Source organism: Coptis chinensis, chromosome 7, assembly GCF_015680905.1.
Source record: "Coptis chinensis isolate HL-2020 chromosome 7, ASM1568090v1, whole genome shotgun sequence".
Lineage (NCBI taxonomy): Eukaryota > Viridiplantae > Streptophyta > Magnoliopsida > Ranunculales > Ranunculaceae > Coptis > Coptis chinensis.
In genome coordinates this window covers 86,281,191-86,353,279 of record NC_141462.1, presented here as the reverse complement: position 1 = coordinate 86,353,279, position 72,089 = coordinate 86,281,191, and the positions used below count along the sequence as shown (strand labels likewise).

General features: G+C 37.5%; 4 protein-coding genes across 8 annotated transcripts; 1 reads left to right on the top strand and 3 right to left on the bottom strand.

The window, feature by feature from the left end:
* Nucleotides 1–41,565: 41,565 nt before the first annotated feature.
* Nucleotides 41,566–42,900, bottom strand: LOC147489601 (uncharacterized). The gene is made up of 3 exons (XM_086574689.1): nt 42,367–42,900; nt 42,067–42,295; nt 41,566–41,987 (listed from the first exon to the last, which is right to left on the bottom strand). The coding sequence occupies exons 1-3, from the start codon at nt 42,898–42,900 to the stop codon at nt 41,566–41,568; spliced, it is 1,185 nt and encodes a 394-aa protein (XP_086430815.1).
* Nucleotides 42,901–45,412: 2,512 nt separating this feature from the next.
* Nucleotides 45,413–45,916, bottom strand: LOC147489600 (pentatricopeptide repeat-containing protein At5g16860-like). The gene has a single exon (XM_086574688.1). The coding sequence runs from the start codon at nt 45,914–45,916 to the stop codon at nt 45,413–45,415; it is 504 nt and encodes a 167-aa protein (XP_086430814.1).
* Nucleotides 45,917–48,132: 2,216 nt separating this feature from the next.
* Nucleotides 48,133–60,544, top strand: CPL2 (carboxyl-terminal domain (ctd) phosphatase-like 2). Of its 5 annotated transcripts, XM_086572040.1 has the most exons (18): nt 48,199–48,533; nt 48,635–49,105; nt 49,898–49,992; nt 50,079–50,138; nt 50,847–51,057; nt 51,370–51,527; nt 51,621–51,691; nt 51,822–51,927; nt 52,014–52,103; nt 52,304–52,448; nt 52,809–53,149; nt 53,275–53,338; nt 56,668–56,801; nt 56,880–56,933; nt 57,550–57,646; nt 59,056–59,201; nt 59,538–59,587; nt 60,014–60,544. In XM_086572040.1, the coding sequence occupies exons 4-18, from the start codon at nt 50,094–50,096 to the stop codon at nt 60,090–60,092; spliced, it is 1,791 nt and encodes a 596-aa protein (XP_086428166.1). In that variant the 5' UTR covers nt 48,199–48,533; nt 48,635–49,105; nt 49,898–49,992; nt 50,079–50,093; the 3' UTR covers nt 60,093–60,544. The 5 variants fall into 5 exon arrangements, with proteins under 5 accessions (XP_086428163.1, XP_086428161.1, XP_086428166.1 ...); XM_086572039.1 differs by lacking the exon at nt 48,199–48,533 and having other exon boundaries at nt 48,965–49,105; nt 49,895–49,992; XM_086572037.1 differs by lacking the exons at nt 49,898–49,992; nt 50,079–50,138 and having other exon boundaries at nt 48,133–48,533; nt 56,671–56,801.
* Nucleotides 60,545–63,335: 2,791 nt separating this feature from the next.
* On the bottom strand, nt 63,336–66,507 carry LOC147489598 (Carbohydrate-binding-like fold). Its single transcript, XM_086572041.1, has 5 exons — nt 65,940–66,507; nt 65,470–65,509; nt 65,223–65,383; nt 64,545–65,135; nt 63,336–63,988 (listed from the first exon to the last, which is right to left on the bottom strand). Exons 1-5 carry the CDS (start codon nt 66,153–66,155, stop codon nt 63,746–63,748), a joined length of 1,251 nt encoding a protein of 416 aa, XP_086428167.1. The 5' UTR covers nt 66,156–66,507; the 3' UTR covers nt 63,336–63,745.
* Between the last annotated feature and the right edge of the window lie 5,582 nt (nt 66,508–72,089).

Here is a 72,089-nt window from a genome sequence, read left to right as displayed (position 1 = left end):
AAATTTCTAGACGAGAGTTGTAGACCGTAACCTTCCGTCTGTGTTCAAATTCTCTCTTCGAATTTTTCGTCATGTAATGCTTTAGTCTTATCCTTGTAAATCCTCGACTTATCATAAGCATCACTTCTCAATTCCTCTAATTCATCGATCCGAAGCTTCCTTCTTTCTCTGCTTGATCTAGGTTGAAATTCATCTCTTTCACGCCTATAGGCTTTATATTCTAACTCAACGGGTAGATGACACGCTTTTCCATATACCAAGTGATAGGTATTTACATCCCTATGGGTGTTTTGAATGCTGTCGCTCGTATGCCCATAGTGTATCTTGGAGTCTAAGAGACTAGTCTTTCCTAGATGGATTTACTATCTTCTCCAGAATACTATTGATTTCCCTATTCGAAACTTCTGCTTGACCATTAGTCTGAGGATGATATGGTAAAGCTAGCTTGTGAATTACTCCATACTTTGCCATAAGATTCCCAAATACACGGGTTCTGAAGTGAGAACCGTTATCATCGATGATGGCTCTCGATGTTCCAAATCTTGGTAGAATGTTCTTCTTCGAAGAAAGTTCACGACGACTTTATGATGATGATCGGTCTTCGTAGGAACTGCTTCAATCCATTTTGAAACATAGTCCACAGCAAGTAGAATGTAGGTGTAACCAAAAGAAGGAGGAAATGGTCCCATGAAATCTATACCCCATACATCAAAGATTTCTGAGATAAGGATCGGTTATTGAGGCCACTCGAACCTTTTCGAGGTCTTACCCAAAAATTGGCATCTCGGACATGCTTTGCAATAAATATTTGCATCTTTAAAAAGAGTAGGCCAATAGAATCCAGCTTGTAATACCTTGTCTGCAGATGCGTATGGGCCAAAGTGTCCTCCGCAAGGCGGATAATGACAGAATGATAGAATGGATTCTGTTCCATTCGGGATGCATCTTGAATAATTTGATCCGAACACTTCTTGAATAAGTATGGATCATCCAAAAAATAATATCGGCCTTTGAGTAGAATAAATCTTTTTCTTGCTCGCCTCAATGTGATGGTACCTTGTCGGTCACAAGATAATTTGTAATGTGGTCGTACCATGGCACTTCGATATCTTCAAGAACTGTTTCATCGGGGGAAAGTCTCACAGATTTGTAAATTGTCTTCCGTATTCTCCACTAGCAATCTAGAAAGGTGATCAACAATGACATTCTCTGTTCCTTTCTTATCATGTATCTCCAAATCAAATTCTTGCAAAAGTAGTATCCATCGGATCAACCTAGGCTTGGCATCCTGCTTAGCGAGTAAATGACGCAAGGCAGCATGACCAGTATAGACAATCACCTTTGAACCTATCGATATTGTCGAATTTGTCAAGAGAATAGACGACGGCCAAGAGTTCCTTCTCGTGGTGGTAGAATAATTAATCTGAGCTCCATTTAGAGTCTTGCTAGCATAGTAGATTGCATACGGCACTTTCTTGTCTCTTTGTCCTAGAACGGCTCCTATAGCATAATCAGATGCATCACACATGATTTCAAATGGCTGGCTCCAATCAGGCGCACGAATGATTGGTGCTGAAGTGAGTGCTTCCTTTAACTTCATAAAAGCTTCAACACATGATGTATCAAAATCAAAGGCAATATCTTTCCCTAACAGATGTGACAGCGGTCTTGCAATTCTGCTGAAATCATTGATAAATCGACGGTAGAATCCCGCGTGACCTAGGAAGGCACGGATATCTTTGACAGTTCTCAGTTTGGGTAGATCCTTTATAATATCAATCTTCGCTCGATCTACTAGAATTTCTTCCTTTGAAACTTGGTGACCTAGCACTATCCCTTCCTTTACCATGAAGTGACACTTTTCCCAGTTCAGAACTAAGTTGGTATCGCAACAACGTTTAAGGACTAAGGAGAGATGGTGTAGGCAATCCTCAAAAGATGATCTAAAAACTGAAAAATCGTCCATAAAAACTTCCATGTATTTCTCCACCATGTCGTCAAAAATACTCATCATGCATCGCTGAAAAGTGGCCGGTGCATTGCATAGACCAAAAGGCATACGACGGTAGGCGAATGTTCCGAACGGACATGTGAATGTGGTCTTCTCTTGGTCCTCAGGGTGAATATGGATTTGAAAATATCCCGAAAGTAACCATCAAGAAAGCAGTAGTAAGCTTGTCCAAAGCTAATCTTTCTAACATCCGATCGATGAATGGCAATGGAAAATGGTCTTTCCTTGATGCTTATTCAACTTTCATGAATCGATGCAAACTCTCCATTCGGTCGAATCCTGGTTGGAATCAACTCATTGTTCTCGTTCTCGATCATCGTGGTTCCGGACTTCGGGCACAACTTGAACTGGACTAACCCATTGACTATCTGAAATAAGGTAGATAATGCCGGCATCAAGGAGTTTGACGACCTCTTCTCTAACTACTTCCTTCATTTTCGGATTAAGCCTCCTCTGTGGTTGCTTAGAAGTCTTGGAATCTTCTTCCAGATGAATCCTATGTTGAACTATCATAGGGCTGATCCCCTTGATATCATCAATTGTCCAACCTATAGCTGACTTGTGTTCCTTTAAAAGTGCTACTAACCGGATTCTCGCCCCTGATCAAATCGATGCAATGACTAACCGGGTAGGTTCCCAAATCTCCCAAGAAAACATACTTGAGTGTAGACGGTAAAGGCTTCAATTCTAGCTTAGGTGGCTCCTTCTTAAGCTCTTTAGGTGGTCCATCAAGCATAGGCGATTCAAGCTTTTCTTTGAACTTGATGTCATCCATGACAGGTGATGAATCCAAAATCGCATTGATTGACTCAACACTAAGTTCCTCACAATCTAAGTCTGTCAGAGCTTTCAATAACTAGTCAGCAGGATATGAATGAGTCAGATAATCCTGTGCTAACGCTTCAATCATGCATACCTCGCTCACAAAGACATACCTCCCGCGGGTTGCTTTGTAACATATGGAAAACATTGGTCTCGACTTTCATATTACCAAAGGATAACGCCATATTACCGTTTCGGACGGTTGATGAGTGCATTTGCGGTGGCCAAGAATGGTCTGCCTAGAATGATTGGTATCTGCCTACCAGATGTAGGTTTTGTGTCGAGTACTATGAAATCAACCGGATAATAGAAATCTTCGATCTTAACTATGACGTCTTCAATGATTCCTCTAGGTATCTTCACTGATCTATCTGCCAACTGTAAAGTAACATCAGTCGGTTTTAGATCCTTCAAGCCCAACTTCTCGTAGACAAAATATGGTAAAAGATTCACACTGGCACCCAAATCTAATAAAGCTTGCTCTTCCAAAGAATCTTCAATTCTGCATGTAACAGTTGGACTTCCAGGATCTTTCAGTTTCACAACCGATAGATTTTGTAGGTACGATGAACATCGTTGAGCGATAAAAGCTTCTTTTGGAATGTTGGTCTTCTTCTTCACTAGATCTTTCAGGAACTTGGCATACGAGGGAACTTGCTTGATGACGGTTAGAAATGGGATATTAATCTATAAATTCTGAAATACATGTCAAATCTCCTTGTACTGGTCATCTTTTCTGGTATTCACTAGTTTCGAAGGAAACGGTGCTGGCGGATTCTTCAATATCGGTTCTCTTCGTTCGGCTTTGGTTGGTTTGGTAACAGATAGTGGAGTGATAGGTGGAGTCACTCGTGATGGCTTCTTCTTACTTACTTCCACAGTAGTTCCTTCAACTTCTTTTGCAACAGTTTCTTCAGTAGGTGGCACAACACTAGATATATTTGGAATGTTAGAACTGGGTGGGATGGTGGGGACATAAGTTACCTTAGGCTCCGCAGAATCTTTTCCTGGTCCATAGACAATCCTGTTATCAACTTTCTTGCCTGACCTCAGAGTGGTGACAGAATTAACTTGGGCATTCGACTGAGTAATTTCCAGCTTATCCACCTGCATGACACCTCTTCCTTTCGGATTTGGCTCCGGCTGGCTTGGTAATGCTCCTTTTGATCTCTCTGTCAAGGCGGCAACGATTTGCCCTATCTGGCCTTGAATGACACTAAAGTTATTCTCCAACTTCTGGGTTCTTTGATTTGTCCTTTTTTTTTCATTGACAATAGTGGTGATAGCATCTTCCGATGATGTGGGTAACCGCTTTGCTTGATCGAAGGCGTAGGGCAATATATCCACTCATAAGATCTGGTACTAACTCTCTGTTTGTGTTGGCTTGGTATTGCCGGGTTCTCGTATGATTGTTGATTTCAGATAGTTCGGGCGGTTTTGGAACCGATCATCGGTTATTCGAACCGATTTGATCGATTTGAAATCCTCGAGGAAAATTCCTCCGATTTGTATTTTGTGGCTTCCAATAATTTCGTCCTCGATTGAACCGGTTATTTCTTCCTAAAGAGTCGATACTACATGCCTCTGATTAGTATCCGATATAATCTGAACACTCTTCAGTGGTGTGGCCTTCATCGTAACATAGCTCACAAATGGTATAACAAGGCTTGGATGACCGAGGTTTAGCTTGGAAATTGTTTGGTTTTGGAGGATTCATGGAGAACCGATCAAACTTCTTGTTCAGATTTTCAAGTCCCTGTTGATAGGCTTGCCATAATTGATAACATTGCTTGATTTGGGTCTTCTTAAATTTGGTTGCCAAATTTCTTCTAAGACCTCTCCACTCTAGCTACGCCCTCGTTGCTAGTACTCCATTATTGAATGTCTTGACTAAATTTCGAGAAAGTTGTAGGCTTCCTCTCCATCTAATGATGTAAACTTACCTTGATGCATTGATCAGTATCATCCGCTTGTTCATAGTAGAAAGTCCTCGAAGAAAAAATGAGCGATTATGTGCTTTTATCATAACCATGATGTGGACATGGAGACTAGCAGATTATTGAATTTCTCCCAGCTTTGATGATATTCTTCATCACCTTCCCTTTGAAATTGTCGATGGCTTGTTGCGTGATGGCATCTGCTTTCAGGGTGGGTAGAACTTGTTCATAAACTTTGTTCTCAACTTCTCCCAGTTGTTGATTGAATTGATTGGCTGTGCAGTTAACCATTCGGATGCTTTACCTTCGAGGGAGAGTGGAAAAAAAATTAACTTGATACTCTCATCCCTGATATTCTGGTTCTTGAAAGTTCTGAGGACTGATAGAAATTTGTTCATGTGAACATAAGGTTGAACATTATCTAAACCATTGAACTTTGGAAGCATAGAGATTACTGATGCTCTAAGTTCAAACTGATTAGCTTCTGTCTTTGGAAAAACAATACTGCTGGGTGGGTCTCCAATAATTGGCGAATAGAAATCGCTCAGCTTCTTCCTCTGTTGTGCTTGGATGGGTGGGATAGCTTCAGGATTATTGGTGTCCAAAACACCTCCATCATTGCGTCGCGGCCATCAGATCAATCTCGCCTAGTATTCTTGTGAGTCGGTTGTTAAACCTTGTCCACTGTTGTGTTCTTACTGAACGATGATATGGATGATGGGGCATACACTAGAAAATGCTATGCCAAAATGACGAAAAACTATCCTACAATGCTTGAATAATATGCAACTATTCTAAATTATACTAAAATGTAAAACTACTTTCCTTCAACTGGGTTGGGCTTTGCAGCCTAGTATCTCAGCCCGTTGTCTAAAAGTCGTCTCTTCTAGGGTTATGGTGAATCACTTTGGATTGCTTATACCACGCCTACGCACGATAGTCCGTTTGTCAAGATTCATACAAGAAACACTAAAGTTTGATGTTTCGCTGTGTTAGCTTACAACTTCAATTGTTGAAAAGGTCCTAAATGCAATTATACTAGAAAGCAATAAAACTAAACTATGATGCAACTATACTAAGAAAGCAATAAAAAGAATGAAGATTCGACTAACCTAGATGGTAGATCTTGTCTTCGAGATGTCCTTCAAGCTTCTTTCTTTCTTAAAAGGATGGATGATGCGGCTAAAATTACCTCAAGATCCAAAATTCTAATCTTGAAAGAAAACGTTAAACATAAACAACTTAAAACGGCAATGGCAATTATTTGATTTGACGACTTCCGGGGCTACAATTAATTATATCCCCAAAGCCATTTTCATTGGATTGCCTCTTTTTGTGTGTGTAGATGTGTATGGATGGTGTGGATAGATGATGGTCATTGAACAAAATAGAAGCGTATCAAAACCTAATTATCCCTCAATAAGTAAAGGATGAGTAGGGTATCGTTCCACTTTTAAGTGTATGTTACGTGAAGGACAATTTGGAAAGGGGGTTTAAGCGATAAAAACTATGATTATAGAGATTTAGATTCTAATGCTAAACTAAACTAAATTAACTAAACTCTTGGGAATTTATAAGAGAGGGAATTCAAGAGATTAGAATCCACCAATACTTTTAATCTATGACTTCTCGCTTCATGGTTGTTTTACAAGTAGACTACAATTAGGCAATCGAGCAAGTGCCGATGCCCTCTTGGACAAAACATCGTTAACAATTAACTCTACTTTAAGGTTGTTCCTATGTTTATGCTATTAATATCTTCTTTCTTTTTGTAAGCTCGGGCAGCCATTCAATGTATTACCAAGAGCAACATCAAGGAGTACTTCCTAATAGGGTGCCATTCAATGAATCACCACTTAAGGCAAACACAAAGAATACTTCCCTAGGCAGCCACTCCCTGAGGTACCCCTTCTAAGGCAACACAAAGAATACTTCCCTAACTCTAAAGAACTATACTACTAGAAGAAAAGTAAAGAACACTAGCATGATATTAATATTGCAAAACATAAACCCTATTATATACTTCCATCCCCTGGTGTGGGCAATGGAACTAATAACTAAAAACATAAAGAACTAACCTGATTGAAGAACACCATGAACCAGAAGAATCATTAAACCTTAAGCACTGGCTTCATCTCCTCCCTTGAAGGAGAAGATTAGCTTTCCATAAAGAAGGAAGAACACGAAGAAAGAGAAGAAGAAGAGTCGAAGAACATAAGACTAGAATGACTAATTTATTAAGACTCAGCTAGTTAAAACCGATCTTTTATTATTAATCTCTCTCTGCCTCAAGTTCTGGAGACAAGAATATAAGTGAATTGGCCCCTTACATGAGGCACTTAGGTCCTCTATTTATAGGGGTTACAATGAGCTCTAGAAGCATTCCAAACCGTCATTTGTTTCCTAATACAAATAGACTTCTTCCAGAGTCCAACTTCATCTCCAAAACTTAGAAGGAATTGGCTACAGTGTCGATTCATGCGTCTGGACGCACTATTCATGCATCCCAGACTTAATCAATGCGTCTGGACGCTCGATCTATGTGTCCCAAATGCATGGGTCGCGTCTGGACGCACGATAGTCGCGTCTCAAACGCGAGACTCTATTGTTCCACCTTTGGTCTATTTTTCTTTCCTCTTTTGCGGGTTTTGGTCTAATTCAAGCAACGAATCCTTTGGCCTTGGGCTTCCAAATAGGCTTTAAAATAGGTCCAAGTCGCATCTTTAATAGCTTCAATTCCTTGGCCTTCTCTATGATTGTCCACGGGCTTCCCATGTGATCCTTAATGCTCCGAATTGCTCCATTTTATCTCTTTTTCTCTAATATTCTACAAAACTCTCTTTTTCACCTGTAGAATATTAAAACATAACTTACAAACACTATTAGTCCACTAAGATGGCTAAACAAGAGGCATAATCGAGGGTTAAATTACACTTTTTGAGCACTTATCAGCAGTAACGATGACGAGTACCAGGAAACACTTTAGCAATAGTTGCGGTCATCGCTCTATCCTGGTCAGTGATGATTGCAGTTGGCGCACGACCACCCATGGCTGCAAGCCAGGCCTTAAACAGCCATATGAATGTATCATCTATCTCATCAAGCAACAATGCGCAACCAAACCGAATCGACTGATAATGATGGTTGACTCCAGTAAAAGGGGCAAAAGGCATGGAATATGTATTAGTACGATATGTGGTATCAAAAGACACAACATCCCCCAAAATAGTCATACTGGCATCGAGACCTCCCATCAACTTAGAAAAAGCTCACCGCAGTCCCATTTTCATCTAAATCAATAGCGTAGTAGAACCGGGGATCCTTGGCACTCTTCTGCATAAAATATTTCAGCATGGTAGTTGCATCACCTTCTTTAGGCATCTTTCTGGTCAAACCATAATGATGTTTCTAACAATCCTTCTGTGTAAACCCAACTTCCTCTCCATGAAAAACAGATGCCACTTTTCCAACAGGTAAACTGTTATCACTAAACATCTCGGTCAAGCACTTCGCTGATTCAGGTATATGTTTGTTAGTTTTTATGCAAATTCTCTTCGATGGGGTCACCAGACCGTGACTATATGGTCATTCTGAGCAACGTTGACCTCGTATATCTCTTCATGTATTATTTTCTTAATACGAATTCTAGCTTGACAACCACACCGGATAGTTGATGTATTTCTTGATCGGACTTGATCTCTCTTATTAGAAACCCCTTCACGTGAGCAAACCAGTAAACAACCACTAACCAAATCCACATGATTTTGTTTCTTATTCGTCGTCCGAACACGAGTTTCAAATCCCTCTTGTTGACCATACTCTTTGTAGTAAGTCTTTGCTTCGTCAACACTTGTAAAAGTCATTCCTATATAAGGAGCAACTCATGTTTGCGTGTCTTGAACAGGGGATTTAGTAGACAAAAACCCAACTACGTCTTCTTCGATATTGATTGATGTCTCTGTCTCCATTTCTATAAATCGAAAAAATAAAAAATATAAATAACTTAAACGGACAAAAATCCCAATGTACATAAACAATGTAAATAACTTAAACAGAAGAAAATCCCAATTAATGTCATTTTTAGGACATATTTTCGATGGTGTATGTTAAAGCCCAAACAAAAGCCTTGAGCGCGTGTGCGCTCTGGTCGTGTGTTAGAAAAGCGCGTGCGCGCTTTGTCTGTACAGCAGCAGAGTGTATTCTTATTAATCATCTCAATAATCATGACATTGCAACATAAATGAATTATCAAATGAGTTAAACAAATTAAATACTTAAGAAAGCATACCTTAATTGCAACTGGGGAAATCGAGTTTTGGCTATACCATAATGTTGGGTTTTTGTTAGGGATTAAAACCGAGCGGTTTCGGTGGGGTTTGGTCGTTGGTTGAGTGTTGTCACTATAGCTCAGGTGGTCGTTAATGGCGTCAAGAGAGCTCTCTCTCGAGTGCTAGAATGGAATTGGGTTTTAGTGAGAATTTCACGTTTTTCGTTTTTTAGTTTTTGAAATAGTTTGAAATTTTGAAATTTCGCAATTTTTATTTCGAATTAGATCTAATGATCTCAGGATGAGATCTGAGGGACCAGGAGGGGTGTGAGATAAGGGTGTCACTATAGCCTAACCGATATATATATATATATATATATATATATATATATATATATATATATATATATATATATATATATATATATATATATATATCAACATTAAAACTTCGAGCTTCTATTCTGGTCTCAGTCTTTTGGCATTCACCCCCACTTAATTGTTTTATCCAGGTGCAGGTGGAGTACTTCAAAATGCTTATGGTATGGATTTATGTTGGGTTTTGCATCACCAATCAGATGTGAGTCTTCTGTTCATTTTGAAGCTTTAGCACTCTGGACAAACCTTCAAATTGTCACAAGCTTGAGTTGGCATATGTTATCTTTGAAACTAATTCACGATATCTTTTCAACTGCATGAGAAATTATACTCTCTTTGCCTTGGGAGATTGCCACTCTTATTTTTGATATCAAAGAATTATTACATCATTTTTCCAACTTCAATGGATATATAGAGAAGGCAATTTTGTGGCTAACACTTTTGCAAATATGGCTTCTAACCAGGCTGCTAATCCAGAATGTTTCATCTGCAACAATTCATCGACTGAATCTTCGTGGTAGTCTTCTTAGTACGTCTTTAGATGTTATGTCTATGTGGTGTCAACAACTGCCTCTATATGTAACTAGGTTATTATTTAACGACCTTACTGTTAGTGGCAGAGCCAGGAATTTATCCCAGGCCGGGTGAGCTGATTAGCACTACAAATTTTCAGCACAACTCAATTAGAGTGTACACGTGTTTTTCTTGCTTTTCTCTTTAGTGTAATATTTGTCAGTTTATCGCTTTTTAAAAAAAATGCAAAACAGACAATTAATAGTTTATTTTGTCAATTTTTCAAAATCAAAATCATTCATAGTTCAAGTTCAAGTAACAAATTTTTTTAATATGAAAGAACGATCATAACTCAAACCTATTGTACTTCATAAGAGTATAAAATCATGAATTGCAAAGAATAGTTCATTAAGTTGTTTGTTTTGTTAATTAATAATTTCTATAATTAAGGTGTATCTAATTGTTTATACTCTATTTTTTTTTCTCTCATTTAGGTTCTTCTTTTGTCAAGCTACAATGCCATATGTTGAACAAACACATAAGCACACCACCGAGTACCATATTCAGTTGAAGTGTACGTGTGATAACCCATGTGCCGTGTTTTCAAATGCTAACTAATAAAGTACAAAATTACTTTTAGACCCTTAGCATATCTAACTAGAGACACACATTCTATTTTACTTTTGATAGGCAAAATTGATAATACAAAGAATAATGGTATGCCCAAGCCCGCAAAGAAAGGGAAATTCTCAGTTTTACCAAGACTAATCATTTTTTATATCAATGCTCAAGGTGATTGAGCCAGGGCATACCCTGGTTTCGCCACTGCTTACTGTTGTATGTACATTTTCGTAATGTTTGATATATAAATAAATGTAGTTACCAAAAAAAAACGATGAAGAAGAAAAAAAATAATGGAGGGAGATCGATTTGAAGATGGAGAATTATTATTTGATTTGGGATGAGAAAAAACAAAGGGTGATTGAGTAGTTTTAGTGAATTGTGCACAAGGAGAGGAAAGGGGAAGAGAGGAGAAGAAATGAGAGAGAGGAATGGAAAAAGGAAAAGTGTGGCATTCACTTTTTGTTGATGACCAAATCATTGTAATTTTGGTCCCTTGTCCCAAGAGACCTCCTAACATCATTCAATGAAGTTGGAGAAAGTTCAAGAATAACTAAAGCTAGAGAACGATAAAATGAAGCTTCTAGAATGTGTAAAGTTACGGGGTTTATGATTGAAGGTCTCTTGAAGTTGTCTTATTCTTATTCTTTGTCAAAATGGTTGTCGACAACACCAAAATCTCTCAATCAGCTGATGTAATACTAAGTGTGTTAGCTCACAAACAATTAAATAATCACTCTTTAACCAAGAAACGATGGAATAAATTTAATAAAATCACTTAATGAATCTGTCACAATTCTCCTAATCCTTTAAATAGACGTTCTAAACCTAAAACAAGCAAGCGGTGAGTTCACCGAACCAATCCTACAGAAAATAAACGAAACAAAAGACTGATTTCGCAAAAGCCCACATAAAAGCCTTGAGCGCGTGCGTGCCTGTTAGAAGGCAAAACTGAGGGCGCGCGCTCTCGCACCTCCACTAACAACACTCTTAGACTTTCAAGACACCACCATGTGCATCTAGGTACTTCTCTGCAATAACCTGCACTTCATCATTCCCCCTTGGATGAAAGGAATTTGTCCTCGAATTTAAGCCATTCTCATCGTCCGATGAATCACCACAGAATGGTATGAGATGCTTGACATTGAAAACATCCGAAGTCTGGATATGACTAGGCAAACAGAGACGATAGGCATTGGAGTTAATCTTCTCAACCACTTCAAGAGGACCAATCTTGCGATGTTTTAGCTTATTGTAGTCACCAACAGAAAAATAATCCTTAGTGAGCACAGCCCAAACAAAGTCACCAACCTCAAACTCAACATGACGACGGTGTTTGTCAGTAGCGGCTTTATACTTGGCATTAGACTCTAACAGATTTTTCCGAACAGCGGTATGAACATCTTGGAGCTGTTGAACCATGTCGGACGTAGTGACATGAATAGGCTGTAAACTAGGTATAGGAGCAAGGTCAGCAGCGACTCTTGGATTAAAGCCATATAGAATGTGGAAGGAACTGTAACCTGAACTACGATTAACCAAACAATTAAAAGCAAATTCCGCCTAAGCAAGGTGAGAATCCCATTGTTTCACTTTAGAACGCAAAAGATTACCCAAGGACCTGTTAACTACCTCAGTTTGTCCATCTGTCTGAGGATGGTAGGCACTGCTAAACTCCAAATCAATATGTAAGAGCTTCCAGAAATAACACAAAAAATGACTAAGAAAACGAGTGTCACAATCTGAAACAATGGAGTCTGGCAGACCATGCAAACGATAAATATCACGAAAAAATAATTGGGCAACATTGATAGCATCTGTCGTTTTCTTGCATGCGATAAAATGAGCCATCTTGGAGAACCGATCCACCACCACAAAGATAGATTCAAAACCTTGTTGGGTATGAGGTAATCCAAGGACAAAATCCATACTAATGGCACACCATGGACGATCCGGTACAGGCAAAGGCATATACAACCCCGCATTAGTAGTGTGGCCTTTAGAAACTTGGCAAACCTGGCAACAAGCAACAAATTTCTGGACCTCCATGCTTAAACCAGGCCAAAAATAAGAAGTTGATAAGAGTGTGAGAGTCTTGTCACGACCAAAATGTCCCTCGTTATGTAACTCAATGAGGAGACGAAGCCATAGACTACAATCAGGAATGCAAAGGCGCTGACCTTTAAACAGAAAACTGTCCTGTAAAGAGAACTCAGATAACTGTCTCTCTTGAATAGAAGATAAAATAGTTGCAAAGTACGAGTCAGATGGGTATAACTCAGGGAAAGAATCAAAACCCATAATGGTAGAAAGCATGGAAACCAATAAATAGGAACGACGACTAAGAGCATGCATCAGCCACACTGTTCTGGACACCAGACGACTTGTGTTGGAGAACAATAGTGAAGTCCTGTAAATAATTGGATCAACGCAGTTTCTAGGCACTGACATTATCCTGATCGATTGCCAATATGCTTGAGCGCTTCATGATCAGAATAAAGAACGAATTCAGCATGAATCAGACAGTGACGTCAATGCTTAAGAGTCTGAATAACAACATAGAACTCCAGGTCATAGGCACTATAATTTTGCTTTGCCCCTGTCAATTTCTCAATGAAATAAGCAATAGGATGACTCCCCTGGCTGAGAATAGCACCAATGCCGATTTTAGAGGCATCAGTAGAAACCTCAAAAGGAGAAGAAAAATCGGGCAACTTAAAGATAGGAGCCGAAATTAATAGTGTTTTGAGAATCTGAAAACTTTCCTCTGCGGCCAAAGACCAGAGAAACTTGCCACCTCAGAAACAATCAATTATAGGTGCTGTAACAATACTAAAATGAGAAACAAAATGGCGATAAAAGGAAGCAAACCCATGGAAACTACATGCCTCTGTCAGAGTTGCTGGACTAGGCCAAGTACGGACGGCCTCAACCTTAGAACTGTCCATCAAAATACCTTTGCTCGACACCACATAACCAAGAAATAAAACAGAACCAGTACAGAAGACACACTTAGGGACCACATCATAAAGTGGGCCTGATGTAACACTGTCAACACTTGATGAAGGCCCTGGAGATGAGATTGAGTGTCCTTGCTGTAGATTAAAATTTCGTCAAAATAAACGACCACACTTTCCCAAGAACGGCTTCAGGACTTGGTTCATAACTCACATAAAAGTGCTAGGAGCATTAGAAAGGCCGAAAGTCATAACCAACCACTCATAAAGGCCTTCATTTGTTTTAAAAGCCGTTTTCCACTCATCCCCAATACTAATCCGGATATGATAATAGCTCGACTTCAAGTCAAGCTTTGTAAACACCGCAGCACCGTGTAACTGGTCAAGAAGGTCGTCGAGCTGCGGGATCGAAAACCTATAGTTCGTAGTAATCTTATTAATAACCATGTTGTCCACACATATACGCCATAAACCATCCTTCTTGGGCACTAACAAAGTTGGCACTGCACAAGAGCTTAAGCTTTCACGAATAAATCCCTTGTCAATCAAATTTGTAACCTGTCATTGTAACTCAACATGTTCTTTGGGACTCATACGATAATGTGGTCGGTTAGGGATATTAGAACCAGGCACTAGATCAATCTGATGTTGGATGTCCCGCATGGGGGGCAAGCCAGTAGGCAACTCAGCTGGAAATAGATCAGAAAATTCCTGTAATAAACCCTAGACACACTCGGGGACTGGAGCTGGTAATGAGTTCGGTTCACACATTAAAATAAACACCCGATCTCCAGCGAGCAATTCAGCCTCAAAACTATGCATATGCAATCAAGAAGCCTTCGGTGCTGAAGGAGTAATTGGGACCGATTCTCTACTTGGCACTAACTTAATTTTAACATCGCCGAATAAGAAACTATATGTGTTGCGCCAACCATCATGGGATACCCTACAATCAAACTGCCAAGGGCAACCCAATAATAAATGACAAACATCCATAGTGACGACGTCACACCACACCTTATCTATATACTTAGACACAATGGAGAAATCAACAAAGCAGCGTTTAGAGATAGTAACCTCAGTTCCTTTCTTAAGCCAAGACAAGGAATAAGGGGTTGGGTGTTTCTCAGTCGGTAAACCAAGCTTGCGAACTGCCAGAGTCGATAATAAGTTTACAAACCTAATTACCCTGTATAGTACATGTCGATTGAAAAATAAAGTTACGGAGCCAACCATCACCATAAGTCTCCTTAGGAGCTAAACACAACCTGCGAACAACAAGAAGTTCACCTCTGTCACCCTGTACGAGCTCTTCAGGCACATCCTTAGAGTCGTCATAAAAAAAGGGTGTGCCTAGGATACCCCGCCAACAGGATTCGCATCAACATCCTCATTCTCAGCAAATAAAATCTTCCTAGTGTAGGAATCGTTATGGTTTCACCGAATGATTTACTACGAACCGCAAAACACCTACGCGTAGCGGAATAATGGGTGTCACGGTTTGGTTAGAAATTTACCTTTAGAATCGGCTAAGATAACTCTGAGAATCCAATAGCTATGAAATCAGCAACCACCTCTTGATCTTCTATTGTATTCGTTTCAATAGATTGGACGTTGTGTAGGTAACGATCTACCAACCCCCTTCTTTCTCACAAAGCTAGAACCAATTTTAGATCTATCTTTCCTTTTCTCTCTTTTCAATCCAGATGAATAGTGAATTTGGCTAGGAGAGAAGGGTTTATATTTATAGGCTACAACAGGGACCATGAGGAGAAATTAGGGTTGGGCCACCTGACGGGCTTGGGCTTCCCATGTTCGCCTAGAACACACGGCCCAAGTCCGTCAACAAATGGCTTATTCCACTAAAGGTCATTGTTGCATTACCACCCTAATCCCAAATTATTTGTTACGTTTATGGGCTCCATATTATATGCTCGTTGATCTCCCCGTGTTTAAGATATCGAATGTCCGTTGATTAAGTCAAGTTACTGACAACTATATTAATCAACTTCTTATCTCCTTGAGTAGTACCACTCAACCTCATTGTTATGTCGGATCAAATCCACCTGCAGGGTTTACATGACAATCCTTATGAGCTCCTCAAGGGGACATCATCAGCCCGACTTCTTGCAGGTCACGAATTCCTTATATAATCAACACACCTTACATACAATGTCATTATCCAATCCATCAACTTTGTAGATTCACAAATGAATCTCACTTATTGATGATTTAAAGCAATGTACAATGCATGTAAGTGCCCGTTATTATATCCAGATTAAGAGGACAAGCATCCATAATAACAGAGGCGTTTGTTCTCTTATATAGTCAGTATAAAGAGAAACAACCTCACTTGGTCCTGTTCAATACACACAAAGTTTACTAGTATAATCCTATAGTCAAGATAGATTAATACCCGATTATACTACAACCGTACCAATAGTTTGTCCAAATCCATCTAGGTTGTGAACGTTTACTTCTACTTTATAAGGTACTGATGATATAATCTTCTGTGTGTCACCACACACTATATCATTTACAACATAAAGTATTAGACACATGCATATAACTAATAACATATATAATATGCATAACATTTGCTCATATGTTTCTCATTCAAAATATAAAGAATTAGAGTTATTACAAAAGTAATGCTTTTAGTATATAACCCTATCACCTAGGAGCAGGCAGTTTAGAGCATCGATTAGCATAATGACCGATCTCCCCATATCTAAAACACTTAACTGAATTAGGACCACGAGCCACATCGTCCGGCACACCATATGGCCTAGGGAGAGGATCATTTGGGGTACGGGTATGAGGACCACCACCTCGTTGGTTCAACTGTTTCTCTAGAATTAATGCCCTTTGATGAGCCTCAGACATAGAAAACACATCAAACAGATTTAACGCATCCTAGAGATCAGAACGAAAACCCCCAATGTACCGTGCCACTAATTGATCATCAGATTCGGTGAGTTCTACACGAGCCAATAACTGGTAAAACTCCTTAGTATAGTCATCGATAGACTTAGCACCTTGGCGCAAGTTCTGAAGTCGTTGATACAATGCACGAGTATAATTAAAAGGTAAAAATGCAGCACGGAGATGTTTCTTAAGTTTCTCCCAAACAACAATCTTAGATTTTCCTCTTCGTGCATGAGTCGCCTTCAACTGTTGCCACCAAGCCATAGCACGACCACGAAAATGTGTTGCCACAAGCGCCACTTGTTTGTTGTCGAGCACTTCTTTGAACTCCATAACTTCTTCCACTGTACCGAGTCAATCAATCAATTCATCCAGTTGCAAGCTACCATGAAACTCAGGCAAATCAATTTTTAAGCCTGATTCCAGCGTCTGTTGTCTTGGTGAAACGGAACGTGTTGGAAGTTGTCAATATCCTCCAAATTGGCAAAGGGGTTATCGGCCTCTGCCTCCAGATCGTCCTCTACTAGCTGTGGTTCACGGTCTTGTGGTTGGTTGGGTTGTCGATTAGGGGCCTCAATTTGGCAGGTTAGCGCTGCTACCTACCTTGAAAGTTTAGCCATTCGATCACAAGCATACACATCGTCTATAGTAGCTTCTCTCTGAGCTCTACCACGCCCTCTTCCTGCCAGACAAGGCATAACTAGATCGTAACTAAATCTGATACCAACTAATGTAATATTAAGTGCGTTAGCACACGAACAATCAAATAATCGCTTTTTAACCAAGAAACGATGGAATAAATTTAATAAAATCACTTAATGAATCTGTTACAATTCTCCTAAGCCTTTAAATAGGCGTTCTAAACCTAAAACAAGCAAGTGGTGAGTTCACTTAATCAATCCTACAGAAAATAAATGAAACAAAAGACTGACTTCGTAAAAGCCCACAGAAAAGCCTTGAGCGCGTGCGCGCCTGTCAGAAGGCAAAACTGAGCGCGCGCACCCTCGCACCTCCACTAGTAACACTCTCAGCCTTTCAAGACACCACCATGTGCATCTAGGTACTTTTCTGCAAGAACCTGCACTGTATCATTCCCCCTAGATGAAAGGAATTCGTCCTCGAATTTAAGCCATCCTCATCATCCGATGAATCACCACAGAATGGTATGAGATGTTTGACATTGAAAACATCTGAAGTTCGGATATGACTAGGCAAACGGAGACGATAGGCATTGGAGTTAATCTTCTCAACCACTTGAAAAGGACCAATCTTGCAATGTTTCAGCTTATTGTAGTCACCAACAGAAAAACGATCCTTGGTGGATATCCTAGGCTCTCCAAAATTAATGCCCTTATTCAACTGCTTCTCCAGAATTTTCCAACACATCTTTCATTGTTGTTGAGGACGAAAAGGTGTGAAAGGCCTTGTTGAATGTTGCTCTCCATTTTGTAAGTTTGTTTTCTTTATTTGTTATTTCAAAACTCATATGAGATTCTAATTTTTTTATTTTTCATCTTTTCTGTTTCAGCGAAGTTAATTTTCATGTTTGGAAAGGACGCTGACGACACCAATTAAATGCGAGGCTTGTTTGTTTGACTATTGGTGGCATGTATTTGGAATTGGAGTTATGTGGGGGGTTTTTTTTTTTTGGATATGGTGTTAAGGATATTCTCCCTCTCTTGGTTCTATTTGTTTTTAATGGTTGTGTACTATTTTTGAAGTGGAATTTTAGGTCAACCTCTTAATGTTGGTTACTAATATGTTTTATGGAATATATAATATTGTAATATGAAGTATCTAAGTCAGTAAATGATCGAGTTGTTTTCATGGTGTTTTAAGACCGACATGTTTTGGAAGTAATCAAAAACATTTCCACAAAAAAGAATAAGAAGTGAGGAACAAAGAAAAGAACTTCCACACCGAAAATGGTTGATAACAATGTGTTCACAGTTTGCATCTGTGTATAACTCACCAATATTGAGAGCCTTCAGCCAGGGAGGCATCGATGACCCTAATCTAGTTTATCGCTTAAAGGTAGTCTCTATTTCCCATATTTATTATTTTATTTTATTTATTTTTGTTTGTTATTGATTTGACTACGATATGTTTGTTTGCTTGTTTCATATAATTGTGGCATAGTGTGTGAGAAGGACGCTTGTGTGGTTATGTCCGTGACTCCAAAATAATTTTGTGGACATACAACTATTTGTTGTCCACAAGACATCATGTGCTGATTGGCAGGGCTGGGAATGGTACGGGATCAACTCAAATCCGACCCATATTTGAATTCATTTTTATCCGAATAGACCATATCCGAATCTAAATTATCCGACCCGAATATCCAAAAACCTGAATTATTTTAACAAGATTCATATTTTGATGCCTAAAAATAATTTATATCTTACATTTATATATGAAAATCATTAAAATAGTGTATTTTTTTGTGTGTTTTTAGTGGATATGGATATCCGAAATCCGACCTGAATCCAGATGGATGCGGATATGGTAAAGAGTTTTGAGTGAGAATCCGACCCGAACCCGCTCCATTCCCTGCCTTACTGATTGGTGGAGAGGTTGCCCAGAAAAACTGTTTATCTGCCCGAAAAAATTGTTTATCTGGCCACAAAGTGTTTGGACCAATGAGAAGCTGCTGTTTGTGGACAAGTCTGTCCACAAATTCGCTCTCTCCGTGACTCACCATGTAAGGAAGAAGACTTATCATCTTAGCCAGAAAGTAAGCTTTTCATCTTAGATCTGATTATATTTGTAGATGTATTTATTAGACGTTTTTACAAGCATGAAAGTATGTGTTTGCACGACACGTAAAACAACTAGTATACCCAAGCAAGGACGGACCCAGTGTATAACCTCAAGTTTGCCCAAATAAAAAAGTAGTATTTAGCCAAAAAAAAAAATGGCTTATTAATTCACAAGTTATTTTTAACATTTTGGATTATGGACTCTGTAACGTAGGCCAAGTCCACACTTTTACTTTTACTCCAATGAGTAATTAATTTCATTTTTTTCCAGTAAACTTTACAATGTTTTAGATTTCTCAATCACTTCTCTATTATTTGGACTTTTTCTCAGATTCATTTCTCAAACCATCTCAAGTTCTCAATTTAATTTCTCGCGAGTATTATTTTGCCTTTTGAAATCATATGTTTATACTAAACCTTCTATTTTTAGTGTCCTCCAAATTTTACAGAATTACTTGTTGATTTTATTTATTTTTTACATAACACTAAATAAAATTTTCGGTTGTTGAATTTATTATTTGAATACTCTCAACGAAACTCTTGGGTCCGCCCCTGCCCCAAGCAATGGCCCTTAAACTATTTACATGTTGGCAAAATTTGATGACAAAAATATTATAAATTACAATACCGTCATTGGAACGTGGTCTCTCACATTTTTCTCAACTCAATAAGGGTGTGCTTGTTAAATTTTCCCACTTGAGGGGCAAATATGTAATGGGAAAATATTTTCCCACTTCAAAATTTACCGGCAAACTAACTAGCGAGAAAATATTAATTTGCCGCTGCTTGTTTCATCAATGGCAAACGATTGGCAAATTTCATTTGTCAGGTTTCGCGGTGCTTGATAACACAAATTTGGCAAACACAACATTCGGCAAATCTACTTTTCAAATAATTCAACTGTAGTTTTGAATCATTATCTTCTCTCACTCTCTCTCTCTGTGAAGTGAAAGTTAGCCGCCTCAACTCTCTCTCCTTGGATTTTAACTGTGATTGAATTAACATATTTCGCAAGGAGATTTGGTTCATCTCTTTCTTCTATCAAGGTGAGAAATTATCCAGGTTTCACTCATTTTTTCTTCATTTGAAAAGTTATGTTTCTTCTGTATTTTATTCTTTGCTGTTTTTAAATGAATTTGTTGTTCTTAACGAGCTAATTGACTAAGTAGTTAGTTAATCACCAAAAAAGTCGGGGGATTTGTGTACCTTTAGGTTATATGTATTGTTGCAGTCACCAACTCAAAGTCCCAAACATTTGATTTTTCTTTCGGGCGTGATGATGTATAATTGCAGACTTGGGAAGCAATGTTGAGAATATATATATTTTGGCTATTGTATAGATGATAACAGTAAGCTCCTATGCAGTTAAAGGCGCAAGCACTGCCTAGTGGGGTCGTGCCTAGAGGCTAGGCGACATTAGGTTACAATTTGGAATCATAGGAGTCGTGGATGGCACTCTGCGTATTCAATTAGGTCAAGGGATTCTTAATCCTAGGAGTGAAGCGCTTTGGGTACAGACTCATAAGCCATTTCTCTAATTCAATTAGATGAGATTCAACATGAGGATTAGTAGTTTCAACCTTATCCCTTTCTTAGGATGCTTTTGAGTTCTATTTGGGTGCCATATTGTCAGTTAGAAGCAGTAAGGTGATGTGGAAGAAATTTCATCTAAGACATGTCTAGAGGAGTAGAGGGTAAGAACGCACTCAAAAAGATTGGAAGGAGTGGTAGAAACTGGTTGTCAGGATTTGGAATACATATATTGGCAGACCTTGCTGAAACTTTGGGGTGAGAGTTACGCTAGGCAACTTTGGTGACGTATGTCGTAGGATAATAGTTTAACATTGATGTCGGATGTCCGTGTTGACATGACAAATTGTAAGTTATTTGCAGGCGAGAATTTGTTTAGTTTCGTTAAGTCTGTGTACTTGTTATCACAATCCTGTATTCAAAACTTGCCAGCACTGTTTAGGATTCAAACTACTTCTCTTCAGTGTATCTAATTGTAAAGCCAATGATGATGAGAGAAATGTTGAGTTTTCCCTTCTGAGATTACTTGGAGCACAGTTACTAGATGTATCTCTATGCAAAAGTGGTTTTGATCGTGATGACCCAAAGAGAAATACCTAGCGGGTTAGCTGGTTAAATCCATATTTACATATTGGCAGTTTGGCACTAGTTTCTTTGAGCGAAAATAAGTTGTTTTGACTATTGAATCCCATGGCTCTACATACTTCACATAATCGCCATTATAGGTTGCAAACTCGTAGAAACTTATATAACTGAATAAAGCAATCAATAATGGATATGAATTTTCGCACTAACCTAAAGAATACCTAAAACAGCTGCTCTTATGTTAACAAATTTTTTAGCAGGCTTTCGACCACTTATCAGGTGTATACTTCTACTTTGAAAGTTGCTCTTTGTGCTAGAGTGGAAATTGACCTGGACTAATTGTTATGTATCCTTTCTACATATTGTTCTTAGTATATGTTTTGGTTTATCTTATTAGAATGACATAATGTATTGAGTCCATATATATGGACTATATGGTAACGGTATGAAAACATTGGGAGCTATCGAAGTGTATGAAAAGTGTGACTCCCTTGCAACCGAAGTCGAGCATACATACGACGATCTTCATGATCTTCATGCGTGAATAGCCGGGAGGAAAGAAAGGGCGGTAGATGATAATGAGAAAGGGCGCCGTGTCTGGTCGAGCGGAATGGATGAGCGAAAGGTGTCATGGAGTGGGGAATATCCCGAGTCGCATGTGAGACAACTAAATGCACCTCGAGGCCAAGGAACTGGGGGACCTTCTCGAGCACACAGGATAGGCAATTGAGAGATAGAGTTAGCCTATTCGTTATTGGGAATCAAGGACCTAACAACTGATTTACCAAAAGCGGAGAATTGCCCGAAAGCAGATAATAGGTTGCAGCTCTTCTCTCTCTTGAAAGTGGGAGTTTGGTTAGTAGATAGATGGTCACATAGTGAGTGTATCGATAGGTAAGCGTGATCGGTAGGACCTTTCGTAGTGAGCTCCGGCCCCATGTCTGGGGTAGCGGTCTAAGCGCAGCAGAGCGAAGACACTTTCTTCTGGAGGGATTGCAAGGACCGAAATAGAAGGGGCGTCGAACGTCTTCTGCATCTCTTTCCCGAAGTGCGAAGCTCGATCTTTGTTTTGTTATTCTAGACCTAGATGCGATGCCCCTTTCGTGTCCTGAAAGGAGCGACATTTTTCGATACGAAAAAACCTAACACCGACTTTGGGATCCATGAGAAAGAACCGAGTCTCCATATTCTTGACTTAGCTTTATTAGGGGGGGCTCACGAGAACGAGGCCGCAGGAGAGATTCTATAGAAGGTAATCCTGAAGGTAGGGAACTACCCTTCGCCTTGTCCTAACATATACTCTACTTCTAGTTAGTAAATTAGGTAGTATGGGGGCGAGACCCTATTAGCCGAGCTCTTTTCGTAATAGATCAACCTGGCGGCCCCATATCTCAACTTTCAGTAAAAAGAAGGGCGATCTATTCTTTTAAACCCAACACCCGACTTGGGAAAATAGATGAAGAAGAAGTTCGACGTAGGAAGGAGTCCCAAGAAGCTAATCTTTCACTTAGGAGGATACCTGGAAAGAGGTCCTGACATAGACTTGACTCCTACAACCCAAGGGTTCTCCTTTGCTCACCTGTCAGTACAAAGAAGGAGGGACCTAGTTCTATCCTTTAAAACAAAAACCCGATTTTCAATAGGCTACAGGAGAAAGAAAGCCTAAGGCTATCTCTCAATAGAATAAATTGGCTAGTCAGGACGGGCTTAGGCAACTGGAAGACCAGGAAAGGTAGGACGCTTTGGAACTATAACAAAAGGGATTTCTCGAGTATTGCTGAGGGGCGGCCGCATACCATTCCTAAGGAATGGAGTGAAGGGGAGGCGCCACACCTTAGTGATAGAGATGCGAAGGTATGAGTACTCTTTGGACTAGAAACAAAGGGCGACACTTGAAATGGAGCTGCCAACCCGTAGTAACCTTGTCGGGAGTAGGAATCACTCCTTACCCCAAGGAAAAACCCGAACCCACCCCTTAGCAATAGCTCCAGCAAAAAGGATACGTGGGGAAGTCTATACTTAGGGGAAATGCAGCATTCAGGATGGGAAACGGCGATCTCTCCATTTCCAAGGAAAGGATTAGTCTAAGGACATTGCTCTTATTTGTCGGGTTTAAGAAACCTGGTGTTGGTGTTTTTGGCATAAAAAGCTTTTCCGTTCATAAGAAACCCGGTGTTGATAGCCAGGAATTGGAAACACCAAGGTTGTCAATGCAAGGGTGACAGTGGAAAAGAACTAAAAAACGAAGGAAGATGAGCTGCAAATGTCGGAGATAATAGAGAAATGTGTGGAGTTTAGGTGACAGTAGCGGGTGCTTTTGCAGTTTCGCTCCAAGGTAGTAAGATCCAATAGTATGTTGTTAGCTTATTATGGTAATTGTCACACCCCGAATTTCGACAGAATTCGGAAAAACATTATTTGTTCCCGACTCTTCGATCTCCGAGGTGTGACGCACTCTCTCCTTCCAAAAACCCATAAACAGTTTAAATGTGCGGATAATTAAAAACCAATAAAAATTTTAACTTAAACAAAAGTCCTCTTCATTACAAAAATTCACAAATAAGATTAGGTTACAAATCTCTTTTCAATAACTCTTTAATTAAATTTACAAATAAAAATACAAAAACATTGTCTAGACTGAAAATCTATATCACCTTAAGGGAAAACAAAACATATCCTGAGATGCAACGCTAACGCAAACCGCAATCAGCAACCAATCTTCTTCAACACTAAACCTGTCAAGACTTATCAACTATGTTCATTTAATGAACACACCCTATAAGCAAACATGCAAATCAGGTTAACATTATAAAAATGCTGGTGTGAGTAGCTCTAAAATACAACATATACTTATAAATATATTTACACAATCTATAAGGCAGTTAGTTCCTCCACCGAGGCGCCTTAACTTTCAACAACTAATACAACATCTTTAAGTACAATAATTTAGGCAGGTAGTTCCTCCACTGAGGCGCCTTAACTTCCCAACTAACCACACAACAAACCATACGCATAATAAAAAGGCATTTAGTTCCTCCACGAGGCGCCTTAGGTTCTAACTAAACTATAACCAACCAAACATATTATATCCGTACCACATTTCATGCTCAATTACTGAGTGGGTCGTCTCTGTCCAAGTAATTAGTTTGACCCACCCTTATGCAAAACCATATACAATCATCTGTCTAAAGATATATCATTAACCAACATATTACCATAATTATATTAATTAAGGCTTTCTTTGCGTGTCCCTAAAAATCATGTCGTATCTATGTCTTACCTAGTTTCCCTGGCTACCACAATCGCTTCCCAACGCCGAACATGTACATCCACATGCCTCCCCTTACATAATGAACCACTCCGTGCGTAACTACCCTGAGCGGGATGCCGCACACCAGGTAACCCTCACACGGAAGCCATTATGTAAGTACTGCGACTATTCGGCATAAAATATTGCGCGTCTCGTTCTATTTTGCAAACGGAATAATCAAGCCACTATTCGGCTACGCCAGAAGGGCCATTCAGATTCACTGAAACGCCAGAAGGGCCAATCACATTACTTACGCCCAAAGGCCATTCAGATTCATCAAACGCCCGGAAGGGCCAATCACATTACTTTACCGAAGGCCATTCAGATTCACTGAAACGCCAGAAGGGCCAATCACATTGCTTACGCCCGAAGACCATTCAGATTCACTAAAACGCCAGAAGGGCCAAATCACATGAGTTGTGGTAGCTAGGTTCTAGGATTTTCGTTACGTAATTTATTCAAGTGTCATCCATTTATGACTCATAATAATTCCACTATATCACGTGCAGGTCAAATACCTTATTGCACTGTGCCACAATATTTAGAAATATCTTAATTATATCTCATAACTATTTTCATTCTTTCACGTGCCAATATATTATTGCATTACGCCACACTCCCGTGGAAAATATCCACAAATACTCTACTAGCATCTCACAGATAAAATAATGGAGTGTCTATACATTTATTTCTCCACGACTATTGCATTTAATATATATATATATATATATATATATATATATATATATATATATATATATATATATATATATATATATATATATATATATATATATAATGTCACAATATCAATGTCAAATCTTAATTAGATAATGACAACCAAATTTATACAAGCTTCCACAACATTTTAGCATTTGATTTGTCCATACAATTTAATATATAAAAACGTAACACGATTAAACAATCAACAGTCCACAATCAAAGTCCATGAATCTAAATCCGTATATAATGGAATACTCATAAAAACATATATATCTAAGTCCTATAAAAATTTCCCTTTTGTTACGTGTCAAACATTATATGCTTTACGCACTACTCACGTCAAATCTTAATTAGATAATGACAAACAAGGTTATACAATATCGATAATATTTTATTACTACATTTGTCCATATTCTTAAATATGTGAAAAACTGGAAAAAGTCAATATTCCACAGTCAAAGGTCAATGGTCAAAGTCAAAGTCAACACATTATTGTCAAAGTCAAACTCAACACATCATTGTCAAATTCAAACTGTCGTTTCTATGTTCAACAGGTTCCAAGGTCATAGTCATGGTTCATAGCTAAGGTCAAAGGTGCATGGTTCATGGGCTCATGGCTAAGGTAATGGTTCGGACCCAGCTAGCCAAGCCTAAACCTTAGAACCCAAAAGTCTAAAACCAACTTATTTATACCACCTGACCCAATTGGGGACATAAGGACCAGCCCACATAAATTAGAAACAGGCTCAAAGAAAACTAATTGGAGAAGGCCCAAACCAAATTAAAAGAAATGAATCCGGCCCAACCACTAAAGTTAGATCTTTGGCCCAAACAAAACTCAAACATTTCGGCCCGGCCCCAACACAACTAATAGAGTTTTGGCCCAACCAAAACTTAACCATTTCGGCCCAAGCCCAAAACTTAACTTAGTTCGGCCCAAAGAAAACCAATTAGAAAAGGCCCAAACAAAATAAGGTTTTTGGCCCAACCAATTTAATCCAAAACCGGGCCCAAGGCCCAAGCTGACCAACAGGTCTTCTTCCTCACTAGCTACCACCACCAGCAGCCCAAATTTCCGACCACCACCATCTCCCATTTCAACCAACCGAAATCACTCCTAAATACAAACCCTACAACTTTACTAAAAGCCAAAAACTCAATTCTTAAATTTAAAATCCTCAACCAAAACTGGATCTGGAATCTTCATGCCGCCATTAACGCCTATCGAAGCTTCCAACAGCCCCTATTCGACCGCCCTCCCCCACTCAAACACACCCCACTTCAACCCATTATCAACAAATCAACCAAAAATAGTTAGAATCAATTTACTGGAGACGTCTGGGCGTGCCGCCATTGATGGTTTCTCTGAGCTTTGACAGCCCTTTCCAACACCCATTCGACAGCCTCATACACCCTACACTACCCCACTTCAACCAACCAACCAACAATCAAAAAGCAAAACCCAACATACAACATCAAGATCCAACTACTACGTTTCCAAATCATAGACTGGCGATTTCTTGGTGCCGCCATGAATATTACAGAGCTCCGACAGAGCTTCGACAGCACCATCCCCCGCTTCTAAACCCGACATCCCCCATAACCCAACCAACATCATTCACTTCTAACCTCATCAGTAAGGGTTCCAGACCACCCCAATAGAGTTCAACCAAAGGTATAGGACGATTTCATACTATTGGGCTTTATCTGCCATTAATGCCCATAAAGCTTGGACAGTTCAATGTCGATTTTCTAGCCTCAACAGAGTTTCGACAGTTTAACCAAAATCTAAAACATATCGACAGAATTAAAATTATAAAAAAGAAACTGGTCGAAAACACTCGACAGTAAATTCGTAAATACTAAACAGACGAAAATCATAGTTTTAGTAGTGGTGAGAGATAAACTCTACTCACCTGTTTTAACAGCTTCACGAATCCCTCGTAGTCCTCCAGCAATCCAGCTTTATCTCTGCCTCTATTTTTATTATTTTTTTTTCTCTAAAATCCTATTCTCTAGAACAATGTGATTATATACTTGGGTTTGAAATCCAAGCCCAACACAGACTCGGGCCCAGAAACCAGTCCCGCGTATCCCAAATCCAATCCAATCAAATATTAAATAAATAATTAAATAAATAAATAAATACGTATTTTAAATACAGGCGTTACAGTAATGTAATTGATAGTATGAATCATATTGTATAAAGGGTACATCTCTATATGTTTGGTAGGGTCTTGATACATATGAGTACATGACTGAGTCTGACAAGATAGTTGATGCACAAGCACACATAGGCTCCGGTATTACCCCCCCATCGCATAAGCTTATCCTGCGTTGTCAATTTTCATACTCCAAGGTTGTAGTGAGTCACCCCCCATCCCACATTTTTTTTCCTTCCCTCCTGCATTTTCTGTTTTTTTTCCTTGTAAGAGTTAAAGAGATTGGCTTCTTCCTTTTTGGCATTTCTAGCCTGCATACATACCACAAGCATTAGTTTTAGGCTTCAATGCTTCACAATTTGTATGTTTACAAACTTTTCCACCTTCGGCAATATGCATTACTCTGTCTCATACCCTAGTCTTGTTCATCATCTGTGCTTAGTTCCACTTCCAAGTCACCATAAGAAAGAAGCCTCGGTTCTCAAATTAGGCTACCACTTTTCCCAATCTCTGTCCACTCGTCAGGACTGTTAGTCTTTGATTATCTTTAGCAAAATTTTAATCCACCAACATTGTCCTTAGAGACCCTAGTTCTCAGAGTTTAAACAATAAGAAGTTTGAACTATGAAATTTTTTGAGTGTATATGAATTTCTTGTTGGAGCAAGATTGTTTGCATTGGAAGGTGCATAGCTCTAAAAGAATCAAATACTCTAAACTCCCCATGCGACCACCATTTGTACAAGTAGTTATTGAAAATGTAGCCTAATTTCATGGAGTGCATTAAATTTTTAAAAGCGTTTAGAAATTGTTACTCTGCTGTTGGTTATTCCTTTGTTTTAATATGACATTTTCATGCAAGCATTCCGCTAATAACCATAACATTTTGCCATGTTATGAATATGTTCTCATTGCCTACTAACAAAATGTGTGAATCTGGCTTATATTTTAATAGATTATTAATTAATTATTAGTGTATATATAAAATGGTTGTAAAAGTAATTATCATTATTTATACACAATGTTGTTTAGTGTATATATAAAATGGTTGTAAGTGTTAGTTTGATTACTTGTGAAATGCGCTGTTCAATTAGTTCACATTTAACTTTTTTTTCTCGTAGTTATGGCAAGTTGTCAGTATACCCGTTGGTCTCCCACGATGGATAAGATCCTAATTGAATTGTTGTTGAATCATACTGTAAATGGTACGGGCATAACATCAAATAATGGGTGGGAGAGTGAGACCTTGTCCATGATGGCTAGGGAGTTGAATCAACGATTGAACTTGTCAGTTGGGGATGAAAATGTACATTCTAGGATGAAAACATTGAAAAGAGATTACATAGCTATCAAAGAACTTCTCGAGAGTACTGAGTTTGGTTTTTCATACAACCAACAAACCAAGTGTATTGACGCTGATCGTCAAGCATGGGATGCGTATTTTAGGGTAATTTACTTGACTATCTTGTAACAAATTATTACTATGTTTATAACCATAGCGTGCTTGTTAGAAATTGTTTATTGTTGTAGGCACATCCCGCAGCGAGACACCTAAAAGGGAGGATGTTTACTTATTTTGTTGAAGCTTGTGTAATTTTTGGGAATGACTACTTACTTCATACTCCGAATGTTTGTGTAAGCTTTGGGCCAGTTGTTGGTGACACTCCACAAGCTGCGAGTGTACTTGGTGAAAGCTTTGGTGATACACAAGTTGAGAGTGCTGAAAAAGTTGGTGGACTTGGTGAACCTTTTGGTGTGGTTAATGATACTACCCCCTCCCTCCCTTCAGTGGAGTATTCATTCCCTACAGTGGAGTATTCATGGCAGTAGACTTCATATTTGTTGAAGTGTGTATTGTTGTGTGTGAAGTGTGTGCTACTACTGTGTGAAATGTAGGCGAGTGTGTGAAGTGTGCTATTGGTGGCTGCTGCTACTGTGTGAAGTGTACTTGGTCAGTCTTTTCAATCGAATCTACAACAGGATGACGTTGTTGAATGTGTAATGAAAGCAAGAAATGGCTACCATTTTTCAATCATAGTTGTTGAATTCTTTTTTTTAATGTTCTTCCTAATCTTTTAGACCAATGGAGGTAGTTAATCCTTCTGACTTCATGAAAAATGAGCTGAATGTTTAGACTCTTGTCCTATATGCAGAAGAAGTGAGCTTTGTTTTAGATTGTTTGTACCTTTATTAGATCTTTTTCACGCTAAACCACCTATCATTTTGTGTACTTAACTGAATCTAGGATCAGTACTTTGAGGGAGAAAGCTTATATATTGTAACTTTGTGTTTGCATTTGCAAAAAATTATCTGTCTACCTGATAGTTGACCATTAATGAAAACATGCAAAGCATGACCTGCTGATTGCACTGTGAGCATAGGAGAGTTTCCATTTCTTAGGAACCCTTCATTCGGTCTATTTTGACATCGAGCTAAGAGGAGACTTTGGATTAGAGGTAAAGATGACCAACTAAAACGATAAAGTGAGAGTGTTGATGGGCTTAACTACTCACTCTGTTGAGTACCACAAATAGTCCAAGAAGAATCTCTTGTAATATTAATTTGCTCCATCAACCCGGCCTTCGTAATTGATTTGTCATCCTAGGAGGATGCTTGTTCGTTGTGTGACTTCCATGGAAAATTTTGCAAAACTGGCGAGTACTTGGTCTATTTACAAAATTTCGTGTTAAGTCATAACAAGTCTTCGATGCACACATAAAAACACAATCACCTGATTAACAAACTAGCAAAACATTACACAGACCACCAAAGCGATTGTTCCGTGACTCACCTACACAGAGCACTCACACAGTTTGCACTTACCTGCAAAACTGATGCAAAACATTCGAATACGACGCAAAGAACAAGACTTGGTTCAAATGTAGATTTAATTAATAAATTACAACGCATGAACAAAGACGAATACGAAGTAAAATATCCTTACATCAACAAAGAAGAAAATATATACGTACAACCTTACATGAACAAAGATAACACTTGGTTCAAAGTCTTTAAATTACAACGCATTCGACTACAACACAAAAAGTAACTTAATCATAACAACAATTAAAACAACTAAAAACACAACTATCAAATACCGGATGTACACCCAATCATCACGTTGCTCAACCACATTATGTCCTATCTTCTCTATTGGTGCATTTGGAATGTTAGAACGTTTCATAGCAATTTGGGGAGTTGCAATCATCGTCTGGGTCTCTTCGACGGGTCGAATGCACCTACTTAGAATAGATGTAGTAGACATTCTATGCCTAAGGTGAGCGGCCAACTTTTCTTCAACTTCTTCTATGGACTGGCATCCATAGAACTTTGCATCTTTGTAGCCATTATATTTACTTGAGTTTTAGAATCTTCCCAATCTTTGTAAACTCCACGAGTGAAGCCTTCGAGGACTACATAGCAAAAATGCCTCCCTATATCTGTATCACAAATCTAATGTTAAATTTGAAACTAAACATATGTACGTGGACTATCACCATCAAAAGCCACATAAACTACCAAGTCTAGTATCAAAGAGCGGATAAAATACCAAGTTCTAGAATGGATAAAATACCAAGTTCTAGTATCCAAAAGCCACATACATTCATACATATACCAAGTTCTAATTCAAACACTCATACACTACACACTATATTCAAAACTTGATACGTGATGGACCAACCAACTATATTCTATTTACTAAAACCAACTATAAAACATCACATTCTAGAAAAAAATTCGGCAGAGTCTCCTTTGTATTTCTGACATTTCATATGCACACATCCTGTCTTAACCTGAAAATCCAATAAATATACATCCAAGGCTTATATAAAACCTCATATGTAACGCCCGTATTTAAAATACGTATTTATCTATTTATTAATTAATTTATTTATTTATTTAAAATTTGATTGGATTGGATTTGGGATATATGGGCCTGGTTTCTGTGCCCGAGTCTGTGTTGGGCTTGGGTTTCAAACCCAAGTATATATTCGTACTGTTCTAGAGAATAGGGTTCTTAGATAATAAAATAATAAAAATAGAGGCGGCTTGTTTGCTCGAGCGTTGGAGCGCGACGTCTCGGACTAGGAGGAATTCGTCGAGCTGTTAATAAAGGTGAGTAGATTAGTTTTCTATTTCACGAAATATGTTAATTATTCTGTTATTAATATTAGATCCGCCATTGTTAAACCGCCGTTATTAAACCGATTAAACTCTGTTGAAACTTCGAAATTGGATTTGAACTGTTGTTGAAGCTCGAAAAGCGTCAATGGCTTAACTAAAGCCCAAAGAAAATATCGCTCAATAAATGGGTTGAACCGGGTATACGTTTTTGATGTTTGGCTGCTGTCGGGGTTTAGGGATGAACGTTGGGTTGTGTTGGTACATTATTAGGGAGCTGTTCAAGCTCGGAGAACTCGTTAATAGAGGCGACAGCCCCATTAGAAATCGGTTATGTATGTTTATTATGAACTATTATGTTGTTGGGTTGGTAGATGCGGTTGAACTATTAAACTGTGATTAGTGATGGGTGATTGAATGTTGGGCGGAAGAGTTGTTGAAACTTTGAAAAAAAAACTGCAAGGGCGTTGACATTTGTGAACAATGAGGTTTTGTTTGGGTTTTGATTTCACTCCAAAGGTTTGGTTTTGATGGGGATCAAAACCCAACCATTTGGTGGGGGTTGGGGGTTGGCAGAAGAGCTGTTGGAAGCTCCCAAGACTCGTTAATGGCGGCACGCCTAGACATCCTCTAGTAAAACAATTCGAACTGTTTGATTTGATTAAACTTTTTGTTGTGATGTTAGATTTGTTAGTTTGAGGTTGGTTAGTGTTGTTTCGATGGGTGGTAAGGTGTTGTCGAAGTTGTAGAAGCCATTAATGGCGGCTCGAATTCGAGATCTAGATTTGATGAAGGGCTTTGATTTAAGGATTTGAGGTTTTTGTATGTATTAAAGTTATTGGGTTTTTGTCAGGGAGCAAAACCGATATGATGGGAAAGGGAGAAGTGGTGGCCGGCGCGTGAGCTGGTGGTGGTGGTAACTGATGGAGAAGATGACCGGCTGGGCTTGGGCTTGGGCCTTGGTTGGTTTATTTGGGCCCGATGTTATTTTGTTTTGGTTGGGCCAGTTTTGATATAAGTTTTTGGGCCTAAACACTAGTTAGTTGTTGGACCGGATTAATCTTTTGTTTAGGTCCAGTTTAGTTTAAGTTGTGGACCAGTTTTAGTTTAAGTGTTGGGCCGGTTTCAGTTTAATTCTCTGGGGCGAACCCATTTGTGTTTTGAGTCAGTTTCTAATTTGGTTTTGGGCCGGTCCATATAACTTAAAATAGATCTAATTGGGTCTTTAAATGTTTAGACTTTTGGGGCCGGGTTCTAAGGTTTGGGTTTGGGCTTGGCTAGTTGGGTCCAAACCATTACCTTTAGTCATGAGCCCATGAGCCATGCACCTTTGACCTTAGCCGTGAACCATGGCTATGACCATGAACTTGTTGAACATGGAAATGACGTGTTGACTTTGACCGTTGACCATTGACAGTTGACCGTTGACTGTGGAATGTTGATTTTTTTTTCCAGATTTTCACATATTTAAGAATATGGACAAATGTAGTAATAAAATATTGTCAAAAATTGTATAACATTGTTTGTCATTATCTAATTAAGATTTGACGTGAGTAGTGTGTAAAGCATATAATATATTGGCACGTAACAAGAGGGGAATTCTGATAATAAGACTTAGATATATATGTTTTTATGAGTATTAAACTACATACGGACTTAGATTCATGGACTTTAGTATTGGGCTTTGAGGGTGACTTGAGTTCATATAAATATATTGAACGAATAGATTTCATGATTGATTATTATTATGAGTTGCTACTTAAATGAATTGTGGTATGTATGAAGGCTGAGATATCCCATATGGTGTAGTGCAATATATAATTGGCACGTGAAATAATAAGTTTCGATATTTGATATAGAGATATTTGGATATCGTGCAATGAATAGTATTGGCACGTGATAATGTGGATTGTATTATAACGAGAAACGTTGGCCTTCAGTACAATTAAGTTACTGGCCTGGGATAGTATAAGAATTATTCTGAGATATAAATGTATGATACCTGAATAAATTATGTAACGAAAATCCTAGAACCTAGATACCACAACTCATGTGATTTGGCCCTAGTGATGGGCGTACGTGATATGATTAGCCCTTCTGGCGTTTCAGTGAATCTGAATGGCCCTTCGGGCGTAAGTAACTTGATTGGCCCTTCTGGCGTTTCAGTGAATCTGAATGGCCCTTCTGGTGTAGACGAATAGTGGCTTGATTATTTCGTTCGCAAAATTAGAACGAGACGCGCGATATTTTATGCCGAATAGTGGCAGTACTTGCATAATGGCTTTCATATGAGGGTTACCGGTGTCGCGCATCCCATTTCGGGTAGTTATGCACGAAGTGGTTCATTATGTGAGGGGAGGCATGTGGATGTACATGTTCGGCGTTGGGAAGCGATTGTGGTAGCCAGGGAAACTAGGTAAGACATAGATACGACGTGATTTTAGGGACATGCAAAGAAAACCTTAAATAATATAATTATGGTAATATGTTGGTTAATAAAATATCTTTAAATATATAAATGTATAGGGTTTTGCATAATGGTGGGTCAAACTAACTACTTGTGCAGAGACGACCCACTCTGTAATTGAGCATGAAATACGGTAAGTATAGAAAATGGTTGGCTGGTTATTAGTTTAGTTAGAACCTAAGGCGCCTCGGTGGAGGAACTAAATACCTTTTTATTATGCATATGGTTTGTTGTGTAGTTAGTGGGAAGTTAAGGCGCCTCAGTGGAGGAACTACAAGCCTTACTTATTGTAGTTAAGAATGTCGTATTAGTTGTTGGGAGTTAAGGCGCCTCAGTGGAGGAACTAACTGCCTTATGGATTGTGTATGTATATATATAAGTATATGTTCTATTTTAGAGCTACTCACAACAACATTTTTATAATGCTGGCCCGATTTGCATGTTTGCTTATCGGGTGTGTTCATTAAATGAACATAGTTGATAAGTCTTGACAGGTTTAGTGTTGAAGAAGGTTGGTTGCTGCTTGTGGTTTGCGTTAGCGTTGCATTTCAGGATATGTTTTGTTTTCCCTTGAGGTGATATAGATTTTCAATTGAGACAATGTTATTTGTATTTTTATTTGTAATTTTAAATAAAGAGTTATTGAAAAGAGATTTGTAACCTAATCTTATTTGTGAATTTTTGTAATGAAGAGGACTTTTGTTTAAGTTGAAATTTTTATTGGTTTTAATTATCCGCATATTTAAACTATTTATGGGTTTTTGGAAGTGGAGAGTGCGTCACACCTCGAAAATCGAAGAGTCGGGAACAAATATTGTTTTTCCGAATTCTGTCGAAATTCGGGGTGTGACATTATACCTCTATTGTAAACCCAAGAATTAAACCAACTTAAATCAAAACCCCAAGTCGCATATACAAACAATTATTTCAAAAAGTTTACTATCTTTGCTCCTAACTCAACTAACATGATTCCCAGTTCTTGTGCTAAAAGCACCGTCACTCGATCCACGTGTCAGAAGAGTTTCCTAGTGAGCTGGTAGAAACCTATCCTCGTATCAAAAGAAAATTACATAAACTGTATTCTTAAACAACCAGACATCAAGCCTTATATAAAAGACAGCACAATAACCAACGTTAATCTATATAAAAGACATGCATTCATACATATAGTGAATTCTAATTCAAAATATCATACATGTAGCGAATTCTAATTCAAAATATCATTCTAAAATATCCAAAAGACACAAGTTAACGGCCTACATTCTACTGCTCGATCTACTTCCCTGAATCCTGAAGCTTTCTCATAAGCCATGCATACTTAAACTGAGGATTATTGATCCCCAAAAAAATCTTGAGCAACTGCTCATTCTTTCCCAACAAATCAAAGGCCCTCAACAAAGTCTACATTTTGCTAGAAACAAAACATAGCTAGAAACAGGAACAGAAGAGATGTTTGTGTACAAATTTCTTCCCTGCTTGGAGTTTTGTGTGTTGTTGTAGGGGCAGAGGTATCCGAAGGAAAATCTACCTAGGGATGCAGCTCAGACTTTAAAACATGAATCTTTGGCTAAACCGCAAAAGAGAATGCAAGTGATATGCAACATTGTTAAAGAAAAGAATGGACCATGTGGGTATGTAACACTAACACTCATCTTGTTAATCTCAATTTTTGTGAAACTTTCTCATGTCAGGGCTCCATTTGTTTTTCCTTACACTGATCGTCCTTTTATAGGGGGAAATTGCCGAAAACTTTCAACTCTCAGTAAAAACAGAGATGACGGTATGACTGATGAACAAAGACTATTAGAAAGGGAGCGTCGCAGAATCCGTGACGAACAGAGAAGAAAAAATTTGAGTGATGAACAAAGAGCTTTAGAAAAAGAACAACGTCGTACACGTGAGAGACAATGTAGGAATAACATGAATAATGAACAAAGAGCTGTTGAAATGGAACGTCGGAGAATACGCGAGAGGCAACATAGACAGAATATGGATGATGAGCAGAGATCTAAGGGCGAGGGAAAGACGGACGTCCGTGAGATAAGCAACGGAGGGAAAATATGAATGAGGAACAAAGAGCTCAAGAAAGAGAAAGAAGACGATCGTATGAACAAAGGAAAAGAGGAAATGTAATGAATGAGCAAGTCGTTAGTCGGAGAAAACAACGAGCACAAGCAACCAATCAGAATGACGAAATAAGTAAGGCTGGACTAGGTAAATATTAGAATATGTTAGTATTAGTATATGTCCAATATGGAAAGTCTCATGTTTCTATAAGTGTGGACATCCATATCTAGTAGTTGCTATTATCATATTTTAGGTTAGTATAAGTATGTAACTCTGGATAGAGAACAAACTCTTTCTCAACCTAAGAACTCTTTAACCCTAATCAATCTCTAGTCTTCTTTGGTCTTCTTCTTGGTGCCTCTAATATATCAATGTTACAACTTTCCTAGCATCACTATTAACATAGAATTTAACATGGTATCAGAGCGAGGTTCAGTGGTATGCTAGGAGAGGAATCCCTCACCAAGAAACAAAATCAAGTTTATTTAAGTTTTTCAGTATAGTATTCAAGTCAAGTTTCAAGAAGAAGAAGGATTTCTCACAAGAAGAAGTTTTTATATCTCAATTCAAGTTTCAATTTTTTCTCTGGCGAGTTTACTGTTCACGGTATTGTTCACCGGCACTGTTCACGAGTACTATTCACCGATACTGTTCACGGTACTATTCATCGTCATGTTAAAGTAAGTTTTAAAGATTCCGTTAGTGTTTAAAGTTTGTTTGAAGAATGCTAGAAGAGAGATCTGAAGTTTCTCAGTATTGGTTTCATAGTATTGTTTCGCTTCTGCAATCTACGTCTTCCGCAATCTCTCTGTCTTAGCATTGATAAGAGGGGCACAATCTCTCTGTATCCCGGAGTCTTTGGCCTTGATGAAGGCGCGCACGCGCTCATGCCTCCACACATAAGTTTTCGAGATTTTTGAAGTATCAAGCCTTTGGAAGGTAGTTTGCACTCTCATCCAGGATTGGAGGGGTATTATTGTTTGTATGCCATTATGGATGTTTGGGTTTCTAGCTTCCGTGCAGTTAGTATTGATGCCATCTTCTGTCTCAGTTTTTAGAACATGATCAAGTTGTTTGTTTGAAGTATTATAGGTGCACATGACCTCTATCTCACGAGGAATTATTCTTTCCATCTTCCACTATTCCCGAAGTTCGCAGTCATAAAAAGGCGTGACTCACCCTTCATCCTCTATAGTGAGTATTGTTTGATGCATGTTCTGTTAGAATTTTTTTTTGTGAATTGGAGTATGAGGTATAGTTTTTTGAAGTGGGCATTGGTTGGTTGTATAAGTTGGTATTTAGTTTTCTCAGTTTCAAGTTCAAGTCGGAATAGACAAGCCTTTGTATGTTTCAACAGACTTGTATATTCCAACTTGAGAGGGGGAATAGGGAGATATGAAGACATTCAGTAGTATATGAGGGAAGGAGAATATGGAGACGTATGAGGAAGAGTACTCATGTCTCCATATTCCAGCAAGCCTTGACGAACTCTTCATGACAAGGCATATCCACTATTCAGTCTTCAATATGACATCTCCACTATTGGTCTTCAAGATTCAGTAGCGATCAAGCCTCAACTATCATTATGTTTTTCGTGTAGATCAAGCCTCAACTGCAAGTATGTTTCAGGAGTACCCATAATAGTATTTTGTTAACATTAATAGTGACATTGATAGTAGCAGCCAAGAAGCGCACATCAAGTCAATGTTATTGTTTTCATTTTATATTATGACAGCCATAACAGCGAATGGAGTAAGTAGTAGCCAAGCAGCGCGCCACTAAATCGGTGTTATGATTTCAGTTTGTGACTGTGGCACACCTTCAGTATTCAGGTTAGGCCATTGCCTACACCGACAGTTTCACCTCCAGAACATCTCAACAGTTGTTCGAGTTCTTCAACTAAAGACAATTCTATGCAAAAGGAGGAGTAGTATTATTATCTTTTGTTTTTTTGTAATCCAAGTTGTAATTTGCATAGTTTGCGTAATTACAGCTTGAGGGGGAGTATTAGAATATGTTAGTATTAGTATATGTCCAATATGGAAAGTCTCATGTTTCTATAAGTGTGGACATCCATATCTAGTAGTTGCTATTATCATATTTTAGGTTAGTATAAGTATGTAACTCTGGATAGAGAACAAACTCGTTCTCAACCTAATAACTTTTTAACCCTAATCAATCTCTAGTCTTCTTTGGTCTTCTTCTTGGTGTCTCTAATATATCAATGTTACAACTCTCCTAGCATCACTACTAACATAGAATTTAACAGTAAAAATTTCATGTTATTATTTCTGTTTGTGTTAAGTTTATTATTTGGAGAAGGTACAAGTTTACGATACAAGTTTCTTATGAATCATGTTGTAGGAAACCAGAATGTGTTGTATTCCTCTGACACTACTGATGTAGATCAAATGCTTGCACTTACTAATGACAACTTACAAATAGAGGGGACGAATACAAGTGAACGTAGTTCGACAACCACTCTAGATCTTAAAGAAGGCGAAATGGTAGTATATCATGGTAATCATACAATAGGAAACCAAAATGCATTGTGTTCCAGTGAGGTTACCATTAGAAACCAGATTCTTCCACTCGTGCAATCCAAACTGCAAGTAGAGGTGACAAATACAAGTGAACAGAGCTCGACAACTGCTATAGACCATAATGAAGGTGTGAAACTTTCTCATGTTAGTGGAACCTTATTAACAGGTCTGTTTTAGATGGGAAGCAGATTGAGCGCTGGGCTATCCTTAACTTCACTTCATGTGATCACTAAAAATAGTAAAGAGAAACTGAAAGAAGGTAGTGGTTCTTACAAGGTGAAATGGGACGAGGTGGAAGCAAGTGTTGAGTAGTTGCAGAGCTACTGGAGATTCTAACCTCAAGACTAACAAAACTAAGTGAGAGAAGGAGAGATGGAGGACACAATACAGAAGCCAGAAGCTGGTTTGCAAGTGTTTCTAAATTCTGACATTCATTCTTTTTCCAGTTCACTCCTCTATTGCCTGCCTAGCTTGTTTAATATGTGTGATGTCAAGAAGAGATCAAGGTTACAAGAACCTCAAGAAAATCTGTGAAACCGAGATAGGGAACTGAGACGTAACGAAGGAGACAAAATCTGAAAGAAATCTTTGTCAGGAGAAACAGACCTTAAATCCGTCAGCAACACTACTTGCTTCTGAAAGTTTCTTAAAGTACTCTTCACAAAAAAAAAACATCTTTAAGCTATTTATGATCATACAGACACATTTCTGTTGAGAGATCATATAAAAAAGGTCAAATTTCACAATGTACCAAAATAATTCATTTCCTCAAAAACAAAAATAAATAAGAAAAACATCTCAATCAAAATAGATCAGGCTAGAAAAATCATGATTTACAAAGAAATGAAACAAACATAGACCAACCCAAATCATATATGAAATAAAAAAGAACCATTTCTACAATTTGACATTGAAAATAAAAAAAGAGAGGCCATTACTTACATTGCTTCCCTTCCATAAGTGATAGAGCCTCTTGTGCTTAGACGAAAGGGCTCTCAAAGCACTACAAGAGCAAGTAGGCTTACCCCGATGTCTATGTTTCACCATGGCAAAAGATCTTTATTATATTATTACCTTTTCTTCTTAAAGAACTCTAGAACACCAGCAGCACACACACACGCGCGCACACACACACCAACAGCACACACACACGCACACTCACACACACACACACCAGCAGCACACACACACAGGCCACTCACACAATGAGCACTCACCTACACTCACACAGCCTGCACACACAGAGACCACCACAGACACTCACACAGCCTGCACACACACAAAAGCATATAATAATTGAATTTAAACATTAAAACAAATACACATGTATAACAACATTCTATTAAATAATTTTACTAAATAGAACGAATAAAATACCAAGTTCTAGTATCCAAAAGCCACATACATTCATACATATACCAAGCTCTAATTCAAAGACTCATACACTAATATCCAAAAGACACAAGTTCAAGTCCTACATTCGACTGCTCGATCTAGTTCCCTTACTGCTGAAGCTTTCTCATAAGCCATACATATTGAAACTGAGGATTATTGATCCCCAAAAAGACCTTCAGCAACTGCTCATTCTCTCCCAACAAATCAAAGGCCCTCAACATGATATCAGGTTCCATGTTAGGAAGTGCTTCTAAAGCATCAACTAACAAGGTGGTAGGCTCAACAGGATTGAAGGCACTAGTTAGTTGACGCACTGCCTCTATCAGCTCCTTGAAATTTGGGGGTGGAGGCATGGCCTCAAGACCAAGACGATACCTCTTGCGCTTCACTAAAGGAGGGGTAGTAATGTGACGACTCCCAGCTTGTGAGGTACAACCAGCTAGCTACAAAGCTTTCACCACCTTGAGAACTATCAACATCATTTGCATTAGGATGTGGACTTGGAGGCTGACTTGACTCTTCTTCTATATTATCTGCCCCTTCATCTCCAACTTCTTCATCTAGAATCACTACTTCCTCATTGTCGTGTCTAGCATTGCCCCCTTCCTCAGTTGCCACATCACTCCCAAATACGACACAAGCTCCTCAAAATGAGGAAACATCTTCTTTCGTAGGGGCCTTGCTGTAGGATGGGCCTATAACAATAAGCAATTGCTTACAAGATATAATAATAATACGTAGTAATTTAGAGTTACAAGATAGTAAAATATATTATCTTACAATACTCTTCCCATGCCACATGATAAGCATATATATATACCTTTGGTTTGTTGGTTGTACGAAAAACTAAAACCACTAGCCTCGAGAACCGCCTTGGTAGCGAGGTAATTTTTTTTTCATTGTTTTCAGCTGAGAACGTACATTCTCACTCCCGATTGACATATTCAATCGTTGATTCACAGCCTCAGCAACCTCTTTTAAAGTCTCGGGCTTCCACCCATTGTCCGACTTCTTACCTAAACCATTTAGAGTCTTTTCTAACAAGACCTCAATTAAGATCTCATCCATCGAGGGATACCAGCGGACTTGCTTCTGCCTCGTGACAGGTGGTTTGGTCACCTCACACTCAGTCACCACATGCTTACCCTTGGATGAGTTATGACCTTGCCTATCCATAACTGTTGGAAGTATCATTAAAATACAAACAAATAAATAAAAAAAAAAAGTAATATCACATTCATTAATAATTAACAACCTCTAATAAATATTCATTAAACAAAATCATAGATAACCATTCAATTTTATCCAGTACAAACCATAATTAATACAAGCACCAATTCACTAATAAAAATTCACATTAAAAAGACAACGTGAACCATTATAAAATATAATTAAAACACTATCACATATTTAATGTGGTCCCATGGTATCTTGCCACATCATTAAAGCCAAAGCATCTCTCCAATTTGTCTAATCATGGGTAGGTACCATATCAATTTGAACTTGTTGGTCTTCATTACTATTAGTGTCATCCTTATTAATGCCCGCATCCCCATTTTCTTCATCCGAGCTCGATTCTTCGTCGGTTAACATACTATCTGGGTTTTCCTCCCTCAAGAAGTTATGGATAGCACAACATGCAAGGATTACTTTCGTGTGTACACTCGTATCATAATGAGGAGCATGCCTAAGACATGCAGATCGTTTCTTCAACAACCCGATTGTTCTCTCAACAGCCATACGCAATGACGAATGCCTAAAATTATACAACTCTTTGTAATCTTGAGCATCCTCTGTGCCTATGTCACGGAGATGATATCGTGTGCCACGAAAGGGTGTGAGGAATCCCGGGACTAATGCGAAACCAACATCCGCAATATAGTACTTCGATCCTGGGACGGTGTCATGTTAAGTTTACTATATGACATTTTCAGGTGCTAAGATAGATTATAATTATAAACCTTGACATACCAGTGGGTAAAGTAAGTTTGTGCCCAGGGCGAGATACGACACTCCTCAAGACTCGACCATCATGGGTAGAACCCTCCCATCCAGTAAGTACATAAGTAAACTTCATGTCAAACGTACAAGCAACCAACACATTTTGGCTGACGACACCCTTCCTATTATGATATCTACCCTGGTCTTCCACATCTACTTTGGTAGCAATGTGAGTACCATCAATAGCACCCACAACGTCCTAAAACCAAAAACGTTTGTTAACGACAATTTTATAAGTCAAAAGTTTAATAGGATGGATATCTCTCTAACCTGAAAATACTGATGCCATTCTTTTGTTTCCGAGCACTGCTGAGGAGAGTTTGCAGCGGTAGCATTATTGACCACTTCTCTATATAACCTCAAAACCATTTGCAATACCACATGGAAATAACAATGAACTGTTTCACATGAGCGGAAGAATTGCAACTCAATATTTTGTTGTTGCATGTCATGCCCGATTGTACACAAAAAATACGCGACTTGCTCCTCGACTGACAGATACCGGCTGTCATTAAGACCAAGTCCGTGCAAATGGAGGCAGAAGCGACAAAACATTTCTCTATTCATCCTCAACATGTTATGACAATAGTGGTCACTATCCATGTAAAACCTCCTCAACACAACACTCCGTTGCATATCCATATTTCTACGCGGTGCCCTAGGTATGGGTGTAGGTATAGCTCTAACAACCCTATGCCTAGTCATATATCTCCTATACCACCAATCGTAGTATGCCATCACAGCTTGAGCAATAATAACAACCACCAAAGTCGCAACTGCCCTACGCTCACGTGTAGTTCTCATCATTCTACACAAACTCATATAGTGTAATAATAAGTAACAACTAAATATCAAAATAACTCTCTACATAAAAGAAACATGTTCAGATTAATTATACTAATATGTTAATTAGTTACCAAAACAGCTATTCATAACAAATTTATTCACAAAATGTACAAATTGATGATGCTTCACGATAGATAGACATGAGATATCTTTTTCATCCTTTTTCTTCTTGGAATTAACAAAAATATTTTTTGGGAAAAGCTTACATATTTTTTGAGCATGTACGTACATATAAAAGCTTAAAGTGAATATATGCACGCCTAGGTTCATTGCCTCATTGGCAATATGCAACTGATATCAAAACTTGACCACAATTATTTATGATGTGATGTGAGGACACTTACTGCAATGGTAAGACAATATTAAAAAATATCTACAATATATAAGTACATAGCAATTAGACAAGATCAGGCCACTTAAGCTAACATAGGATATAAAATGCAAGCTGGCAAAAGTAGAGAACCACTAACTCCCATACAAGCAGCATCCACAGTTTTGCACACCCTAACATTAACCAAATCCTAATGTCATTAAAAACTGCACTGGCAATCTGCTCCCCCAACATCGAAAGTGGGTGAATACAAACAAAGTACACTAAACATTTGATAAGGGCCAAACACACCATTCACATCCTAACCCCTTCATTAAAAAAAACCCGATAAATTGTAACTTAAACAATAGAATAAGCATGATTTCCTTTTCCAGTACCCTACGCGCTAACAAGCCTGACTTCCACAATTTGCTAATCTAAAATAGTATATGCAAGGTTTATTACTATACTGACTTATACATTGTGGGTTTGGTGGATGGGTAAAGGTCTGCCTAACTACTAAAACCCTTGGATGCACCTACAAAGGTGAGCTACATGAATGACACTTTATTCGGAAAGACGACAACTATTTGAAAATTACTTCAGATTACTAGGTCAATTAGACCAGTGTCTCAAAATATCCAACCCGGCCTCAATAACTCCAGTCCTGAATTTGGACTCGAACCTCGTCACCTCGACTTTACCATTCAACTGCTAGTCCAAAGACCTAATATTTCTAGCTATAAATTTCACCGAGTTAATGGCATCAATTTAGACTGAATGTTGTTTCAATAAAGGACTTGACAGAGAATATTGCTTCCATCATTAGCGGGAAAAAAAGAGATTATTGCTTCCACACACACTTTTAGATGTTTTCTTGTCTCTCGTTTCTAATAACTGGTTCTAGTCGGGGTTCTAACCGAACTTTGAGAGCAAGATACAGATATGTTAGCCTTTACTAGAGCGAATGCTACAACTACGAACACACTTTTCCCATTCTTTTTCAAGAGTGTTGTAAGTGTCTCTATGAGTACTCATTTTATTATTAGCTAGTTTTACATTAAAGACTGGTTTAACCCTATATTTGATCCCCGAATTCTTGATTAACGTCTGTTTACTGCTTATGGTTTTTGTTCTATAGATTTAAATTCCAGATTCTTATTTTATATGATGCTTTTGCATTGTGATCAACTTACTGCAATTCTCCTAAACTAATAAATCTGATGACACGATGGTTTACCATTACTCGCATTCATTCTTTTATGAAACATGTTTTTTTTTTGTGTGGAAGGTGTGATTTTAGTACTGGGAGAGTGACCAAACCAATTTTCTGTCCCTAAAGTGTTTTATATTATGCATTTGTGCTGCAGATAAGCCACAATGCTTTTGATATACTACTTTAATTTATCAAAAGTTGCTTTACACAGATGAAAGGAATATATTTCCTTTCTAACAATGTACTAGTCTTCAACTTATATGATTGAGCAACCTTTAGGCAATCAGTTATCCTTTTATCTCCTTACTTTTGTTATTCTGTTCGTTCTCGTAGTTTTGAAGTCTACCTCATCTCTAAATGAGTTCAGCACCAGGGCTCAAACCATATCTCGAGGGTAGCTAAAAAAGCGCTTCTCCAAGAGACATGGTTCGAAAGGGTGCATCCTATGTCTTTCTTGGTTGGACAAACCCAACCTGCTATTCCCTACAAGTCTTTCTTCATTTTTGGAGCAAGAAGCGGAACTACAGGGGAATCAAAAATCTAATGAAAGATTTGATTGCTCAATATATAGCCACAAAAGAATTTTCTGTGGTTTTTGGCGTCATTATGGCTTTTTCCCTTTTTAGAAACAGCTGTTGTGAGTTGTGACTCGTGAGTATACCTAATGGCCTAAACACCATTACAATGAAGCAAAGAACACCAATTGTGTGTAGCAACTAGCAGCATGGCATAACGTTGCTAGTGTCATGTAATGCAATCCAATAACCCATTAAATTTCTAATATTCCCATACAATTTGTTGTAATGAATCGATGGCATAATTTATTCAATTCGTTTTTTAGTTGTGATCAATTGATGGTGTAATTTCTCTTTTTTTAGTGAAGAAGACGAAGTTTAATTGGATTTTTTTTTTTATATTGTGGGACTCTCAAATAGAAAAACAGGCTAAGGAATTTTGAAAAATCTATCGACAGAGGAATTTAACAACGAAGCAAACGACATACTACGCAGATTTCTCCTCACAAAAGCACCCACAATAGAGTTCCACGACACGACATCACTAACCCCTCTTTGAGACACTTCATCAAACACTTTTACCGCCTCATCAAGCTCGCCACACCGAGCATACATGGCCACCAAAGCATTACAAACAAACACATCTTTAAACAAACAGCTCCGAACAGCATACCCATGCACTTGCTTTCCTTGCATTAATGCCCCGACAGAAGCACAAGCCAGAAGAATATTAACAAGACTCGCCACATCTGCCCTCAACCCCACAACCCTCGAATTCATCCCACCAAACATATTCAACGCTTTACCCACCTCCCCACTCCTCACAAAAGCACTCATAATAGAGTTCCACAACACGACATCACTAATCCCTCTTTGAGACACTTCATCAAACACTTTTACCGCCTCATCAAGCTCGCCACACCGAGCATACATGGCCACTAAAGCATTACAAACAAACACATTCGACTCATACCCACTTCTACAAACAACACTATGGACCAAAACCCCACGCTAGACACACTGAATCTCCCCACAAGCTTTAAGTACAGACGGGTAAGTAAAACCATCAGGTTTCCAGTTTAAACTAAGCATTAAACAATATAAATTAAACGCGTTATCCTGATACCCATTACTTACATCAACTTTAATAATTTGGTTCCACTAATAAACCGCATTCGAAGAAGGCGGAATGGTTTTTAGTAAGTCTACAGAATATGTATATGCATGAAAGTTTACGTAAGTTTTAATGATTTGGATTACTATATTTTTTGTTAAGTAATCTTGTTTTAATAGAAGTTGTTGGTGTATGTCTCTTATGTCGAAAAGAGACTTGCATTGTATTTTGAACATGAACATTAGATGGAATCACGTCCAAGTTATTTAATTTGTAATGGTCGTCCCTCTAGTTCTGGTTCGTATCAACATTCAACAAAGATAATTCTAGTTCGTATCAACAAATGATAATCAGTTAATCACCATTTCAAACATTCAGTAACCAACTATGTTTGTGATTTGAAAATGATTCCACCAACACACACTCATACATTAAATATTTAAATAATCACTTGTAGAGTTGTAGGCATCGCATTGAGTTTCATTATTTCAACTTTGATCAAGTAAAACTTGAAATCATTTGAGAAGCATAATGTTATTTAGTCAACTACTCAAAAGATCATGCATATGAAAAAGAGAGAATATACAAACCTGATGAGCATATTTCTCCTCTTGTAGGAATTGTCGGCGGCTTGAGAGATCCTCCTCTTGTAGGAACTGTCGGCGGCTTGAGAGAGAGAGTGTGTAGTTGAGAGAATGCGATTTTGATTTGTCAAAATTAGGGTCAAAGCGAGAAAATTTTGAGAGTTTTTCTCCAGCAAAATATATCCAGCTCCCACCTGGATAAATTTTTCCCGCATGAAGTGAGAAAATATGGTCACGTGCCTGATTTGCCGGCAAATGTTATTTCTTTTTGCCGGACCAGTATTTAACAACAAGCAGCGGCAAATGGGCTTTTATCACGAGAAAATGTTGATTTGCCACGGGAAAACCAGTTATCAAGCAGCCCCTAAGTGAAATCCTCTCCAGTTATCAAGCAACCCCTAAGTGAAATCCTCTCCAGCTGTTGACAGGAAAGTTTCCTTTTGACCTGTACATACGCCACTCTGCACTATTCACAAAGATTTGCCATCTAAACTGCACACAAAAAAAACCCACTACTCTGCACTATTGACAAAATATCCAATCATTATGATATCAAGCATAGTACAAAATATCGCAATATGTTGGGATATATATCGATATTTCAGTAAAGGATAAATAAATATCGCGATATGTTTAGAGATATTTACAACTGCAAATATCGATAATATTATCGATATTTTAGGATATATTGCGATATTTTGTGTATGTAACAATTTTATTTAATATTTAACATTATATTTCAAATAAATATAAATTATATATCATGATATATCAATAAATATCCATAATATTCACGATATTTGTCGATATTTTAGATATATCAACGATATTTGTATATGAAACAATATCAAATATCCCCAAAGAGAAGGATATATCCACGATACATATTTATAAAAAATTAGAAATTGATATTTTGCCATATCATGATATTTTGTACTATGATATCAAGTGTCCACAAATTACATATGTATATTAACCGCCGCAAATTAAATCTCTCTCTCTCAATCAAAACTCTACACTCACACTCACTTAGCTTTATTTCGTCCTAATTCAGATATAAAAATCCCTTAATCATCATCTTCTCTATCTTTCAAATTTTAATCACAATTGGTGCAACCTAAAAAAAAAAGAGGCGGAGACATTGTTGAGGAGTTAAATCTTAGTGCGTAACCTGCATAGGCCAATCATCATTCTGTTAGGAGGCCCAATAAGAAATCCGTAAAAGGGCACTGCATAACTATATAATTGTGAAAAACAAATGACGTTATTTTACACAACTGCGTACACGAAGATTCATCCATTAAAACACAACACGACAACCTGTCCTAGACATCTCGTTCTTGTCGTCTTGTGAACCAATAAACTAATAATAAACTGACACGTAGTCACCTATATAGTTTTCAGTACGTAATACACGCATGTAATACAAACTCTTAAAAAAACGTCTCACTCAGGATGACCGTACGGACCAACCTTCCTCACTTCTATATAAACTTACTTTGCCCTCATTTCAAAACCGCTTAGCAGGAGGGAGGAGTGAGTGAGCAGAAAAGAGGAGACAGCAAAATTTTTTTTTTTCTTGATTGCCAAAATGAATCGAGGGTTGAAAACTGCTGTGTTTCACGGCGATTTATATTTAGGAGAAGTAGAAATCTTTTCAACAACAAATAATTTCCAATTCCCAAATAATGAATTACGAATCAATCACATCTCATCACTAAGTGAACGTTGTCCACCTCTTTCAATTCTTCAAACAATTTCTCCTTTTTCAATTGTTTGCAAAATCAAATCCACTTCAAATGAAAAATCTCATTTTAATTCACTTTACATCTCTTGCTTAAATGATCTCAAGGTATAATAATAATAAATAAAATTACTTGATTTTATAGTAAGAATAATTATAACTGATTCGATGAATTTAATGAGTTTTTATGTTTTTTTGGTTATTTGCAGACAGCTGTTGTGATGTTAGGTGGAGAGGAATTGCATTTAGTAGCCATGCCTAGTAAGATAGAAAAGTTACCATGTTTTTGGTGTTGTTCAGTTCCGTTAGGTTTATATGAATCTTGTTTACGGATGTTGAATTTAAGATGTTTGTCAATTGTGTTTGATTTGGATGAGACATTAATTGTTGCAAATACAATGAAATCATTTGAAGATAGAATTGATTCTCTTCAAAAGAGACTCGATGTTGAAAATGATCCTTTGAGAGTGTCGGGAATGTCGGCTGAGTTAAGGCGATATGTTGAGGATAGATCGTTGTTGAAACAGTATTTGGAGAATGATAATGTTGTGGATAATGGAAAGTTTTATTCGGTTTTACCTGAGGAGGTTGTGTCGGTGGGGAGTGAGCAAGAGAAAATTTTTCGCCCGGTTATTAGATTGAAAGAAAGGAATATTGTGCTTACGAGGATTAATCCCGAGGTTAATTTATTTCCTTTCCTTTGTTTGTTGTATTTAGTGCATTTACAAATCGTATAATTATGTTGTTGTTATATATCTGTTTGCTATATATGGTTCTTGTTGTTACCGTTCATTTATAGTGGATTTATTTGATTATTTATGCGTGATTAAGATTTACCGTCTTGCGTGATTATGCACAATGTGATTTTATGGATGCATTAAAATCTCTAGGGTAGAATGTGAAAGCAATTGCTGTAACCAAGTGTATGTATTGATATGGAAATCTTTCTTTCTATCGTTAAAGTTAGTAAATGAACAGGCATTATGTTTCTTTGACAAATAGAGAAACTTTTGTTTCAAATTGGCGTAGAGAACACTTTTGCCTAAATCTAAAAGCATTATAGAATTGGAACATAATATTTTGTCCTAGTGTTCACAATAATAAGGAAACAAGGGAAAGGCCATTATAGAAAAATGTAATAGAAAGGATGTGTCATTTGCATTTATGTAATTTCTTTTTTTTTTTGTAATTTTTGTGGATGCTATTTCTTGCACACATGTTTGGAGTAATTTGCTCATGAAAATGAATTGTTTTTGGTGTTCACAATATTGAAGGCAAGAAGGATAGACCATTATACAAAAATATATTAGAAAGGATGCGTCATTTGCATGTATGTATTTTTTATCTCTATTTTTGTAATTTTTTGGACGCCATCTCTCTCATACATGTTTGGAGACCTTAAGCTCTTTGGTTGAGACAATTCTTTTTCATGCTATTGATGAATGTGTTTGGGTTTTGATTGGTGATAGAAGATCCGTTTAATGGTGGAGCTGACTCAATATGGTCGAGTTGGGGCTTTCCAAGGATCTTCAATCACAAAGATTTGCTTCATCTCCAATGAGTTTTGGTACATTTATGAGCATATGAATGTCATCACATGATGAGAGTACTATGTACCGATTGACTTTTATTCCCTTCCATATACAACTGCAGGCAACATGACATTACATGTCATTACGTCGGTCAACTATGCTGATGCTCTTGTTGAATTTTGTAATTTTTCTCTACCTTTCGTTGATGTGATTTTTATAAATCCGTATGATGTGAAATTGTTTGGAGCCAAATTTTGAACGTATTCTGATCTTTTTAAAGCAAACTGAAAGTGGTTATGAATGATTATATGCCTAGTTATCATGTCATTACGTACACTGTTATCAATTATGTGATGTGGACACCCTATTTTTCTGAAAAAGTTTCTTGTCAGACACTACACTTGTGTCGGTAACACATGGTGATGTCTCAGCTACTATCTATATGTACAAAAGTGTTCAGCTAAAATTCAATGTGGGAAGTTAGGCAATCCTTTTAATCAGTCACGGGTATGTTGGAGATATGCTTTTTCAAAGCAGAAACTGAAAATAATGTTTTGTCTGTTCTTGACATAGAAAGACAGAATGAATAAAATTTATCAGTGACTATTAGCCTGTTGTAATGTGGGCTGCAGTCATGAGATAAAATTTAGCAATTTTTCTGGATGTCAGGATGTACACCTTTTAGCTTACTTCTTCCACTTAATGTACTCTCTTATCTTTTAAAATATTCAGTTTGAACTTCTATAATCTTTTCTATGTGGAATGTCTCGAAGTGTATCCATATTTTGTAGATTATTGGTGAGGATCAGGTATTACATTCTCATACTTTCTTCCACGAGAACCTAACATAGTTTCTTATAACTGTTAGTGCCCCCCCTATTTCTTGCAGATTCGCGATACAAGTGTGCTTGTGAGATTACGACCTGCTTGGGAGGATCTAAGGAGTTATTTGAACGCCAAAGGCCGCAAGCGATTTGAAGTTTATGTTTGTACAATGGCTGAAAGAGATTATGCTTTAGAGATGTGGAGGCTTCTTGACCCAGATGCACACTTGATAAGCTCAAATAAACTTTTGAACCGGATTGTGTGTGTAAATCCAGGCAAGCATACTTTAGCGAGGATTTAATTGTACATGTCTGATATGCAGTTTAATTCCAAAAGGTTTAGATGAGGTGTTGGTTCTGCTTATAGTTTAGGACTTGCAAAAAATAAATGGTCAGCGTAAGGTTTTGTGTATTTGTTAGTTTTACATCTTGTTGGTAATGAAACTTGTGGTGCAACTATGGTGGAGTAAATACTTTCCCAGCGCCACTGGAGACGCTCTTCATTTTTGCTAGTTTTGAATTTAGCAATTTATTGCTATCTATATATACATATATAAAAATCTCACTGCTACTATTTGAATGTGGTAGGCTCTAGGAAATCTTTGCCAAGTGTCTTCCAAGATGGCATATGTCACCCTAAGATGGCAATGGTGATTGATGACCGACAAAAGGTTTGGGAAGATAATGACCAGCCTAGAGTGCATGTTGTACCTGCATTTACTCCTTATTATGCTCCTCAGGCAGAGGTACCTTGTGAAGTTTTTGCTGATTTGTTATCTTCTGGATATTGTATGGCGTACTAAATTGAAACCATATTTTACTTGACATGTTCATGTTAGACTGCAAATGCCGTACCAGTTTTATGTGTAGCCAGAAATGTTGCATGCAATGTCAGGGCGGGATTTTTCAAGTGAGTCATTCAGTTTGACTGTATACTTCAGCATAAGCTCCCTAGCACACACACACACACACACACACACACACAATTAGGTAACTTTCCATTATTCCTTTGCTGAGTCTACGAACATGCCATTTTGCAGGGAATTTGATGAGAATCTACTGCGGAAAATTTTCGAACTCTGCTATGAAGATGAGATCGCAAATTTACCTTACTCTCCTGATGTGAGCGACTTCTTAATGTCGGAGGTAATTAAGTTCGTTCTTGTTTTCTCTTGAGCATTTGAAGAAGAGCTGGGCTTTCTAATTTCCTTTTTTGTTGCCGTAAATTTCAGGATACGGTTTTTGCACCAAATGAAAATAGAGACGTTCTCATGTCCGAGGGTATCGGTGGTGGTGAAGTGGAACGAAGAATGGAGAAATTGGTGATTATCCACTTCCACATCAATTTTATTCGTTGTTTTTGCTACACATTGTATTTGTTATGGCTAGATGGTATATTAGATTGACATGATATCAATTGTAAAGGTTGTAGCATGTAATGCTTATGTTTATTAAACTATTTGGCTAAAGTTATTATTATTATTACTTTCATTTATTTAAATGTATTTTGTATTATTATCAGGATGAAAAGCATACAACGGTGGATTTTCCAACTCCTTTTGTCAGAAACAATCCAGATTTGGGACTGGAAGCTCCTCAGAAACCTGTCTATATGTCTCCAAATGTTGTCACTTATGAAACTTCTAGAACATCTTTGGCTTCACAGAGTATGCCCGTTTTTCTCTGTCTCATCCGTCTCCCCTGTTCTTGTATTCCTGTTATATTTTGTTGCTTTATATACTGAGAGCACTGCAAGATAAGAAGAAAAATATTTTGCAATAATTATTCTCTCTCTCTCTCTCTCGTTCACTTTACTTTATCATCTTCTCATCTCTAAATTGTATCTCTGTAGTGGTTTAAGGGGTGCCAAGCTACTCGAGATGTCTTAGTTACTATGTAGATGCATGGGGATGCCCTATCTCCTTCTGTTGTACTTTGTATTTTGTAGTTCTCATCAATATGATATTCTTACTTACCGAAAAAGGATAATTGTCTTCTCATATCATGTCCGCCTTCTGCCTTTTTAGAGTTGGGGTTGTCCGAAGCTTCTGCTAGGCTGGAAGTCAACCCTTCTGAATTAGATCCTGGCCAAAGAAGAAGGCCCCATACTTTGCAGCGTGGCCAGAATTTTCAGGAACAAAACTTTGGTGATCCTTCTCTTTTGTCAAGACTACCAGTGCAATCTTGTCGGGGATGGTTGGTGGAAGAGGATTCAGATATGGATCAGAGTAACAACCGACCTGCTGAACTGACTAAAGAATTAATTCCATTACAAGAGAAGCAGGCTCATCAGAACCTGCCTTCTTGTAGAACTGAGAGTATGCCCTCTGGAACATCTTCTCAGTTATCTGAAGTGAAAAGTCAGCAGGTTTGTGTGCGTTAGTCTTCTTGAAGATTCCATAAGGAATCACTTTCATTTCAGCATTTCATGTAGATATACTGTTAACATCCCTACAAGAGAAGTGTTGGTAACTAAAACTTGCTTATGTGCAGGTATATTCTAAACGTGAAGGGAAAAAACAAAATCATTCACAGTCAAATCAGTCTTTACTCTCAGGTGATCATTGTATTTAGTTCTGCTTTAAATATGCTTCTCCTGATGACTAATTTGGCTAGACTGTTGACTGACACCCTTGGACATCTTAAACTACTTGATATGAAATAGTTCTCCTACTTTGTTCTATTAAAATCCTGCAAATTTATGTCAAGCTTATCAGATGTTGATACGAAATATCATTGATACGTTTGCTTTATCATGACAGTATTTATTTTCATTTTCACTGTCTAGTAGAAACTGTTTTCTGCAACCAACTTTAGATGCTTGCTTCAGATCATGTTTTTTTTTTTTTTGTCTTCTACAGTTTTCTTAAATGGTCAAACTAGTGTAGGTCCTTCAAATATTTGAGTATGGCATACGGGGAGTCGGTTTGTCACACCATTATACCTTGTCAGAATTCTTGGGAGGTTTGCGTTATTTTTTCATCAATCTGGGGTGGTTTTAATAGTTCCCAGGCCGGTTAAAGGAAAAGGAAATAACTTGGAGGATCATTCCTTTTGTGACCATTTGGGTACTTTAGGGGAAAAGGAACAGGAAATACTTTGTTAATATAGAGTCATCCATGTTAGCTTATTCTCTCAACCTAAGGCTTCATTTTCATTGTTGAAGTTCTAGGAGGAAAGCAAAGACAAGCCTTTCGGGAGCTTTCTATCCAGAGAGGATTCGGTGTTGGGTTGTGTGGTCTGATGTTCATGGATTGTACTCTTTTGTTCTTGTAGAGTTCTTGTTTCAGTCTTGTTGTTCTTATTTTTGTCTTTATTGTAGGATATCTCATCCTATGACTCTTGTCTTTATGAAATTTTCTAGCATATTCTTTTTTTAGGAAAACAAACAATCACTTGGGTTCTTGCATATACAAATCTTCAAAGTCCATCTGCGATAGTTTAAAGTTAAGGTAGCAAACAATGGCTAATTGTATACTATAAGGTTCTAGCTCAGTTGTGGAGCAAACTTAATTTTAATTTCCCCCAAGTTTTAGCATTTCGTGCAGCCACCTAGTGAGCCTTGTTTCACTTAATCTTTGCATTATCTTCTCAGTTGTTAGTTGTTTATTAGGCATCCATCTCGTTATAATCACATTATTCTATTTTATTTAAAGGTGGAGACGTGGAGTGGCATGATTAGCAAATTTCTTTGCTTTTGGATAGATAACAGATTTTTACTCGTCTTCGTTTTCATTCAGATCTTCAAGCTTCCTTCTGAACTCCATATCCTGCCCCTCCATTTCTACCTAGTTTCTCCTCCTGACCCCAACTTTGAACTTTGTTTTTGCACGATTTTATTTTACTTTCACTCCCGAGATATGATCAGTTGATCTTCTTCTCCGTATTGGGTCATTGGTATTTTTCCTCCTTGATCAGTTCAAATTTTGGAAATGCTTATTCTAGTTTAACTCCGCCTTTTATCCTTTCCATAATATTTGAACTAGAATAGTTTACAAGCAGTCGGCTAGCGCTTTATCTTTTCTGAAAAATAGTCTACAAGCTGTTTGAGTTACTAACTGTAAGTAATATTCTAGAAATCGTATCACCATTAATATATTCAACTTACCAATTATATTTTTATTTTGAGGAATTAAATTGCAATGTCAACTTCATTATCCAGAAATTTAGTTGCACTTTAATGAATAGTTAATTGTTTCCTTGACTGTCAGAATTTGATTCTAAGTGACTATTTCAATATGTTAAGGTTTTATTATAGATTTTAGTTGGGTCTGTGACTCTGTGTCTTTAGCCATATTATTGCTTTTTTTGTTCTGTCATCCTCATCCTCGTTGTAAACTCGTAATCGATCTATAATGCTTGATAGTTCTCCATCAAATTGTGTAGCATTTCCATCATGAAAGACATAATAGGTGAGATAAGTTCATCTAACCTCTCCATTAATCTTTGAATTCTCGATGGTAGTAGACGTTATAGGTGTCTCGTTCTACCTTCTAAACATTCAATGTTTAGCCATTAAATATGGACTATGTTTGGTTAATAGCTGTTTTGGGAGTAGATCATACTATTCTAGAAAAGACGTGTACAGTTAGTTTTTGTGTAATTTTTGGAGATTCTTACTACCATTTTAGTAGCAAAACATACCAAATCTGTTTCCAACAACATGGGCCTGTAGTTGGTGCCTGTAAATTCCTCTCTAAAAAGCCAAAAGGGTTGATTCTCCTTTCATCATTCTCTTCCTCTGCTAAACCAACCTCGTCTCCCAACCAAAGAAAAGCTCTTTATTTTTCATCTTTTTCATATCTTTTTCAACCTTCTGTTTGCATACTTTTGCACTTGAAGTGGGTCTCAAGAAGGTGAAGAACACAGATTTTCCTGGGTTAAAGAGACCACAATTTGGTTGATAGATGGACAATTCTGTTGATCTGAACCAAATTCCGAATCAAAATTCATTAGATGAAGGTACACATAAAATAGTTTCATCTGTCCTTTAGGATTAGGTTGATGTATAGTTTTTTGGCAAAGTTTTGTCATTTTAGATTGGAAATTGTGGCATTGTTTTGGACTCTTAAATTTTAGATTTGAAGTACCGCTTAATTTCAAAAGCCATGTTGTTGATTTTCTAATTCCATTGAATCTGTCAGGAGCACATAGTCTGTGTTATTATGTTGAACCTCTACTTAGGTCAACTTCTTAGTTTGCTTGAGAAACATCTATCAGCCGTATTTCAGTATAGCCAATTGATGTTCAAAAGTTTTGTTTCTTTATTCGCATATACCACATATCTGTAAATTTATTTTCAGAGCTTCATTGAGTTATCAGATTTAAATATTAGGCAGTCTTGTCTAAAATGAGATTTCAGGTTTTATACGTTTTTTTGTTTCTTTGAATTGTCAAAACTCTACCTTAGGCACCACGGGGCATTTGTTTTAGTAGAATTGATGGTTCACTTAATTTGAGATTGATATTCATGAAATTGGGGCATCGCTGATTAATCATTTTGTACTAATGGCAAGTGGCAGAACACCAGAAATGGCCATATTGCTGAATACCTTCATAGTTCTTACAGAAAAATATGGCCTCATGAAAGTTTTCGATATATAAGAAGGGACCAATGAAAGAGGGGACTGATTGACAGTTACTTATTTTTTCGAGGGATCTAGAACTTGGCATGCCTTGCCCTTTTTAATTTCTCTTTTGGACATGGTTAACGAATGAGAAGGGGGGCATCTTTGTTGATGATAAGAAGATGGTTAACGTCATCTACTAGTCTGCATAACTATTTGTCTGTTGTATTTTTTTTGCACTCTGTATTTTGATTGTTATATATGGAAGTTTCATGGTTAGTGAATATTGATTATTTAACTCTTTTCTGCCTCTTTGTAGAAGGCGAGGTAGCTATTAATCAAGCATCTAACGTCAACAAGGAGCATCAATCTGAAGCTGGAAAAGGCGCTCCACTGCCTCCCTATATAGCTATTGGGGTGCTACAAGAAATTGGCCGGAAATGTGGCTCAAAGGTATGAAATTCACTAGTAAGCTGTTCCTTGGATGTCTAGTGCGATTCTTCTGACTTTGTGTAATTTTCTATTGTGTAGATTGAGTTTAGATCTGTTGTAAGCACCAGTAAGGATCTGCAATTTTCTGTTGAGGTTTGTAAGAACTTTGTCTTTCTTATTTTTCTGGAAATGTACTGACCATGTTTGTTTTGTTTTTATATATATTTGATAACTTCAGAAGTCATATTTGCCTAGGGAACAACTAGGGGTCGTACACATAGTTTATTGCCAAATTAATGAGATCTAAAAGTTTTACTGATTGAAAGAAAAATGCCTTTAGAAGTTTATTTCCTCTATCACAGGGTGATCTTAGTGTTTATCTTATATGACAGGGATGATATACTGAATTTGTATTGTACCTAATTGAGTGATGCGGCCTTCTAGAATATTTAGATATCGAAGTATTTGTTCTAGGAAATCGAAAAGCAGAAAAAGAGCTGAGTGGCCCATCTTTTCGTTAGTTTTCTTCTGTTTGTTTGCTATTAAAAGGAGAAGAATGGTTTCTTACGGAATCCAAACTGTGGAAAGAAAAGGAGAACCAAATTCTACTCATGTGTATCCTTTCTGTAATACATAGCAAATTATGTATCTTCTCTTGTTCATAAATGCTTTAGGATTTATCTCTATTTGATGCGATTGTAGTCCTAGTTTTCCTGAGTATTTTATTTTATACTACCCAAAAAATGATCAAGAGCTCTTATTGGTTCAGGTTTTGTTCACTGGTGAGAAGATAGGTGCTGGTATGGGTAAAACGAAGAAAGATGCTCAGCACCAAGCTGCTGAGAATGCCCTTCACACCTTGGCTGGTAAGATCTGATTGAATTCCTTTATCATTTTAGGAATTCTTGGTTTAGGAAGAACTTTATATACTCTCTTTGGACATTGTTTTTGGAGTGTGCTTGTGTTCATATGCTGTTTTCTGCATGGGGAAAACTGTGGGCAAATTGAACTTGTTGGACCTGAATCTTGTAGAAGAGCTATGGTGGTAGAACGTAGAAGAATGTTAAGCAATGTTAAGTTAGAGTATAGAGCTCCATACAACATTTTTGATTTAGATATCAAATTCAACCTCATGAAACCAAGAAATTGTTTGTATAGAATTTTGGCAGTGTTGCTATATCACGTTTCTAATATACTGATCGAGTGTTGGTGAACTTGTAGAAATCTGCCGAGGTAGGTAGAAAATGATACAAGATGTGTAAACCACATGCATAAAAGCATCAATACTTATTCATGTATCTTTTGCAGAAATACTAGCACTCTATGATGCATCTCCTTACACTTTCTTAATTGCTACTTTTGGTGAAGAGGATGTCTGTACCATGAAGATCTTCTTTGCGAAAAATTTACTTATTTGATTATTTTAAACTTTGTCAAAAGTGAATTGTTTCTTCACCAAAACAAGCCTTTTAGGCCCCCCCAATGGTTTGGGCCACTAAGACACTAAAACAATATAGCACAGTGATGGGGTAGTGGGATGAAGTAAGCCCAACCAATGGTTCAAAACCCACTCCCACATTTTAAGGAAGAAAATTCTACCCACTCTAGATTTTTTCACTTACTTTTGCCCCTGTTGATTCTCTCCCCTCTTTGAAAATGTAGGGATATAAAAGTAAATTGACAAAAGAGAATATTATAAAAGGATTGTGTGGTTTTCCACACGCCACTGCCAATGGTGTGTAGAGCATACACCATCCACAATAACTTGATGCGTATATAGGTAAATTTATAGCGATAGCGTTGACAGGTTGGTGTTATAGTGTATCATTGGATCATATATTTACTCATATTTGATGGGATAGCGAACCACTGGACTCAGGCCTTAGTAGATCTACTTGTGACAAAATATATAGTTAGTCGAGTCCTAGGTGTGTTTCAAGTTAAGGAAATTTAGTAGACTAAAAGGGAAAATCTGTGAAGACATGAATACTTGGAAGTCTTCAGAAGAATGATAACTCTTTTCTTGATATGTAAGAAGGTATCTGTGTATCGCTTATGTTTTTTTTCGTGTCTGGTCTTGTCATCACATAAACCTAGAATTGGGTTGGACTGCTATGAAAGATGAAGGTTTGGGGTAATTTTGAGAGTGTCATGTAGTAGAGGCTTGTTTTCATTTTATTTATTGCACATACGTATACTACTTTATAGTATCACAACACAAATTTTGCGGAAATTGTAAGTGCAATTTTTCAGATGCTGTTGTCCAATAATGCAGATGAATATAATGCATATGTGGCAGCTAATCCTGGATCTGTGGATGAAATTTTGAGCATGCTTCCTCCTAAGAATGAAAACGGATTCTTATGGGATGATGCCGAATCAGACGAGGAAGAAGCTTTGCCTGATGCACGTACTTCTGAGGTGGGGATGTTAGTTTGTTTTTTGTGTCACCTCAGCGAAATGTGCTTTTACTCGCACATACATTGCTTTCATCACTCATTTGTATTGAAAAGAGATTCCATCCACTTGGATTTTTATGTCTGCATATTGTAGTGGGTTGCTGAGTCATTGTCATGCTTACTAGGCTTGAATTTTTTACATCTTTGTTTGAGAATTATCTGACATATCAGGATGCTACCAGTAACTCTGGTTTTGTGAGGTTCAGTATCTATGATTTGTGGAATTGCTTTTGTATCGCAATAAGTAGGGACTTTTTTTTACTGTTTGCACTTTCGACTTATGATGCACGCTTTGCAGGCTGGTGGAGGTTTGAAAGCGTTGAGAGCTCAAGAAGCTAATTCACCAAGGTGAGGTCCGACAGTTTTTATTATTCTTGTTACCATCCATTAGATTTAGAGGGGGGAGTTGGAATTAGTAAAGCATCATAGTTAAGGTTCTTATCAGAATAGTCCAGGAATAGACCACCTAAACAGGATGGTTTACGTTTGTATTTTGGTCCTGATGTATTTTTATTTTATAAATTTCAGTCATTGTTTTACTTGGGTTCATTTTGAATCATGATCTTCATGACATGTTGGGTTACAAAGAATCCCTGATGGCCTCCATTAATAATATTCACAAGCCCAAAACGTTGTACGCATACTTTTTATTTCAATTACCCGTGATACAAGGATTGGGAAGAGTGTAGGAGAGAAATCCATGTTAAATGCACCTATAGTGTTGTTCAGTTATCAGAAACAGAATTTCCCATTTCTTTTCTTCATTGGTTCCAGGCGACCTGAAGGCATTCAAAATAAGCGATTTAAGGGGGAAAGATCTGAATATCACAGAAATGGGAAGCCTGTTTCCTGACCAAGTTAGAAGGAAAGCTCCTTACTGGACGAGAGGATTATGATGGAGGTCTGACAGTTTGCTGTATCATCCCATTTATAGGTCATGTTCTTGTCCCAGAAGGTAAAGTTCATTTTATTTGGATTTTTTCCTCCAGATTCTCTGTTGGCTTTGTACATTATTTTTGTAGCTATGGTTTCGTTGGGTATTATGCTTTGGGCTGCAGTTCATTATTACATATGAATATATGATAATGAAATGAGTCGTAGAGATTTGAGTCATAGAATCCATAGAGCATAGAACACAAGTCCCTTCCAGGCCAGTCAGGGTCTAAATTAAAGACCTTTGGTTAGATGGGCATTGTTAAACTTTTAATCAAGTTGTCAAAATAATTAAACTGGCAAGACAGTCTCATCTGAAGTTGCTTGTATTGACAACAAACAGTTCAGTATCAATAAATTATTATTTTGTTATGATCTGTTATTTTGGCGGCTGCAGCTGCTAGAAATCATGGTATGTGTGAGAATCAGCCAAGTTCTGTGCTTTAGCGGCCTTTGACCATTTGGCATTTTGGCTACAGAAATTATTTTAGGCTTTACTTGTTTAGTTTGCACTTTTGTAATTTCCTAGTAAGGAATTAAACAGGTTGTGATTCCATTAGTAGGTGGTTCCAACCGTAGAACAAATTGCCGCAACATAGGTCAAGGTTTTAGGAATCCCCAAATCAGTGGCAAAATTAATTACATTTGATTCATTACGAGAAGAAATGCCCGACACCAGTCAAATATTGAAGGCACATGCTGTAGAGATCCAGCTTACAAAACAAAGAAATTCATGTGCACTAGTTTGATTATGATGATGGGGAATGGGAAGAGGTCAAGGCCCTGGGCAACATTCTTTGTCCTGGGTATTAAATACCTCGGAATCTTAGTTGGCAACATCATAAGGAACTGTATTTGTTTTTACGGATTATAATCGTCTTGGATAAGTAGGACCGTAGGAACTGGAAGCATGGGTGGTCGATACATGTGATTGATTTAGAGGTGATGCAAATACAACCAAGCCTCATTACTTTGGGATTTTCTCCCCTCCTGGAGATCCATCTGGTAACCTACACTGTTACCGATCATTGAATGATGATTGCAACAGCTTGTAAGTTAGTTCAGGATTATTCTTAGATCCATCCGTTGGCTGAGAGTTTTGATGTGCGTTCTGATAATGTTCCTCCCTGCAACAACTCGTAAGTAAATCGAAACATTTACTGGCCAGTTACTTTGTTGCTAGTAGGTTCAAATTTAATTAAGATTTTGAAATGAAGGTTCAAATTTGAATCGTTTGCTTGAATTACAAGCAACCTTGTTTCAAAGAAGGGAGAAAACACAATCTAGCAAACTAAATAAAGACGCGAGTTTAAGTCTGCCTCCTAAAGAGCAATCACAAGTTCAACTCGAATGTAATCTAACCTACAGGTTGTGTTTGATGTTTCGCTACATGTAATGGCGAAACATGTGATGGTATCATAAATGGCCTTAGTAGGAAATGCAGTGCTGTCACTGAATGTGCAATTACATCCTGCGTTAGTTGTTTCTAGGAATTTAGGCATAGTAATTCTTAGCACGTTAAGCCGTTTTCTTGTACAGAAGTCAGACGTACAAGTGTATAACAAGCTTTTTATTGTCATTGAGACCTAGTTGTAGCCCCCGAACTAGTTGCCCACCTTTTCTCCTAAATATCGTGGTTGTATGGAGTTTAGAAGGGTTAATTAGACAAAATCCTCCAAATTATATACCAGTTTAGACTAAACCCCATATTGTTTAAATCATTAAACTTAAACACCCAAAATGGTTGGCATTTCAATTATTTCCATAGCTACCCTTATTTGACCCTTCCATCTTCTTCTCCAATCACTCGTCCTCCCCAACGGTCCAACCCCAACTTGATTGCACAAAACAATCACAGCCCAAATCCCATAATCCCAACACCAGTAACATATCCATCCTTAAATAAATCCAATAATACTTAATTTCAACATTCAAATACTCAAATCCTCTAATTGTATTAAAAGGAGAATAATGAGTATAAGGGTTTACAATATAGTTTGAACAGTTTACCAAATAGGTATCATTTGAAATTCTTGATATTTGGGTTATAATTTTGTACAAATATGGTGGTAATGTATGAAAAATGGAGTAGGAGAGTGGTCGAGAAAACAATAATAGGGACAGTTATAGAATTAAGTAAAACTTCAACTAGAATGGATATTTAAGTCTAACGATTTAAACAATAGAGAGTTTAGTCTAAATTGGTACATACTTTACAAGGTTTAGTATAATTAACCCAGTTTAGAAACTTCAATCCAACAATCGGCACTCCCAACAAGATGAGCGGGTGCAGTAGTTTAAGCAGGTCGTCGCATCTTATCGTCCACCCTTCATGCTGCATTGAGCGCACCATACTATATCTCGAAGTAATAAAAGGTGAAGTAGCCTTGATGTGCATAGTGTTTTTCTAAGAATTATTTGGTTGGCGTGGCGTCTCAGGCCTGCTTTAGTTTTACTGACCGATTGAGTAGGTATCATTTGGCGTACATTCACCAACGTCCCCCAAAACATTATTTTGTAGCTCCGTAATTGACCAATCTCCCAATTTTCCATCTTTTACAACAACAACAAATATTTTCACTTTTTCTCATGCAGATTCCTCGACAATTAACCTCTTCCCTGATAGCTAGTACTGTTCCACTATTAAAAACTCGGAGAGAGTGATTCGACCATTGAAATAATAAGCTAACCAACTAGATATGAAGCAAGAGATCTGATTTATAACCATATCTTGATATGTGCAAATAATTAAACTTTCGATTAGTCGATTAGATGTTGTTGTCAATAAATTTTCAGAATAATATGTTTATGTTTTTACGTTAGTCAAACACAATTTTTTAATCACTGTAGAAGTAATTTCTCAGCCAAAAATTCTTTCTAGAATTTTGATTTACCATTTACCATTTACCAGCCAAAGGAAATGACGTTGGCTGTCATCTCACTCATCAGTGTCGTAGTAGACATTTTTTCCCCTCGCGAAAACAGTATCATTGCATCTAATGAATCGAGGTTTCAAGCAGTAGAAAACGTTTACTTGAACGTTTACTTGAAGCAGTAATGAAAAAAAAGGAAGGATAAATGCATGTAACAGTAGAAAACAAGAACTTAATTTTTCTCTTTACGTGATCACATACTACGAAAAGAAAAAGAGAGATACTCAGGATACAACTGAAGTACTGAAGGTTACCATTAATTGTTGTGCCTCAATTAACAATGTACAGTTAGATCAGGTCACTGAAGGAAACACTGATTTAACATAACTGAAAATGCTGTATCAAATAGTGTACAACAAGAACAGGCCAGTGAAGCGAAAAATACTACTACGTGTTGTATCAAACATGAAAAAACTGCCTCAACGGAAGGTGTCCGTACAACAAGAACAGGCTACTGGAGCAAAGAATACTACGTGTTGTACTATAATTGAAAATGCTACCTCAACGACTAGTGTATAACAAGATCAGGCCACCAAAGTAAAAATACTATGTGCAAGCAACAACATTGAGAACGCCTGGATGTTCCCATTCTGTTTGCAAGGAATCAGTGTGCTTTTTACTGTTGAAGTTCACCTCACCTTTAAGTCTGGTCTATAGGAAAGCCCAGACTTACTAAAAGCTTCTGCAGAGCTTTACGACCCCATTGGAAGTCATTTTGCACAACATCATTTACAGCTTTTTGGTGGTCAGGATGCTCTTCTACATTTGAATGGACTTCTCCCTTGAGCCCACTGTCAGGATGTTCCTCCTTAGGCGCGCTATCGGATAATGTAACTATTTCCTTCTGAGCTGGGATGCTACTGACTTCTTGCTTCTCAGGTTTCTGGTTTCGATATGGTTTTGCAGTCCAAAGAAAGACAGAAAACACTATCAGGGAATTGAATATGTACTGAACAAGTTGGAACTTATGCAGCATGAATGCATTTGTTTCTGAAGCTTAAACTTGGATCAGAGAGCTTGTTAACAGGCAAACTTGTATACTTTGATAACAGAAAGCAGCATATTACTGAGTATTTTGTTTGCTTTAATAAGCCATGATTTTCTGTTATATTAATTTTCAATACAAATGAGAAGTACAAGGCCCTCTAACTCATGCATGAAATAGAGGTACTATATGGTTCAGCGGATATGATACTTCATTATCAAGTAATTTTACAATGTGCATCTCGGAAAGACATTACATGCAGTTGCTTTCGGGACACTGTATAGAAACTGCAGTAAAGCTATTTTATTAAGGTTAAAACTGAAAATACAATCTCTCTGAATTCTGGATCAGTCAGGGTAACAGGACACAATGGTAGTGCGCTAAAAAGATAATAACAGGAAGTGGACAAGATTAGGAAAAGATGAAAAACAAGCAGATCTCATCAAACAGTTACCTCGGGCTCGCCAAGGCCTTGAACTTGATCAGCTTCTTTCGAGGCATCTACAACATTGTTGTTTTCAGATTCTACAGAGAGAACTTCTTCAGTAGTTATATTTGGCAATGAAGTCAGCCCTGGTACTAGAACAGGCTCTCCAACATAAGCAACCCAACATTCCTCATCGTGAATGGTTGCTGGCTTCTTGTCAGTATCAACAATGCTGTTCCTCTTGAGTATATTTTCTGCAACCAATGACTCCTCTTTCAGCTTGGCCAATGGTTCATCTTTTTTCTCTCTGACCACCTCGGCCTTGGATTCCTCTATAACATAAGCAGTAGTATTTTCAGTGATCGTATCCACGTCTGTATTTACCACTGGTTCCCCTTTTGGATAAGAATCATTCCCTGAAACATTCAGCCCAATGTCTTTACTTGGTTCTTCCGTTATCTTCTGATTTTCAGCATTTTCCCAATCTTCTAAAACAAGGATTGTATTCTTAGTGTCCCAAGTCTGCAAAATCCGATCCGGTCCTGGTTGCCAATAAACCTCTTCTGTAGTTCCTTTGAGAACAAACTTGTATAGGACAGGTTTTCCAGTGGGTAAATCCTATAAAAAAAACAAGAAAGAACCAATCTATCAAAACTTGCAATCAGGGCAAGTAGAACTTCATGATACTTGTAAATCATTTCATACCAGTTCAACAGTCCAGACATGTTCCTTTGACCAGTCCAAAGGTATTGCACTTTCAGGGTCCCAAAGACCAATAATGGGATCATCCCCAACTAAAAAGAATTGCTCACCAAACACACATTCCTTCTGTAATTGAAATCTCACACGGACAGTCTTCGATTCATCTGAGTACCAAACACACACACCATTTAAATCGTTTAATCAAAGGTAACCTCACTAATTGCAAAACAAATACAAGCAAAAAACTTACATCTAGTATCAGTCAGAGCTTCTGAATTATCCACATTTGCCTGAAATCCAATGAATCAAATCGTTTAAAACCAAGTAGTAATGTTCAACTTTTAATTTCCCCAAGCCCACAAATATTCATTCCACCATTATAAATGAATCATCTTTTAAGTTCTTCGACAATCAAAATCATTTTCATCTTAAGTTTCTCAGTGAAATTGCAAGAAACTGTAAAGTACACAAAATCACAAAAATTTATACTGTTCAGCCACTTAAAGAAAATAATCACTTCAAGAAATGGGAAAGAAACAAATATTGGAATAAAGCTGCAAAACTAAAGAACTAGAACAGCAAGTATACCAAGAAGAAGAAAAGAATCAAGTCAACAATAAAACAAAAGAAAGAAAAGAATCTATTAATGAATCATTTCGAGAAACCAAGAAACAAAAGAACACAATATATAAAAAGATAAAGAGAGAAAGAAAGAGTTACCTGTGTTTTCAATGAGAACCAAGAAGAAGAAGAAGAAATGGAATCATTGAGCTTGAAGCACCGCACAGAAAGCGAAGAAGAAGAAGAAATATCGACAATCTTGTTAAGTTTCGGACACTCAGCAAAGAACCGATGAACATTAGTAATTCGGTTAATAGATAAAAGTTTCGTAGTAGTAGCAGCAGCACACGAAGAACTTCTTATCAATGCTTCCATTATTATTTTCCACTTTTCAGCTCCTTCCACTTTTTTCTTTTTTTCAAGAGAGAGTGAGAGTGAGCGTGAGAGAGAGAGTTTTTGGTCGTTAGCTTGATTCTATAATCCATATTAAGCGTACACGATGAGATTATATAGTGTTGTAGCCCAATGGAAGTGCTAAGTGGATGGTTTGGTAAGGACACGTGGGGTATCTGAAAGTAGTGATTGTGTAATGACTGTTAAGGAACTTGCAGGAATCTCGTTGAAATCGAAGTTCCGAGATCTTTGCATTTATTACTGTGTGTTTCGAGATCAGGGTTATTACCGACACTTTTAATAAGTCCAACTAATTTCGGATATTCTGGCTGAAAATGTCGGGCTTCATCGGTATATATACCAAGGCCCAAAATATCGATATCGATCAATATATCGGTGTACCCAAAAACCGATATATATCGGATATATCCATTATTTTGGTGACCATTCCAAACTATTTAAAATATCGGAAATATCAGATATATCAGACATATAATATCAGAAATATCGAAAATATATTAGAAATATCGGATTTATATTAAAAAATGGTCAAAAAGTCAACCGATATATATCGTAAATATCGGATATATCGATTATATCGGCGATATAAAGTTTTATATCGGAAATTCCGATATATATCGGAAAAAAAGGGTTCTATATTCGGTGGATATATGTCGGAAATATCGATGTCGGTGTACCAAAATACCGATATATCTCGGCAATATATCGGATATATCGGCGATATTTTGGTCCATAATATATACTGGCTAGTCCCCGTGCCATTAGGAACTTTATTTTCCAATTGAGCACTTAGTTTTCTACACACTAATGTCTTCATTTACTAATTGAACACAATGTTTTGTAACTTTGTAAGAGATAAATAGATAATACTTTAGTAATATCTCATTTCATTCAAATACATTTGCAATGGAAGACACTAATGATATTCTATTCTCTTAAATTTTAAAAAAAAATTACAAATAAAATGAAAGAAATACAAAGGAGCTAATACTAAATAGTGAAGTACATATACTTCAAAGTGATCTCCAAACCGAAGATCGTTTGCTCACAAACCACACATTTCGATATCCATATGTGCTTCCCTACACAATTTCTTACATTATGGATTATAAATGCAGTTGCAATCTAGTAGTTTTTTTTTTTTTTTTTTTAGTTTGCATCCAAATTTGCTTATGGGCAATAGTGCAGTTCCTTGCCATTCTGCCAACATTCTCCATGGTTATTTATGATTATCTATCAACAAATAGATAAGCAAATTAAATAACACAACATAAGCATATGGAGAGCACAATATCAAGTCGTTCAAACCTAAAAGAATCAATATGAACTTTAAAAACTATATACACTTCATATATATGTAGTCAAATTTTGTAGGCGTGTTTACAGTCAATGAAAACTATATATCCACCCAAGACATTAATTGTACATAAAATTATCCTCGTCTTGAGAAAATCTAGTACCGCAAGCAATGACTTTGTAAGCCTCTTCAACATGTGTGGTATAGTGGTTCTACTACTGCCTTAACATTCCACCTATTTGTGAGATCTTGAGATGAATATGTCCATGTCATGCTTGAAGAATAGCTTACATGATTACCTATATTCAAATGAAATTGCCACAAATAGAAAGAATATGGAAAAAGGAGAGAACATGGGAGAGACTCAATCACTTGTCAAGAACTCCTCTCAAACTCTAATAATAAATAGACGAAAAACTAAGATGACCATATCTCAGAAACCAACATAAATATACCTAAATACTCCAGAAAAGCAATTTCAAGATATTCTACCATTGCTCACAATCCAGTAAAGATCACAACCTTAAAACCCAACTTGAAAATCCCCATCCTATGCCACAAAACAAATCTAATCCATAAAAGGCTGATGTTACCAATGTTATAGATGGCAAAAAAGAAAACACTATATTAAATACTGCTCTAGATGGAAGAGCAATAATGACAATACTAGGAAAAGCAAAACTCGTGTGCATGAAACCTTAGAAAGGAAAGAACATACTGTTTGCGAAAGCACCATCCCAAACACCCACATCTAAATATTCAAGATAAGAAGTTTAGCTACATCAACTACAATCAATGTTGGTCGGTCTACCACAAAGACAACATTATAGCAAGGATAACAATGTTATAATCTTGGCTAGTAGCGTTTCATAGGTATACAACCTCTTTAATAAGTTATTTGTATAGACAATAATGTACCACATCAAAATCACACAAAAATCTAATCATAATTAAGAAGAAAAAGAAAAAGATGGCATACCAAATGCAAATACTTTCTATTATGAAAGTCTAATTTAGATTTGCGAAAGTCAAAGGCTACCCAAGTGGGTGTGCATTTCGTCGAAGAAACAAACTTTTAATTGATATCATCAGAAGTCTACAAACAATTTCAGTCATGGAACTAAAGTTTAACTGAATTTCAAACTGATATGGATATAGGACTGTCACCCATGCACATTAATCACAATTTGAAGCAATGAATTCGAAAGGAAAAACACACTCAGACCAAGATATTGTAGTTCTAATGTGTTGGTGCATTCAATGAAAAGGCAATGTCCCTGAAGCATGAAGATACCAATGATCGAAATTCCATGCCTTATTTCCTTACGGTTAATCTACCTAATATGCATACAACATGATAATATGCATACAACATGATAAGTATATGTATGAACTATGAAGTCAGGCATTAGACTCTAATTAATAGTTCAAGTATGTAGCATGAAAATCTTTTGAAATCTTAAGTGCAGTAAATAATGTAAACCTATTTAGCTCATTGATAGGCTAATAGTAGAGAAACATAGATATCTGTGGAAGGGCTTAGTTCTTACAAAATATACTATGACTTTTCTAACAAAACGATATAAGTCATAGAGGGCAACACATACATACACTATTTAGCTAATTTAAGGTCATCATAGAGGGCCACATTAGATGCTAACTCCTATTTCCTATCACATGCATGATACACCAAAAATGCGTGTAAGCAATACAAATCTCCGTATAAATTATTTTCATTAATTTACTTGACATGAGATATCTTCGATTCCCTGGTTAAAACATATATGTTGATTCACTCTTGATAGTTAGATGTCAAAGTAAGTAAGTGGATGTCAAGGTTTAATAGTTGTATTCTCAAAAAAAAGAAAAAAAGACATTTTGTAGACATTTTCCAAGTTTTAAATACCGACATGATCACGTTAGAAACATTTTGTGTGATGGATTTTGGAGGGTTGGAGTACAAGTGAAGAAAGAAGTTCCTGTTAACTTTCTTACTGATTCGAATGAGAGCAGATCGATACTTCGGCCTGCGGATGTCTTGATCCCCAGTTGGTCTGAGGGAAAACATGCATGTGTTGATGTAATTGGAGTCTCTCCGTTGGTATGGTTGGGGAATGATGGCTTTGAGGTGGGAGAAGCAGCTAAGAGAGCAGCGACAGGGAAGATGGGAGAAGCATGAGGAAGCTTGTAGGGCTAACTAGTATTGTTTCATTCCATTTAGTTTCGACACTTTCGGTTTTTTGGAACAACAGTTTGTTGAGCTCCTCAAGCGTCTTTAGAAAGTTATGGACAGTAACGTTATGACAGCTGGTTCTAACGAGTTTGTTTTTAGACGAAGAATATGATTTGCTATTCAGAAAGGACTTCCGGCGCAGCTTGTTGCATGCTTGTCCTAATTATGTGTAAAATTCGTTATCATTATGAATAAAATTTCCACTTAAGAAGAAAAAAAAGTGAAATAGTTGTTCAACTTTAAAACAGTCTAATCTCTAGCAGTAACCCCATCTCATGATGGTACCACCATTCAATCACCATGATACAAAATTCTAGCCCCAAAGCAAACTATAAGTGGTATAACCCCATGGCCCCTGCTACTCTCAAATGGAGAACTGAAGGCATTTTCTATTGTTCGATGGTTTTCAGAATTTTCACAATTAATTTATAATCCCACACCATTGTGGTTGAGGCATTACAACAACGCTATTCCAGTATCATGCCAATTGAATCAAGGGCATATCAATCATTTTGCATTTACTTGGATCACACAATTAATGTGTAAATATATAATACATTTAAAATAGCAAACCTAAATCAATTAAAATTATATAGCAAGAACAACATGATCATGTTGCAGCAAAGTAAGTACCCCATTCTCAAAAAATTAATTTTTGACTGAACAATGTAATTACTTGGAAATATATAGCCATATTTAATTAGCTAATAATGAGATTCCATGTTAGTTGGCCTGAAATGTATTAATAAAGAAGAACCGGAAACCGGTAAATGTTGGAGTTATCCCTCACATGAGGAAGAAAAGAAAACAAGTATTGTTCATGTGAAAAAGCCAGAGCGCGCACGCGCTTAGATTGGCCGTGCCCAATGCATGCCCGCGTCCTTGCCGTGAAAAAGAAGATAGTTTTTTTTTCAGCCTCTCACGAAACATGTCTATTAGAGTTTTGTGATGGAAAAATAAGAGCACGCGCGCGCTCATATTGGCCTTGCCAAGAGCGCGCTTGCGCTCATGCCTGAATATGTCGGGTTCTGATTTTTCTATAGTAAACACGAAATTTTGCAGATGCGCCGAAATTTCAGATTACTATAAAAACAAAAGTTAGGTTTTGGAAAACCAAGTCTTGAATAGAAACCCAATTTTGAGAGCAATCAAAATTGAGAGAAAACCCTTGCAAAGATAAAATCTTGTAAGGAGAGAGAAGAGATCTAGTAAGATGGAGAGACTTGAGAGGAGTGATTGTAATCTTCCTTCAATTCCCACACTTATAAAATGATTAGCTCTTGTGGAAGTGGGCATCATTGGCCGAACTACGTTACATCATTGTGTTATGATATGTTTTATCTTCTCTAATATTTCTATTGCTTGTTTGTGATAGTTATATCCATAGTTTAGGCTGTGGTTGTTGTTTGTAGTGAAATATTAGATTTTTTGTTTGTAGTAGTAGATTGTCCAAGTGCAAGCTATCTTAGTTGGGATTGATTGGTATCGTTTTATCCAACAAGTGGTATCAGAGCCGTTGTTAGATTAATCACAGAAGTTAGTTATCCAAATCTTGCCCAGAAGGTATTTGATAAAATTCCTGAGAGGAAGTTTAAATTGAATTAGTTTGTTAAGATGGACCATTCTATAAATACTTGCATGACTAGTCTAAATAGTGGTAACTATACTATTTGGAAAACCAAGATAGAAGACTTGCTCTATTGCAAGGACTTGGCACAACCTATTGAGAATGGAGGAGTAAAACTAGACGAAATAGCGGTGGCTGAGTGGAGCAAGCTTGACAGAAAAGCAATTAGGTATATTCGACAGTGGATTGATGATAGTGTCTTCCACCATGTATCCCAAAAGACTACCGCTTTTGGCTTGTGGAAGAAACTCGAAGACTTCTATGAGAGGAAGTCGACCGGAAACAAGGTACTACTTATTAAAAAGTTTGCTAACATGAGGTACAAAAAAGGTTTCTTAATGTCTGAGCATCTTAATGAAGTACATAATACCATAAATCAGTTGCATTTGATGAAGATTGATATGGGTGATAAAGTTGAGGCTTTGTTATTATTAAACTCTCTACCCGACAGTTGGGAGACTCTAGCAGTTTCTCTTGGCGGAGCTACTAAGGATGGAATCATTTCCATGGAGATGGCTACCAGGGCATTGTTGAATGAGGAGACAAGAAGGGGGTTCACGAAGCAGTTCCTCTCACTCAGAGATCCTTGTCACAGAGAAGCGGGGGAGAGGTAAGAGAAGAAAACCATCTCATTCTAGAGGTGATGACAGAAGCAAATCTAGGGGGTGAAGCTAGAACTCCTAAGGCAGAGAGACAATGTTACTATTGTGCTACCAAGGGTCACTTCAGGTATGAGTG

Coding starts and splice junctions, on each gene's coding strand:
- LOC147489601 (XM_086574689.1), bottom strand. CDS start 42,900: ATGAGAACTACACGTGAGCGTAGGGCAGTTGCGACTTTGGTGGTTGTT. Junction 42,296..42,366: donor AATGGCATCAGTATTTTCAG/GTTAGAGAGATA, acceptor TTTTGGTTTTAG/GACGTTGTGGGTGCTATTGA. Junction 41,988..42,066: donor CAAACTTACTTTACCCACTG/GTATGTCAAGGT, acceptor ACACCGTCCCAG/GATCGAAGTACTATATTGCG.
- LOC147489600 (XM_086574688.1), bottom strand. CDS start 45,916: ATGTATGCTCGGTGTGGCGAGCTTGATGAGGCGGTAAAAGTGTTTGAT.
- CPL2 (XM_086572035.1), top strand. CDS start 48,273: ATGAATCGAGGGTTGAAAACTGCTGTGTTTCACGGCGATTTATATTTA. Junction 51,058..51,369: donor GATTGTGTGTGTAAATCCAG/GCAAGCATACTT, acceptor TGAATGTGGTAG/GCTCTAGGAAATCTTTGCCA. Junction 51,692..51,821: donor GTCAGGGCGGGATTTTTCAA/GTGAGTCATTCA, acceptor GCCATTTTGCAG/GGAATTTGATGAGAATCTAC.
- LOC147489598 (XM_086572041.1), bottom strand. CDS start 66,155: ATGGAAGCATTGATAAGAAGTTCTTCGTGTGCTGCTGCTACTACTACG. Junction 65,136..65,222: donor ATGTCTGGACTGTTGAACTG/GTATGAAATGAT, acceptor TTTTTTTTATAG/GATTTACCCACTGGAAAACC. Junction 63,989..64,544: donor AAGGCCTTGGCGAGCCCGAG/GTAACTGTTTGA, acceptor TATCGAAACCAG/AAACCTGAGAAGCAAGAAGT.